Source organism: Sorex fumeus, unplaced genomic scaffold (genome assembly GCF_029834395.1).
Source record: "Sorex fumeus unplaced genomic scaffold, SorFum_2.1 ptg000043l, whole genome shotgun sequence".
In the NCBI taxonomy this organism is placed as follows: Eukaryota; Metazoa; Chordata; class Mammalia; order Eulipotyphla; family Soricidae; genus Sorex; species Sorex fumeus.
In genome coordinates this window covers 26,022,609-26,094,210 of record NW_026606100.1, presented here as the reverse complement: position 1 = coordinate 26,094,210, position 71,602 = coordinate 26,022,609, and the positions used below count along the sequence as shown (strand labels likewise).

The 71,602-nt window shown below is 45.0% G+C and overlaps 2 protein-coding genes and 1 pseudogene across 2 annotated transcripts; 2 read left to right on the top strand and 1 right to left on the bottom strand.

Moving 5' to 3' along the window:
- Positions 1-1,350: 1,350 nt before the first annotated feature.
- On the top strand, positions 1,351-7,429 carry OPALIN (oligodendrocytic myelin paranodal and inner loop protein). Its single transcript, XM_056120768.1, has 5 exons — positions 1,351-1,720; positions 2,761-2,796; positions 4,925-5,059; positions 6,526-6,582; positions 7,227-7,429. The coding sequence occupies exons 1-5, from the start codon at positions 1,667-1,669 to the stop codon at positions 7,398-7,400; spliced, it is 456 nt and encodes a 151-aa protein (XP_055976743.1). The 5' UTR covers positions 1,351-1,666; the 3' UTR covers positions 7,401-7,429.
- Positions 7,430-14,130: 6,701 nt separating this feature from the next.
- Positions 14,131-53,154, bottom strand: DNTT (DNA nucleotidylexotransferase). The gene is made up of 11 exons (XM_056120725.1): positions 52,952-53,154; positions 36,841-37,015; positions 35,450-35,578; positions 33,624-33,794; positions 32,110-32,181; positions 29,569-29,692; positions 23,103-23,235; positions 21,789-21,897; positions 17,091-17,336; positions 15,790-15,873; positions 14,131-14,407 (listed from the first exon to the last, which is right to left on the bottom strand). Exons 1-11 carry the CDS (start codon positions 53,152-53,154, stop codon positions 14,321-14,323), a joined length of 1,533 nt encoding a protein of 510 aa, XP_055976700.1. The 3' UTR covers positions 14,131-14,320.
- Positions 41,115-42,693, top strand: LOC130029704 (U2 small nuclear ribonucleoprotein B''-like; annotated as a pseudogene).
- Positions 53,155-71,602: the final 18,448 nt, after the last annotated feature.

Here is a 71,602-nt window from a genome sequence, read left to right as displayed (position 1 = left end):
GCAGACCCCAGGATAATTTCTTAACATAGTGCTGCTGGCTGTGATTGCATGAGACATTTCCGACTCTTTTCAGTTGGTTTGGTTTGTGCTGAAGTTTCCTGCTAAGTTATATGGTTATTCTGAGAGAATGAAAAGAATCTGCATGATCAGCCCACTCTGTCGAGGTCCACTCACTGTGCCACAGGGCGAGCAATTGAGCATCAGCAGGCAGACCACATGCATCCCCCTGCTCCCTACTCCCTATTGCCGTCTGTCCAGAGACCCCCACCTGCCCCATCCTCCTGGGGGACCTGCCTTCTGAGCCTCCCTGACTCACTCTGCCCCCTGCTTATTCTCCTGTCTCTCTCCTTTCCTGTCCAAACCTCTCAAGAGAATCCCTGTGAAACTTTCCCCTCGTGGTGCTTGAACTCAGCAGGCGGGTGCAGATCCTCCATTTTTGTCTGTTGCTGGCTTGGTCCTTCTTCATCAAGGTAACTTAGCGAAGCCAGAGCCAGTGTGTGTATCAGGGGGAGGGGAGGGGAGGGCTGAGTAGGGAGAGGGAGTCCGTCTGCTGCTAGATGCTTCCTTCGTTGTACCTTCCCCCCAGTGCTATCCCCTCTTCCCTTTGACCTGGGGAGGTTCAGGCTCCCCATGCAGTGCTCTCAGCCTTCAAGTTTGATGCAGCCCATGACTTGGTCCGGTCCCCTGGAGAAGGGGACGGCTCTGGAAGCCTCTCTCAGGAGCAGCTGTCCTAGCCAGCCCCACCAGGGAGGTCCCACAGCATGTGGCCAGGGCAGAGAGAGACTCTCAGAGCATGGACACTCGCACCACACCACCCAGTGCCCGTCCTGGGACTTCCACCAGTTACTCATCTACCAGTGCTCACTCTTCTCTGGGGGGAAGGAGGGCGATTCTAATCTCTCTTCACTGGCAATTGCAAAGAATGAATGAGCTGAAACAGGAAAAGTGCTTGAGCACAGAGCAGGTCATTGGGTGGCATGATTGCCATCAGGGTGGAAAGCTGGAGCTGGAGAGGGAGGGAAGCTGACAGGCTGAGCTGCACAGAGACAGTTCGTGTAGCACCAGAGAGATGGGGAGATGCAGAAGGGTGGGTTTCTGTGCCCGCACCTGGCCCTAGTGCTGGGCCCATAGAAGCTGGATTCCTCTGAGCTCCCTGGTTCCAGTGTGCACACTGTGATGCCTTTGCCACTGCGTGTGTGTGTGTGTGTGTGTGTGTGTGTGTGTGTGTGTGTGTGTGTGTGGCCAAAGCCAGCAGAGTGAATTTCCGGAATCTGTGTTCAAATGTCTCACTGAAGTGACATCCAATTCCTCCGCCATCCTGAGAGGCAACACTCGAGACAGAAGCAGCGTGAAGGTAACGTGGAGACAGGAGGGTGAGGGCCTGGAGGTGAAAGTGTAGCAGGTGTCAGTGGCTGGCTCTGGAAGCTTCTTTTGCTGGGAGGAGTCTGGGAGAGACGCCTCGGCATGGAATTCAGATCCCCAAGGCCAGGTGAGACGCGTGGCTCCTCAGAACCTTGGTCGTGCCCTTTCTCTGAGCTCCGTTTCATTTCTTGTAACCAGACACAGTAATTGCCCAAAGCCTGAGCCCGGGGGACTCCAGAGTGCTCTCTGAGGCTGACAAGAGGAGTGAGTAAATAATTAAATAAGCTTTGCCAAGTGTAAAGGAATGACCAAAGCCTATACTTCCGTTGCACCAGTGATCCTCACCACAAGCCTAGAGGTATGTATCCCCATCCCTGGCTTTAGATGCAAAAATGAGCCCTTCAGCTTGTGGGCGGAGAAAGCACCGTTCATTGTAGCTGCTGACCTGCAAACCCTGGACCCAACCCCATCACCCCCACACCCCCACGCCTATACCCACTCATACAACACACACCCATCTATCACCCACCCACCCACACACAGACACACCTGCACCCTCCACTCACACACCCACACTCACACCCACAATACACCCATACATACCCTCACAGCCCTACCCACTCACGCCCACAGCCCTACACTCACCCCCACACCCCACACCTACACACACACAGACCACACCTCCACATACACAGACACACCCACCCACATATACAACCCCCACATATTCCTCACCCCACCCCACCTGCCACCCTCCCACCCCATCCCCCCACTGAGCATTATTCACACAGGTTAGTTTGTTGCTCCATTGAATTTGCTTCCTGAGGTGGCTGACTGAGGTAAGATTTCACACATGGGGAAATCGGGTGCGGCCCAGGGTGGAGACCTGAGCGGGAAGCTCGGGTTCTCCTGTTCCCTGTGAAGGCCTTTGGGAGCACAGACAATTCATGACTTCTCAGTCATTCCACCCCTAATTGTTTCACCACCCTTAAAAATAAGTGAGGCTTCCTTCAAGAGCCGGTTTCCACCAAGATTTTGTGTTTGTTCAAACAAGGGGACAAGCAGCTCCCGAGTGTGCTGGGAAGCGTGTGGGGCCATGAGGCTGGAGACAGCCCTTGGGAGCTGTCAGATGCGTTGTGGCCAATCCGAGGGTGAACAATGAGGACCCCACCTGCATTCTCTCTCCTTGCATAGCCAAATTTCATTCCAGTTCTTGCCTGAGAAGCAACCGGGTAAGGTTCCATTGGGCAACTGTGGTATTTGTGGTATTTTTTAACCCAAAGTTGAGCAAAGAGGTCAGCTTCAGGCCCTAGAGCTCACCCTTCGACAGTTTGTCTTGTGTGTTGTGCATTCTGGAGATTTGGTTTTCCTCAGTTGTGTCTTCTTTTTCCTCCCCAGACTTCCTCCCCAATTGTGACGGTTGGGAAAGAAGCAGTAAGTATATCCCTTAGAAGATGGAGCTTTGGTTTGGTCATTTATGAAAGGGAGGGGGAGGTCTGTGGAAGGGGAAGGAAGGACATAACACAGCACGAGAACAGCTGACTGACCTCCAGGTCAGGAGGCTGAGAGTTTGATCCCCAGCGGGATCACACGTGGCTGAGTATGACCCAGTAGCTAGACTCTGGAGATTCCTGACTCCAGCACATGGCATCCAAATGTGTGCAAGCCCAGCAACCAATAGTCTGTGACCCTCAGGAACACGACACCCAGCTGTGTGCATCCCTGGTCATTGCAGGTAACAACAAAGAGAATCGAATGGGGAAAAATTCTCTGCTCATCCCATGGACGTGTTCAGAGCATGTGTTTATGATCACAGGAAAACACAGTATTCATGTAAGGGGCTGGATTTCAAAATAGTGGTTACACTTGGGGTGCAGAACTGGGAACCGAGAGGCTCCAGGGTTGGAGCAATAATTGATTATTTCTTCATCTGGGTTCTGGTCACATGAGTGCATCCATAAAGAGAAAAGGCATCGGACTTTATTATTTCTGATTTATCAACTTTTCTGGATGTCCACTATCTAGGAGAGTCAAATATTTATAGGGGTTCCACAAATTATCCTTTATAGTTCCAGATTATTTGCAAATATGCAAACATGTGTGACTATCAGCATAGCTATGTCCACATAGATGAAAGCAAAGTAGAAATTTGAAAATGAACCAACTAATGCTTTTAATGCAAATATGTTTTTAAAATTCACTAGAGGGGCTGGAGAGATAGTACAATGGACAGGGCACCTACTTTGCATGTGGCTAAACCAGGTTCGGTCGCCAGCATCCTATATGGATCCCCAAGCCCTGATAGGAATAATTCCTGAGTACAGAGCCAGAAGTTACCCCTGAACACCACTGGGTTTAGCTCTCATTTATAATGTCATTGGGTATAGGTTTCATACTATTTTTTTTAATATCCCACACATGAGTATAATCATTCTCTCTATATCTCCCTCTCCTTCTGACTCATTTCACTCAGCATGATACTCTCCATGTTCATTCATTTATAAGAAAATTTCATGACTTCATTTTTCCTGTGAAGGAGCATCTGCATAGTGTTCCATTGTGCAGATGAACCATAGTTTCTTTATGTAGTCATTGTTCTCAGGCACTTGCATTGTTTCTAGATTCTGGCATAGTGCTGCAATGAACATAGAAGTGCAGATGGCTCTTCTGCATTGTGCTTTTGAGCCCCTAGCCTGACCCAGATTTAAGTCTCATGAAAATGTCATGCACATTGCAAGAAGCAGTTTTTCACTGAATTTTATTACAATCTCTCTCTCTCTCTTTCTCAAGAATGAAACCCACCCCTCCCTCTCCCCCACTCTTTCTGCCCCCCCCAAGATATAACCAAGGGCCTCACATACTCACACATTCCAGACCTGTGCTCTGCCACTGAATCATATATATATATATATATACACAATTATATATATATCACTGATCACTGTCCTTCCGTTGTTCATCGATTTTCTCGAGCGGGCCCAGTAACGTCTCCATCATGAGACTTTGTTGTTACTGTGTTTGGCATATCGGGTATATCACGGGTAGCTTGCCAGGCTCTGCCGTGCAGGCGAGATACTCTCGGTAACTTGCCGAGCTCTCCGAGAGGGGCAGAGGAATGCGTGCAAGGCAATCGCCCTACCTGCTGTGCTATCGCACAGCAGTAGAGCGTTCGCCTTACAAGTGGCCAACATGGCCGACCTGAGTTCGATTCCTCCGCCCCTCTCGGAGAGCCCAGCAAGCTACCGAGAGTATGCGATATGCCAGACACAGTAACAACAAAGTCTCCAATGGAGACGTTACTGGGCCCGCTCGAGCAAATCGACGATCAACGGGAGGGCCTTTACCTTTAATATATATATAATTATATATATATATATTATATATATTATATATATTACAGAGGGGCCACATCTGGAAGTACTCAGGCGCCCCAGGGGTCACACAGTCCCTAGTGAGGGTATGTGGTACAGTCTCCAACTCAGTGCCTCCAGCCTGCCAGGTTTTACTTTTAATCTGTTGAAACTTCTTCCCTTGTGGAGTCTGACTGAGTTTTTCCATGCAGGACTGCGGGCCGTCTCTTGGAGTAGCAGCAGGCATTCCATCTCTGGTGGCCACGGGACTGATGGTGGCGTTAGTATTTATTGTGATTCAACAAAGAAGAAGAAGAAGAAGCAACAGCAGCAGTGAGACCATTGAGGTGACCAGCAGCTTCCTGGGGTCTGAGTGTTTGGGCAGAAGTAGGTGTTTCATGGGTCAGTTCAACAGTACAGCAGGATAGGGCGTTTGCCTTGCATGTGGCTGACCTGGGTTTGATCCCTGAACCCTCCCCCTCTCCACACACACACCCAATATGGTATCCTGAGCTCCACCTGAGCACAGAGTCAGAAGTAAGCCCTGAATTTAGCCAGTTGTGGCCCAATCTGCCCCACCCCCACCCGCCAATAATCATATTTTAAAAAGATGTTTCAGTAAACCTCCCTGCACTTCTGATTCTCTCTCAGATCCTTGGCCTAAGTTCCCAGCAGAGCTGAATTGTTACACATTGCTCAGGTCACTGGTCTGTGACCCTGGGGCGGTCACTGGGGTGGTAGGAGTGAAGAGGGAAAGGTCACTGGCTGCCATCACGAACACAGTCCAGACAACGGGTGTGTTTGCTAAGGTTGAGAACCATGAGGCCACACACTTCCCAGAATCAGGCAGAGAGCATCCTTGGAAAGGGCAGAAGCAAACGGGGCACAGGGTAGGGTGGTGCCTCTCATACGTGAACTTACCCTGATTGCCCTTTTCCCACACCAGACCCAGGGAACCAAGGGAAATTACTGAGCCAAGGTTCTGTGTGTGTATGTGAGTGTGTATGTGCATGTGTGTGTACATATGGTCGCACATGTGTGTGTGTGTGTGTCCGTGTGCGTGTGCGTGTGTGTACTAAGAGATCTCCTTCCACCCTCTGTTCACAAACAGCCCTGACCATTTGTTCTCTGTGCCCAGGTACCCAGAGCTAGAAAACCAAAACTCTAAGCCAGGCTCTTGTCTCATCATGATTTACATGGTTGTGGACAAGGGTCAACTTTACACTCTCTGTGCCTCAGTTAGTTCAACCCCAAAATAGGAGTCAACCACTGACTGAGGGAGGCCAAGATGAGCCGAGGTTCTGCATGGAAAGTCTCATGGGCAGCTGAAAACTCAACACTTCCAGAAATAATTGTCAGTGGTAGAACTACAGTAAATAGTACTTTCTCAACCTTTAATGCACTTTAAAATCATCTTAGATGCTACAAAAATACCAGCCACCAAAATCCTTGAAATAGAAATCTCAGGATAGAGGACCTGTGGCACTAACCCTTCAGACACACTAAAAGCAAACAAACACAACAGCCTGTCATTCCAAGTCGATAGACACTTGTACTAGACAGATGGTACAATAAATCTAGTTGGCTCCTGGCCCGTCCCACCCATGTGTCCACACAGCCAGCCCTAGGTGATTTAAAGTTTGGGGAGGGGGTTTAGTTTGTGGTTGTTAACATTGCTTTATTTTTTTTAAAGCTCTCTGTTGATTCCAATGTTCCAAGTGTAAGAACCATCACTTTTAACCATGGTCATGGGCAAATGCTATGACCGTCCATGGCAGCCATCTTTGAATTCTTTTCTCTATTTTCTATTTAGGACAGTGAGATGCCATGTGAAATTTCAGAAATTTATGACAGTCCCAAGGTAGCCGAGGTAAGCACTGTAGAATCATAACCACTCTCTAGCTGTCTCAAAGGAACCAAGCAAAGGATTTATTTATTTACTTTTTGTTTGTCTGGCGACCACACCCAATTATGCCTTGGGTCTATCTCCCCACTCAGTTTTGGGGTCACTCTCGGTGGTGCTTGGGGAACCTTGTGCTGGAGGTTGAACCCAGAACTCCCTCATGCAAAGCATACATACTTGCCCTTGGTGCCAACCTTCCAGCCCCCAGACTAAGGATTTCAAGCCTTCTTTGTCCCGAGAACAGTGTGAGCACAGTGGAAGGGGCTGAGTTGAAGCTCAGGCACAGAACAGCATGATGGCGCCTTTCTCGCTGAACTAGAATTCAAGATTGATGTATAACACTGAAGAATAGGGGCCAAGGAGAAAGCTCAGAGGAAGAGCCTAACATATGTCATAGACCAAGCTCTGAACTCCATCCCTGGCACTGTGTGGCCCCCCAGGAGCAGCCAGGAGTAGCTCTGGAACTCCCTGCACCCTTGTTCCTGATTGCAGAACCCTTAGCCAGTTTCTCAGGTTCTGCTTGCTGTTTCCAGTGGACGGATCTATCTGGTTGTCTTGACTCCAACTTGGGACGCAGATGACTTTGCCAAATTCTCTTTTGTTTTCTCAAGAATCCTGCCAGGTCACCCACCCGTGAGAACATGACGGGAGCAGAGGAAGGGCACATCTACGTGAAGACGGTGTCGGCCGGGGAGGAGGCACCGCGTGGTGCTTACCATCCTCCTACGGAACCCCAGAGACGGCGCGGGCTGTGGTGGCTGATGCCCAGACTGAGCCTGGACTGACACAGCACGGCTCAGAGCGCGCCAAGAGCAAGATGAGAGAGAGAGAGAGGAGAGAGAGAGAGAGAGAGAGAGAGAGAGAGAGAGAGAGAGAGAGTTGTGTTTGTGTTTGTGTGTGCGTGTGCAGCGCCATGCAGGGCCAAGCTGCTTGAAAGCAGCCTTGACGCTGGGGTGATTGACCTCTGGAGAACAGACCTGAAAAGACGCTGAGATCTCGTGAGCACCCAGCCAGGAGGCCCAGAAGGAGCCCCACCAGCAACCCGAGCCCGGGCCCAGTGGCAATTTTGCTTTCTTTGTGATATGAGGGTAGTGGGGGGCTTGATTTCTCAGTCTTTTGCCTTCTTGCTTTTTTTTTTTTTAACATCTCTTTACTCACAAAAAGCTCTCAGAACTAGTTGGCCAAGGTCAGTACGATGCAAAGTTTGGCTAAGTATGGACCCTCAGGGGATTGGACCAGGGAAACAGTGTCTTGTTTCTGAGCATCTCAGGGTAGAAAACTTGCGAGCCTCACATTCCTCTCCCCCACCAGCCCCATAGGAGAGTGCCTGGCGGGAATCACTCATAGTTCTTTCGGATCAGCGATGGGAGAGCAATTCAGGCTGGAAGTTGTGTGTGTGTGTGTGTGTGTGTGTGTGTGTGTGTGTGTGTGTGTGTGTGTGTGAGATACAGGGTGGGGGGGATGATAAATACATTTTGTTTCAAGGGATTATTCAGAATAAGGTACCGTCGTGCTCTGTGGAGTGGAGCAGAAGGTCCAAGTCCTTGCATTACTAGGAGAAACACTGGCTGACAGGAAGAGAGACCAATAGTTTTCAGAGTACATGCGCACAGGGCCCCGTGGTCAGGTGCTTGGAAGTGTGCTGAGGGAGGGTCAGGCCAGGCCTTTCCCAAGGTGCTGTGAGGAGGCTCCCAGCACCCCATCCCCACTACAGAGCCCAGGTCTGGGGGCAAGACAGGTCTCCTGGAAGAGCATGGGCAACCAGGGCCTCCGGGGGCCGGGTGGGAGGAGGTCCACCCACTGACTCGAAGTGCCACTAGGATATTGTGTAGAAACATCCCTTTCTCTCATTGGGTCTATGACTACTCAGAAACAACCCCCTCCCTCTTCTCCAGATTGCCAACAACAGGTTCAATTGCCAATATCCACTCACGACCACCTGTCAACATGGGCTTTGCAAAGACACCCACAAACACTTTCCCCAACACTTCCCCCACTGCTGCAATTTAGTTCTGTGTTAAGTCCCCTGGGTGAATCTCATGGACAGTACATTTGTTTTTTTCTTGATATTGTTCCATCTTGCCATTTTAAAGTAGATGTGTCCCCCTGACCAAGGTGCTGGTATTTCTTAGACTTTTGGGGAAGGGCCTTGGACTGGTGAGAAACTTGACTGTGACCTTGACTTTCACCTCAGAATTGGGAGCTCTGGGGCTGACCTCTGGGAGCCTCGATTCTGTACTTGGAGACTGAGACTAGTTCCTGTCCCCCTAAAGCTGGGGGTGTGTTGCCTGTACATACAATTTATACTCCTTACAGAAAGGGGTGACCTACTCTGGAACATTTATTTTAATTACATTTATTTTAATGACCCATCGCTTAGAAAATTTATTTTAAACAGTTTCTACTAAACTAGCAAGGTCCAGTATTACTATCATTTATTATTTTCCAGCTACATAAAATAAGTCAGAACTTATTTTAGAATAAAATGAATAATAAAACGGTCATTCTTACTGGCCTATTGCCGCATCTATGGTTTTTCTTTATGCTTGTTAAGACCACATTGACCCTTGGGTTGAGATAAGGGCTTGGGGGGCACTGTTCCTGATGACGGTACCCTTGACCAGGGCCTGATGATGAAGCTGGTCTGTTCTTCCTGTATTGAGGAAGATGCAGGGACCGGAAGTAAGAAACTCCAGCTGCCTGCCCCAGGGCTGGTGCTAGCTGAGGGATGACCTTGGGCTGGTCGTCCAATTGCTACTGGATCTCATATCTTCATGGATCCTTTGGCATTGGTGCCTCCAAAATCATACCCACCCCCCACTTCAGACATTCTAACTCAGATTTCCCACATATCTGCAAGTAAGCCCTTCTCCTACCACCCCACCTCACCCCGCTTGGCTGCACTGTCTCCACCAGGAAATCTGCTACAGCTTTTGATTTTGCAGGTCAAATTTTTACCCCTCCTGTATTTTGCACTAAACCAATATTTGCTTTTTTTTTTAACATGGATTTTCTTGCAGCATTTACCATTGCAATCCTGTGAAAATCAATGAAAGGAAGAAGCCCCTCATGACCTGCAATAGAAGCATTGTTCCTTCATACAGTCTTTGCATAACTTCCATCCTAGGGAGCCTTAGTAATACACAAATAAGTTTAACAGATTCTTCTTGGGCTCTTCACCCATCTATCAGATCATCTGCCAGGTCTGATGATAACAGCGAGAAAACTCAAGGTCACTGGGTTTCCTGGGAACTGTCTCCACACCCAAATGCAGATGAAGGTCTTTTTCCACTCAAGCAACTGCCATGAGGAAGGCTTGCTCTTAGGGCCTTCCCCTCCAGGTTCAAGGAATCCAAACAGGCACAGGCACACTCTAAGGTTCCCATGAGAGATGAACCCACACTCTCTTGCTTCCTTTTCTGGACTGGAAGAGGAGAGCCAGCATGATCCTACCTGCCACTCAGAACGTCCAAAGAAATGTCAGAGAAATAGTCTGATGTTGACAGAGCATACCTGGAAATGCCACCCGCTTGGAAAACATCCTCTCCTTTGCTCAGTAGTCAGGCTCCCTGAACTCGAGAAAGAGGTGTAAGAAGAGCCACACGGGGCAAGTGAGAACTGGGAAAGCATTTTGAAAGAGGCCAGTATTGAGCTTCCATGTGACCTTGCAATACCACTTCTGGGAATATATTCCGAGGATGCTAAAAAGCACAGTAGAAATGACATCTGTACCTATATGTTCATTGCATCACTGTTCACAATAGCCAAACAACCCAAGTGGAAACAACCCAAGTGCCCTAGAACAGATGACTGATTAAAGAAACTTTGGTACATCTACACAATGGAATACGATGCAGCTGTCAGGAGAGATGAAGTCATGAACTTTGCTTATAAATGGATAGACATGGAGAGTATCATGCTAAGTGAAATGAGTCAGAAAGAGAGGGCCAGACATAGAAGGACTGCACTCATTTGTGGAGTATAAAACAATATAACATGAGGTTGACACCTAAGGACAGTAGATACACGGGATAGATAGATTGCTCCATAGCTGGAAGCCTGCCTCATGAGCAAAGGGGAGAAGGCAGCTGGAATAGAGAAGGGATCAATAAAAAAAAGATGGCTGGAAGAATCGGTCGGGATGGGAGATGTGTGCAGAAAGTAGATAAAGGACCAAACACGATAACCTCTCAGTGTCTGTATTGCAAACCATAATGCCCAAAGGTAGAGAGAGATTATGGGGAATCATATCTGCCATGGAGGCAGAGGGAGGGTGGGAAAGGGGGGTTGTACCGGGGATATTGGTGATGGGGAATGTGCACTGGTGGAGGGATGGGTGTTGGATCATTGTGTGATTGTAACCCAAACATGGAAGCTTGTAACTGTCTCACGGTGATTTAATAAAATTAAGAGAGAAAGAAAAAGAAAGAAAGAAAGAAAGAAAGAAAGAAAGAAAGAAAGAAAGGAAGGAAGGAGGACGGGCCTGTCCCCTGGGCTATGGATAATCCTGAAGGCCCGGCTGTGTGCTTGCCACTGAAACCCAGGCTCTGGCCGCTGGGTGTGGCTGGTGGGGAAAGCCTGGGAGTTGGTGCCTTGCCCCTTCTCTCTAGGAAACCATTCACATGCTCCTTGATCTTTTCCAATCCCATGAGTTCCTTAATCGAGCCCTGTACAGCACTGCCTCAGCCGTACCGCCTGTAGTCGCAGAGGCGGACCAGGATACGAAGACTAGCCCGTTACATTCTGACGGAACGGATGTGGTGGGATGGGGGGATGGAGGGTGGGAGGGATACTGGGATCCGTGGTGGTGGGAAATGGGCACTGGTGGAGGGATGGTATTTGATCATTGTATAATTGAAACCCAAGTACAGAAATTTGTAAGACTAATAAAAATTAAAAAAAAAAAAGGTTAAGTGACTTCACCAAGACCACACAGCTAGTAACTAGGGAACCCAGCCGGTGTGCCTCTCTTCTGGTGGACCAGCACTCTACGCTAACTCTGCCTTCCTCTAGTGATTGCTTTGCCAGGACAGGCCGACTACGCCTCTACGTCATCAGATGGGACTTGCCCGATGGGTCTCTTATGACCACCAGAGGGTGCTCTGCTCCCAGAGCTGCTGGCACCAGCAAAGGCTGATTTTTGATTCATCAGCACTAGATTGGGTAGAATTCCAGCCTAGAGCAAACAGGCACCTTCTTAGCAGAAGGCATTTGTGGGATTCCCTGACAAGTCTTTCCAAAAAAGAAAAACTTCTTTAGCCTCTCTGGATGCGCGATGGGGCGACTTCTGCTTCCCACACCTCCTGGGGATAGTGTGTGTCTAGGCAGTTTTCAGAGGACGCCTACTGAAGTTGCAGAGTGAATGGGGCAGGGGACAGGCACCTGCATGTTCCCCAGAAATCAGCCCCGGGTCCTCTGTGCTCTCCTGATTTTCGCCAGGTCCCTCGACCCACATTCCTGTGCCAAACCTTCCCTTACACCACTGGGAATATTCACCACACCTCCTTATCCTCTTTTTCGTTAAAATATTTGTATCCCCCAAAAGGGGAAGCCTATCTTTTGAATAGGTGATTATCAGAATATTTATAACATATTGAAGATCAATGCTTTCTACATGCTAAGCACCATGCTTGTATACACAGAGGTTTTAGACAGTTCAACTTTTGGGTCCCTGAGTGGGCAAAAATTCTTCATCTACCACTCACTTAGATTTTTTTAAAGAAAAAAATGGAACCAGAGAATTATTTCAAGGGTTTAGCCACCTTTCTTGCATGTTGCTGATCCTAGTTCAATCCTGGCACCACATTTGGCCCCTGCCCTGAGCACTGTCAGGAGTGATCCCTGAGCACCACCGAGTGTGGCTCCAGACAAAAACATTAAAACAGAAACATCTGTTCTAGAAACAGCTTGTATAAACCTTTCACTCTCACTCCTCCCCCCAGCCCCGGTGGCTGTGCTTTTTGCCCTCAGGACTTGCCCCTGCAATGACAGGGCGTAATCTCCTCCCTTCCAGGCTCACACTACGGTCTGCATAGACCTCTGGGTCTTAACTGTAGCACTGTAGCACTGTCGTCCCTTCATAGATTTACTCAAGCGGGCACCAGTAGTGTCTCCATTCGTCCCTGTCACATGCTAGTGTAGCCCAATGGTGTCTGCTTGCCCCAGAAACACAAAGTGAGACTTGGGGCTGGGTCTTAATAGGTATGAAAAAGACTTGAAGAGTGTGTGCTCCTGTCTCTGCTGTGATGAAGAGAAGGGGGATGGAGGCTCCCAGGAGGAGGAGCAGGGACATGGGGAACAGACCCAGCTCAGCACAGCCAGGCCCCCAGCCCCTCTGCAGGTCCCTAGTGGTGCCTCCGAGGTCAGGTCGGAGTTGTCAGCACCAAGCACTGCTGGGCCTCACCCCCGGCACCTACACACAGAAGGGCGTTTCCTCCCCTGGGCCTGGAGGAGGCATCAAGCTTGACACCGGGGAACCTCCACTCTCCACCAGAGAAGAGAAGGAGGCCTCTGGTCCCTTCCTCAGGTGGTCCCCGGAGCAGGTTGCTTCCAGTCTGAGTGCCCCTTGAGGAAGTGAGAGGTGCAAATGTGCCTGCAGTCCCAGGGAACTGCCAGGAACTCTTCAGCCAGGGTTACCTCCCTCACCTCCTGAGAAGGTGAGAGATTCGCTTCCCGAGAGAGGCCTCGAGCTGGGGACAGAGAGTGGCTATATGCCTTCATAGTTGCTCTTGGGGCTGGGCATGGGCTCCAGGGTTAGAGCTGGGAGGTGGGAGACAGGAGTCCTCAGGCTGGACTTGCCCACCGCCACCCTCCAACAGCCCTAAAGGGACCAAAAGCCCTCCCATCTGCTCATTGGCTAAACCAGAGGCTACCAAACTAATTTTCAAAACAATCAAACAAACGAACAAACATCACTCAGCAGCCCCTTGGAAACCTATTTTCTTTATTTCTTTTTTTTTGGGGGGGGGGGTCACACCAGCAGATGCTCAGGGGTTACTCCTGGCTCTGCACTTAGGAATCACTCCTGGTGGTGCTTGGGGGACCATATGGGATGCTGGGAATCGAACCCGGGTTGGCCGCGTGCAAGGCAAACACCCTACCCTCTGTGCTATTGCTCCAGCCCCGGAAACCTATTTTCTTGAAGCAAACAAAGTTCCCCCCAGTTGGATCCCAGGCTTCTACCGCTTCCAACACCCCCAGGGCTATGACCCATTTCCGGAAACACTGGTCAATTAATCAAACCCGCTTCCCCCCATCCAGGTCAATCTTAAACTCCTCAGATTTTTGTACACTTACATACTTCAGCACTATTTTATAATATTTGAGTGAAAAAAAAATGCTCCAACATCTTGTTTCATCCTATTTTTATTATTATATACATTAATTCAGCTACACTGTGGGCAGAGGACTTGGATGAGCTTCCCTGGAAACCAGCCACCAATTATAACACTGTTTCTATGGAAAAAGTGTGCTGAGAATTCTAGGCAGTACTGCATCAAGAGCCTATTAAAGAAAAAAAATTTTACATGTGGTACCTTAACATGTTTCACAATGCTTTTTTTCTAGAAGCATTTTTTAATGCATTTTCATAAAGCTTAAAGACTGTAATATTCCCAAGACATCTTGCACTATCGTAGGAAGCATAATTTATTTTACCCAAAAATGGAGAAAAAGAAACAACAAAAAATGTTAACAGCTTCTTTTTCTAGGCGTTTCTTTCCCATGGATCAATGTAATCCAGTCCCAGATGTGCAAAAATATCTTCTTCACTTTCTGCTTTGAGAAATATCCTCTGAAAGCATAACAAGAAATATGTACATTTAGATATTTTTGTGAAGCATTTCAGAGCCCACCAGAGGGAAATTGTCAGAATCAATTAGTGTCGAAACAGAGCACCCTGCTTCTGATCATAAAACACTATCTTAACTGACTTAGGGAATTTTTAATTATTTCTCAACCCTAAATATGGTACTTGATAAGTTACAGTAAAGTCATGACAGCTTTAGATACTCAGCTAAAGATTTTTGATATTTTTCCTGTCTCGAGTTACTGATCACAACTGTTCATTAGAACAACCTGGGGCAGTATTTATAAAAAATAAGCTCACTGGAATCTGAGCTTATAAAAATCCTAGTTCAGTGAAATTAGAATATCAAGAGTTATCATTACTACTTATAAACTCTGGCTAGGTAGTTCACTGGGTACCCAGAAGTATGTGCTCCTGGTATGGGGAAGGAGGAAAATTACAAGAGAATAGCTGGAATTCTTGCTGTGACTATAAGGAAAGAGGCTCTTTATGGAGACAGCTAAGTGGGAAGTCTGGACTCATGGGAAACTAATCGGAGGGAAACTTGTCTGATCACGTGGATACAGCTTTACCTGAAGTGGCAATCTGTTGACACATATATTAGTTAGATTTCTTTTTTTTTAATGTCCGAGTATTGGATCAGCATCCTGCCACATATCTGGGGCAGTTCTATTTAAGCAAACTCCATTTTGTAGTCAAATTGGTCCTTTCCCCAAACTCGTGGGGGCAGGTCATATTCATAGTTATTTCTTGCCTCCTGCCCCCTCAAGGGTGTGTAGTGTCCTAGGCCCTGTACAAACTGTAGACCTTAGCATTTGTGATTTCAGCCATTGTGTAGTGAACACTTCGCCATTCCTAAAGCCATTTTTGTGTTTAGCTGGGACTTGAGTTTGGATGGTGAGCAGATCAAAGCCAGTGACTATCAACTGATGCGGGAGCCTGGCTGCCAGCAGGTGGCGCTGCAGCTCAGGGCTGCTCTGTGGCACACCTGGCAGGAGATGCTCAGTAGTGACCTCAGTGGTCACTTAATATGTTTCTGCCAACTGCCTTCAAGGATGTTTGTGGTTGTGGCTTTCTTGGTTTTCTTTGCAAACACCAAGAGTCAACCAAACTCAAGGTATGCTCACTGCTGGAACGGTTTGGGGACCCCAACTAGCTCATCATCTTTGACTCCTATCTTTTGGGGGTCCGTTCACAGTCAGGTGGGAACTCTGCTCCCACTGGGATCTTTTCCCCTGCTGTGAGTACCAGGAACAGGTTATTTGGTAAAGGCAGCCAAACCCAGGCACCAAGGTCAGTTGCAGGAAGGTTCTCCCGGGAGCCTTGGGGATGAGGGTGGAGGCTGGCCAGCTCAGAGAGGAAACTACCTTGGTTTTGTCATACAGTGCGTGGTTGTCCAGCATCATCTTCCGCTCGTGGGTGGCGTAGCGCCGGAGGTCTCTCTCAAATTGCTGGACAGGGGATAATTAGAGCAAATTACTCTCTGGTCTACAATGGCTTCAATATTGGATGTTTGGAAACGCCCAGACAGCATCATGAAGTATCTGTCTCTGCTAATCTGCCTCAGCCTTGCGCTTGGGCACTCAGGTCAGGCTCTGGAGGCAGGAACCCGAGTGGTTTTGTGCAGAACTAGCCTCAACCTGCACCTGGAAATAGGAGGTATACAGCCAACGTTTGTTCAATGGATACCCGAGTCACGTGAAGATTGCGTCCAGAATAAAATCTAGTTGAGGGTCAATGTTGGTTAAATAATAGTTTGTTGCTTTAATAGCAGTATTGTCAAAGAGTTCAGGGGAACCAGAGCCCAGCCTGGCATTTGTTCCCATCAGGCTGTGCGTGTCCAAACATGCCAGCTAGCCTCTCTGAATCTTAGTCAAAGAGGATGGAGGAAATGCATGTATAAGGTCCCTGAATGTGCTAACAGCCTCCCAGGAGAATTCATGAAAAGGACATTCTGAGCCCCGCAATAGCATCCTCTAAGATGAGGGATGGTCACTCTGGAGCCTCAGAGAGCAAAATCCGCAGCATAAGAGAGAACAGGGACATTTGGGAAGGGTGGGCGATAAATCACATCTTTGTAGTGCATTTTTTTTCATTTGGTGAGGTGGGTGGGCCACAATGGGCTGGGGGTGGTAGGTCAGATGAGGTGCCGGGGACTGAACCCAGGATAACTGCATGCAACTAAATGCTTTACCCTCTGTGCTCTCTTTCCTGTCTTGAAGCACATTTTCCACTGAGAAACGGATTCCAAAAAGCCTTTGCAGGTGGGACTGGGGAAAAGTGTGTGGGGTAACTGCGCCCCCTAGTGGTAACAAGCCATTTCGCGTTTCTAGGAAGACCTGGAGCAGGAGACTCAACTTTCCAACCCCCAGTTCTGTTCCCCAGGGTGTGTCACAAACAGCATGAGTGACAGGTCGCTTCCCAGCTTCCGTCTGTTCAGAAAGGGACGATGCCAGCCCCCCTCTTCCTTAGGGTCGGGTCAGGGGTGGTGGTGTTGAAATCGTTCTGGCCCAAAGCAAAGGCATCATCTGGCATTGAACTGCGGGTCGAGGATAATGAATGAGTGTTCAGCCTTCCACCCCGCCTGAACCCCAAGACTCATCTTATTCAGAGTGTCAGTCAGCTGCTTGGGAGACACTGGAGGCAGGGGTGGGGAGGGGGAGCTTACCCGGGAGCCAGTCCAGCCCAGCAGGGCGAAGGCGCGGCACTCGTAAGGGCACACGACCAGGTCCACGCGGATGGCCTTCCAGGCCTTCCCCTCCTGCTGGCTGGCCTGCGCGCCGTCCACCCTCGGATGGTGCAATTTTAAAATCAGAAAACATTTTGCGAAATGATCTAAAGCATCCACCTTCCTGCTCGGTGTCTTGAACTTTTCAAACGTCGACTCCACAAAGTCGTAGTATAGAAGCAACCCCTGGAAAGACACAGGTGCTGGGTGAGACCCAGGAGAGGGTCGGCGACCAGCGACCGCCCCGTGGCGTCTCCTAAGGGGCCCTCACGAAGGTTTTGCTGAGTTGGGAAGAACCTGGGAGCGTTTCGTCCTTGTCAGGGGAGGCCTCTGGAGTATTGGGAGAGGAAGCTGGAAAGGATGTGACCTCCCCTTTGGCTGGGGGGGGGGGGGGAATTTAGCAATTAGACACACAGCCAAGGCCACCTCTTGGTAGAGCTACCCAAACTCCTGGGGAGGGGAGGGGAACAGGAGAAAACACCAATTTAGCTCAGCAGCTCCCCTTGAAGAACCGCCCATGCAGGAGGCAGCAGCTGGTCACCCTCTGTGCTTTGCTGCAGCTCAGCCTCCCTCCGGAGGACACTGGGTTCTTTGGGCCCAAGGGCTGAGCCTGGATGCTCAACCCCGCTACTGGCCAGGGCGACTCTATTTCTGGTTTGGTTTTTGTTTTCCAAATTAAAAAAATTATTTATTTATTTGTTTGTTTTAAATTGAATCACAGTGAGACACACAGTTAAAAGGTTGTTCATTATTGGTTCCAGCCAATAATGTTCTAACAATTTTCTTTCAGCATTGTACATTTCCCACCACCTTCCTGGCTCCCCCATGCCCTCCCCCCACCACCTCTATGGGAGTCACCTCTCTCTCTCTCTCTCTCTCTCTCTCTCTCTCTCTCTCTCTCCCCCCCCCCTCTTCTTTTGGGCATTGTAGTTTGCAATACAGATACTGAAAGGTTATCATGAATATTCCTTTTCCTTTACCTACTTTCAACACTCAGTTCTTGTCCACGGTGATCATTTCCAACCATCATTACCTTTATTGTCGTACTGGTCCCTTCTCTATCCTAACTGCCCTTCACACCACCCCACACCCCCAGACACTAGTGTCAAACTTCCAACCGTTGACCATTCCTCCTGGCTTTAGATATTAGTCACATACTTCCCCCGCCCCCCCTTCCCAGAAGCTCTTGACATAAATTCTCTTTCTCCGAGAGATCAGGGCCCTGTGTGGATGGGATTAGTGAGAGATGCCAGTTCCGAGAGGCGCCTGAGCAGAAGGCAGCCCCAACACAGCCAGCCTGCTCCGAAGAGCAAAGATACAGCAGCGACAGGGAGAAATAAGAAATCCACTGCTCAGTGGAGGGAGCGAATAACTTAAAACAATAGGGTATCTTCAGGTCAGATGTCCTCCAGTTTATCAGAAGGACTAGAGAAAGGAAGGTTGAAACAAAGTTTGCCGGGTCCTATCCCCAGAGCAGGGGTGAGAGGTGTAGGAGAATTGGCATTTTAATAAGTTCTGGGTGTGGGAGCCACGTATCTACTTTTGGGGCTCTGTTCAGTTTTCTTCTTCTTAGAAATGTCTTTCTTCTAAAAAAATTATTTTTCCCCTATAACACCCAAATACAAATACATTGTTACAGTTGCACCCAACTGAATGCTTGAAGGGGGGGGTCCTTTTCTCTGGCTCATCTCAGAAGTGGGAGCTTCTTGGTCCTAGGGAGCTCCAGGAGCGCAGAGAATCAGAACAGAATGTCAAAAGGTCAGAGGGAGCCACAGGGAGGAGGTGGCAAATGTTGCCGCAGATGCAGCTGAGAGCCACCTTATTAGGGTGGGAAACCGTCAGGCCTTTGGGTGAACTGACTCTGGGCACCGCAAAGCAGCCTTTGGATCAACGCTTGAATTTGTGCATTTGAAAGCAGGCTTTTGCTTTTAAACGAAAACCAGGCTCACTTTGAGGCCAAATCTGCACCCACATCCCCTCCCCTGAAATCTCCGCTAGACGGGCTTCCTCAGCTCCCTCGAGTTTGCTGACTTGCCTCGCGTGGGGTGACAGTCGATTGCTATTAGACTAATGAGCCCAGAAACCTCTGTTCTGAATTAGACATGGCGATTGGTGGTGTTGGGTTTTTTTGTTTGTTCGTTTGTTTGTTTGGCTTGGGGGTCACACCTGATGGTACTCAGGACTTAGTCCAGGCTCTGCACTGAGGGTATCAATCGCTCCTTGCATGCTCAGGAGACCATACGGAGTGTGGGAGGCCACACCTGGGTCACTGTGCAGGAGGCAGGCACCCCACCACTGTACCGTCAGTGAAAGGCACCACCTGCAGACTCAGAAGGCCGCAGGACAGGGTGTACCCCCCGCCCCAGAACTGCTATATCTCCCAACACACCTCCAATACAGTGCTGTGTCCCATGCAGCCCTAAACCATAACTAACCTCCCATACCTCTCCCACCCCACTGTACCCCCCCCCCCCCCCGCTGTTTCTCCCTGTGACCCCCTACCCTACTGTACCGCTCCCTGCACACACACCCTGCTGTCCCTCCCACCAGCCACTGTCCACCCCCCCACCCCCGCCCTTCCACCCTGCTACACCTCCTCCCTGTCCCCACACCTAACTGTCCTTCCCACCTGCCCCCTACCCTGATGTACCTCCTCCTTGTCCACACACACACACACACACACACACACACACACACACACACCATCCCTCCCGCTGCCCTGACCCTGCTCTGCCTCCTCCCTGCCCCCACCCACCACTGTCCCTCCCTCCCACTGCTTCTGGGCACCTCCCCTTCTGGGCTCAGGGCTCTGGCATTCACAGATCCTTCCCTGTGCCCTTCGGCCCTTTCTTCCCTTCTCTCGAGCCCCTGGAGGGTCTGGTTTTCTCGGCCCACGCCCACAGAGCTCCCGGCCCAGTCGGGGTCATTTCGTTCCTGCAGGAGACTGCGCTCCCCTGGGGCTGGAGGAGCCCGGAGCCCCCGCGCCGCCAACCTGTGGCTGTCCGGGTAAGTGAGAGGGTGAACAGGCTCAGCTCCCGGCTCCTTCCTGGCTTTCTCCTGAGAGCTCTGGGCCAGGGCTCAGCCTGGCTCGGTACTGGACCACCCTGCCCCACCTGCCCCAGGTGTCTGCAGACCTGAGCCCGGCCGCCCCTGCTGGAGTCCAGGGCGGAGGGCTAGGGCGAGGCGGCACGGGCTGGCCTGTGGCCAGGACTGGGTGGGGGAACTGGGGGGCGCGAGCTCCCGGAGGGGAACAGACTTGTTTGGGTCCTGGTTTGTAGCCTTGGGCCTCGGGGATGCGCTGGGACCCTCGGCGGAGAGAGGTGCCTTCCTGCCCTTGCTCTTCCTGGGTTGCAGGCAGATGCACCACCGCTGGCCCAGGGGCCCAGGGGAGGAAGGCAGGGCGCCCGGGCAGCAGTTCAGATGTGGGGGTTTGAGAAGCAGGACCCTGCCACGCCCACCGCCTGCTGGGCCCGTGAGGGGCACCTACCACCCCTGGCTGCCGCTGGTCCTGCTCTCCTGGGCCAGGCCCTGAACCTTTCTTCTTTGGGCTTGGGCCCTGTGAGGGACAGAGGGGGCTTGGGATAACCCTGGGTCTGGTGCCCTAGGGGGGGGTGCCTTCTGCTTTTCCATGCTCCTGGCTCCAGGTTATGTTTTTAGCTCTTGTTTTCACTGTATCTGAGATAATCATTCTGGTCAATGGAGAGGGAATGTGGCTCTTCCCCAGTGAAGACTGGATCCCTCAGAAGGATGGAACAGGAAAACACCAGCATCCCCCACCTCAGGGCCCACTGGTATCTTTGGGAAAAGACATTAAGGTGAGGTCCTATGGAAGCTCTAGGGGTCATGCCTAAGGGGTATCCTTAGCTCCTCTCCTGGGGAAGAGGGTATCCTTCGGTAGGTATAGGCTCCCCAGTGGGAAAGGGCCTGAACCTTGAATTCTGCTGGGCTCAGTTCACCCTCCTTTCTTCAGTGCATCCTTTCTTCCTGTCTTACAAAGCACCGTCATACCTTTTCTGTGTCTTAGCGGAGACTCACCCCACCTCCTACCTGTGTGTGGCCCAGGCCTCCTGGGTCCTCACAGCATGTGTGCTGTGTCTGGGTGCTTGTGTCTCTGCATGTCCAGGGTAGGGATACAATGCCTTTGGCCCATTTTGCAAAAGGGTGAGGTTGTGTTAACAAGGTATAGTCCACACATTGATTTCCAGATGCAAAGAAGGTCTCATCTGCTGTGGGGTATTGTATGGGTGGTTGCAAATAATTTAGAATTAATAAAGATGGGAGTTGGAGAGAGAATACGATGGAAGCAAAGTTGCTTTACTCACTTGTTCCATCCCGGCACCGCACACCACACAGTCCCCCAGGCAGCTCTGGAGGACCCTGTGTAGTCCTGGGATGGCCAAGGGTCTGAGCACTATCCTCGAATCCTAATAGTGGGCCCAGGGCCCCCATGCATGCACCTCTTGAAAACTGCCCCAACCGAACAAAAACAAAAACAAAACAAAACAACAACAAAAACCTGAAGGTAGACAAATGAGTCAATTCATGGTCTATATCTTTGCAAGGAAAATAGTGAATACAGTTCCAACCTGGTAATCGGAGGCTTGAATATCTAATCATCTCCTCTTATCTTTCTCTTACCTTCCTTTCCAACACATTGATCACTTGAGGTAAGAGTTGGTTCTCCTCTTGTTCTGTTGTTCCTGGACTGGTAATTAGAAAGTCTACATCATGTCCAGTCTGTTTGCCCCTGATTATATAAAAAATAGTAGGAAGTGGAATAAATTAGATTTTTAGCTCTCAAGTCTTAAAATCCACCTTTTTTTCCTTATGTTCTTTGTTTACATTTATAGCTCATGAGTTTTTTTTTTTTTAAGAAAACTGTCCTTGGTTATCAGCTCTTGATCCTTGAAAAATAAATCTACAACACAGATAAACTATGGGTAAAAACTAACAGAGGGGATTGTTTCTTCTACACAATCACAAATGCACACACAGAGACAAGAATGACAAGAAAATCAAGGATTGTATTCACACAACTCAATTGGAATTATGCTCAGAATAAGGTTTTAATTAGATTTGATCTTCTCCCTTTTCCTTGCTCCCTCTCAACTGGCTTGCCAGAATTGGTGATAGCTATCAGCTCTGAGGGCAAGAGGGAGAGCTGTAAGAGGGTGCCAGTGGGTAGGGGCTGGGTAGGAGAACTGGCTTCCTGGAATGTAGGCCTCAACTGCACACATCTCCAAGAAAGGATCATTCACTCATTCATTTATTCTTTGTCTCAACCAATATTTCTTTTTTTTTCTTTTTGATTTTTGGGTCACACCCAGAGATGCACAGGGGTTACTTCTGGCTCTGCACTCAGGAATTATGCCTGGCGGTGCTCAGGGGACCATATGGGATGCTGGGAATCGAACCCGGGTCGGCCGCGTGCAAGGAAAACGCCCTACCCACTGTGGTATCATTCCAGCCCACCAACCAATATTTCTTGAGTGCTTACTGTATGCCAGGCACTAGGCGCTTATTATCTTGGAGCACTGAGCTTTAAAGCCCTTGTAGGCAAAGCACCCAAGCAGATAAATTCACTGGCAGCTGTTTAGGGACCACCAAGGAAGGGTATCTTGCCCAGCCTGGAGGAGGAGTCAAGGAAGGCTTTCTGGAGAAGGTGGCATGTGAATTGAGTCTTAGCATGAGTGGTAGTCAGCCAAGTGACAATGTGAGGACAGCCGGTCTGAGCAGAAGGTTCTCTCTGAGCAAAGTCACAGAGGCAAGAGCCAGTTCTGTAGGTGCCAAAAAATGACAAAAGACATTTGGGGTTGCTGGAGTGAACCATGAGGAGAAGAAAGTAGGAGAGTCCCAGGTTACTCCGGGCTTCATGGGTCATGTTCCAAAGCCCATGGGGGCCAGGAAGCCAGTGTTGATGAGGAGGGGGCAGACACAGCCCCCGTGATTTACCTGCGGAACCCTCCTGTTATGGTGATGAAGGCATCAGGCAGAAATATCCTGACGGTCTCTTTAACCAGCTCGCTGATGGCTTCTGCTTCTGCCCTGGTCACACAGCTGACAAGGTCTTCATAGTAGAGGAATCCTGAGAGGGCAGTGGACAGGTCAGCGGAGGCCATGACAACTCTCCACGGGAGGGATCCTCCTCTCACAGTTCCAGTGTGGTCCCCCACAACCATATTTTCTCATGCCCTCTTGGCTGTGACGTCCCCATGGAAAGAGCCATGGTACCCGTGGCTCTTTGGTGTCTAGAGACTTACAACCTCGAGACTAGGAAAGAGATGGTGTTTTTATCTCTCTAGAGCCAAGATGTTCAAACTTAAGGAACCAGTCCTTGGTCAAAAAGCCTCTCCCTCTTCTTTTAAAAAGATAACGTATAAAGACTTGCTATGGGAAGACTCAACGTTGGAAGGTGAAGGATCGAAGAGAAAAAAATTAAAGTCGAGAATAGGCAGAAGGTAGGTGTACATCTGAGATGAGGTAGGGAACAGCCTTGGGGGTTGGCTTGTTGCAACTTTGGTCATGAAGAAATGAATTCTCAGAGCTGCCGTGATGAAAGACAGGTTGCTTTGTTTTCCCACAGATCCATGAGGAGTGGGAAGAAGATATATGAAGCCCAAGGATCACCTAATTATCTCAGTACAGGATTATTCTTTTTCTTTCTTTTTAAAAATCACACTCTCTTTTTTGTTTTGGGAGTTTTGTTTGTTTGTTTGGATATTGAGGCTCATCAGGTAGTGCTCAGGGTTTACTCCGGGCTCTGTGTCCAGGGAGCTCTCCTGGTATAGCTCTGGGAACCATCAATGGTGACAGAGATTGAACCTGGGCCTGCAACATGCAAAGCATGTGTGCTTTTTCTCCCCAGTACAAAGTTATCCTCATTTAGGCTCACAAAAAATGATTTGTTCAAATTCTGTTGGGGTCCCTTTTAAGAATGGGCAGTTCTGATACCATCAGAGCAATATAATCTATTTGGGCAGTGCTTTTATCTTCACCCTCCATTGTACTGAGATATAAATGATGACACTTTGATATATGCATACATTATAAAATGAATACCACAACCAAATAAACTGATGTGAATGGAATATTATTTAGCCCTTAAAAAGAAAATTTTCGTTCTTTGAATCAGCAGGGATAAACGAGAGCATTTTATGATCGTCAAGAAAATCAGGAACGAAAAGACAAATATTGCATAATTTCATCTATATGAAATCTGAAATATTGAGTAATTTCATCTGTATGAGGCCTGGGAAGTTAAGTGTAGAGTACTGTAGGCTAAAGGGGTGCAGGGGGAGAAGGAATAAAGAGGAGATGTTGGTGAAATGGTATAGTTTTAGCTATACATGAGAAAAAAAGTTCTAGTGAGTTCTTACAGCTTGGTTACTGCAGTTACCTATACTGAGTGGTAGGGATGAACTTTGCAAAGAGAACATATATTAGTTGCTATCAACAAAACAGTGATAGGAAGAACAAGATCTTTTGAGGAGCTTGTCTTCTTTCTTAATGTTTTACCCTCTCTGGCCTTCTGGAATGACGCACAGCAAATCTTTTATCGTTGTTTCTCACCTCCATGGCTGTGGGAGGCAGGAGGCTGGGAGGCCACTTGGCTTGAGCATCTGGGACACAAAGTTCTTAGATTGCATTATCTTTGAATGGGGACAGTTGCAGAATGTGGTGGGGGGGCACGAGGGTGAAGCAAAGATGAACTTCACAGGCACACATTTCCACCGTGCCCAACACCAAACCACACTGCTTATAGAACACTATTGTTTTGCTCTGTTCAGCCCTATAACTTTCTCCCTCTCTCTGCAAATGTCACATTTTCTTCATTGCAACATGGTATTTCTGTGTGCAGAGAGTTGGATCTAGAAAGTAATATTTCTGTTCTGTAGTTTCAAAGTTGTGTTATCTGAGATAAATGTATTCCAGTGCAGAGTTTCTCAGCCTTTCCCAACTGTGGCCCACTCTGACTTGTTTCCTTCCCATGGCCCCTCAGCACTACCAGTTGGCTCCCTAGTTTGGTGTTGTAGCCCCCATTTACTTGGAATATTCTGGGGGCCATAACACCTCTTTGAGAAACTGTCCTAGAGATCCACAGCATTGTGCCTGTGGTTAACAAAATTCTGTAATGCTCCTGTTAATGAATTTAGTCCTGTCCTGTCCTATCCTCCCATTGTTCATAGATTTGCTTGAGCGGGCACCAGTAATGTCTCACAACAAATTGTGAGACTTGTTGTTACTGTTTTTTTGATTATCGAATACATCACGGGTAGCTTGCCAGGCTTTGCTGTGCGGGAGAAGTATTTTTGGTAGCTTGCCGGGCTCTCCGAGAGGGGCAGAAGAATCGAACCCAGGTCACCCGGGTCGACCGCATGCAAGGCAAAATATCTCTTAAGTAAGCAAGTATCAGGCAGAAGAGATAGTACAGCATATAAGGCATTTGCCGTGCATACAGATGACCCGGTTTTAATCCTGGGAATCCCATATTGTCCCATCAGCACCACCAGGAGTAATTCCCGAGTTTGGAGCCAGGGGTAACCCTTGAGCACCACGAGGTGTGGCCCCAAAACAAAACAAGTAAATATTTGCATCCTCTGAACTCGAATATTATGCTTATAATGAAAATACTGATAATTTGGACTTCATTAAGCATAAGAACTTATGCCAGATAAAGGGCATTATTTGGAGAATGAAGAAACAATCTACAGAATGGAAGAAGACATTAGTATTTTATATATTTGACAGAGGACTTATGTCCAAAACGTAAATGGAATCCTATAAATTAAAAACAAAACAACCTACTTTGAAATGAGAGGAGGTATTTTGAACAGGCAACTATTACCACAATAAAAAATTAATTTAATTTATGAAGGCCGGAGGAATAGCATAGAAGTTGAGATGCTTGCCTCACATATGACCAGCCTGGGTTCCAAGCACCACAGGAATGATCCCTGTGCACAGAGCCAGGAATAAGCCCTGAGCAGTGAGGTCCCAAAACATAAAAATAAACAAAATCAGTTTATAAAATTAAATAAGTGACATCAATATAGAATGAGAAGCAATGTTCTCTGAAGCTCTTTTTTATTTACAAAAATTGTGAGTCATGATTGATTCTTAATTTACAGCTTCCTTGGTAACAATCAAATCCTCTGTTATTCAAGATAAACTAACACCAAAAGCCATGACCAACTACTATTTTTTTTCTTTCTCCCCCCCCCCCCCCCCCCGGTTTTTGGGTCACACCCGGCAATGCACAGGGGTTATTCCTGGCTCTGCACTTAGGAATTACTCATGGTGATACTCAGAGGACCCTATGGAATGCTGGGAATCAAAGCTGGGTCAGCTGCATGCAAGGCAAATGCCCTACCCGCTGTGCTATTGCTCCAGCTCCCAATACTATTTCTTGAACATGTTACAGGTAGTGAGAATGAAGGTGGAAAGAGAATTTGCTGACCCCTTTGGAAGCAACTTCCTTGCTTTCTGTTCTGGTGAGGAGGTTCATTTAACACAGGGAGCATACTATTGCATTCAGGCATTGACTTCGAGGCCAATGAAACATGAGACTACTCAGGCCTCAGGGACCACAAACCTAGTGCTATTTTAAGTAAAATTGATTTAGGCTTTTCTGTGGCCCATTGATCATCTTTTCAACATGTTAAATTAGCTTATGCTTTTCAGTATTCTTTGTGGTGCCAGGGATCAGACCCAGATTTTCACAAGGCAAGTGCTCTCTATCTCTGAGCTATAGCCCCAGCCTCTCTCTTTGCAGTATTCTAAACTCATTGACAACTTGGTTCTTGAGCACTGCTGCAATCAATGTATGTAGCCAGAGCTCTAGGTGTTGGAACATTATATGACTGAAACCCAATCATGAATCAGCCTTGCAACTGTGAAAAAAAAATTAATTGAAAATGAAAAACTAACTAAATAAAGCTCTTCATATGAGAGAAAGGCATACATAAAATAAGAACATGAAGCAACCTGAAGGCAATTGCTGAGTTACTCGGTGAGTATAGCTACTTTATTCTCTGGTTTGAGAGTCTAATTGGATGACAAAAAGTCCAGTGTACAAAGCCTTATCAAAGCCTCTTCATTCCTGAGAACATTGATTGATATCATGGGCAAAGGTTTTGACCTGAGTCATTGCATTGCCTTTCATTTCAAGTGTCAAAGTCCTTATCATTTTTCTAAGACATTTGCTTACTGTTTTTGTTCATGCTAATTTCTTTTTTAATTTATTTTTTTATTAGTGAGTCACCGTGGAGTACAGACATATGAATTTTCTTGTTTGCATTACAGTCATACAATGATTGTTTACCCATCCCTCCACCAGTGCCCATTCTCCCCGACTAATGTTCCCAGCATCCCTCCCACCACCCCCACCCCATCCCCCACTACCCCACCACACCTCAGCGGTAGAGCATTTCCTTTTATTCTCTCTCCTTTTGGGTGTTGTGGTTTGCAATAGAAGTATTGAGTGGCCATCGTGTTCGGTCTATAGTCTACTTTCTGCACACATCTGCTAATTTTTTTCTCAATGGCATCTCTAGAGCTCATTAAATAAACCCCTCAGGAGCCCAAAATATAAATCCAAAAGACTGGGTATTTCTATTTCTATGTGACATCTTATAGAGTATTGCACTTTTTCAAGTTAGCAGCTTTAGGAGCTGAGTAGGGGTCTTCTGCAGTTGCACTGATATGACCCACCAAGATTTTATTTGCCTCATCTCTCTACTCTTATTTTCGTCACTTTATCAGAAAAAAAATTTTTTTAATCCTCCCTCCATCTCTCCCCACCTCACTTGTTCATCCTTCTCATAGAAGATTCTTTGGCTTTCATATCATTAAAGATGCTGATCACTTTTTCATCCTTTGCAACTAAGAAACCATTATGCTCAAGACAAGTAACTCTGACTCCCTTTCTAACCCCACTTACATTTATGCTGCGTGTTAAAACAAAATGTTAAAATGCATACTTTTTTTGGTTTTGAAGCCACATCTGAGGTTTTCAGGGCTTACTTCTGGTTTGGGGAACCACATGGGGTGCCAGGTATTGAACCTGGGTTGAACACATGCAAAGCAAGTGCCCTACCCACTGTACTATCTCTCCAGCTCTATGAGAATTTGTTTAACCCTGTTTTGGCATTTCTTAATTAAAAAAAAAAAGTTAGTGGAACTCTCCATAAATGGAATTAACCGAGTCATCCTCAACTTCAGGGAAAGCCAGCCAGGCCTTCAGACTTGTGTCTAGGTCTTCTTAGATCAGTGAGTCTGGGTTTGAGGAACCCTGTCCACATGTTCATCATTTTCCTTCTGTGTCCTGATGCTGTTGAAGCAGAACCACATCATACCAGGCAACAAGTTTCGTTTGCTCAATTATTCTTTACTCCCTAGCCCTCCAGCTCTTCCTCCAGGTCTACCTCCAGCTCTTGAATCTTTTCTAAGGCCTCTGTCCCAGTAGGGACCCCATTTCTAAAGGACCATCTTCTTCTGGAATCAGATCAAACGCTCAGGGTGGTTTGACATCTGGATAAAGGAATTCCATCAGCACAGAGTGCCTTTGCTTTCTACCTGCATGATGCTATGGGCTTTACCCGCATGGTCTGATTTGGTAACAATCTTCTAGTACTACCAATCTTTTATAGACGAGGTCACTAAGACTCAAAGATTAACTCCCTTGAGTTCACACAGCTGGAAAGTTCTTGAGCCAGATTTTGGACCCAAAATCTTTTTTGTTTTTAACCACGGCATAAAAAGAGATGGATATTGTAATTGACAAGAAATATGCATTTCATTCAGAGTACCAAACTATATTTCATTTACATAGTTGGTCTTCGCTGTATTCCCAAAAGGGGGGACTTTGGGGGCTTCCATGTTGGTGATACACAGAGATCTGGGGAGAATGGCACTTCTGGAGAAAGTGTGGAGTTTCTGAGCTTTTCCCCCCCACCTAGCTTCAGCACCTCTTCAACTGAGTGAGCTTAGTGACTTTGCAATGAATCCATCATATGGTGAGTGAGACCGTCTCCTTAGTTCTGCAAGCTGCCCTAGCAAGTTAATCACATATGAGGAAAGGGTCGTGGGAATCTCTGGTTTAATTGATCAGATGCACAGATACCCGGGCATACAACTGGTATCTACAGTGAAAGGTGATCTTGGGAGACTGAACTCTCAGTTGGTGGTACACGATGGAGTAGATTGTGTTGAAAATGAACTGAACTGAGTTAACCTGTAGGATAACCAGTTGGGTCTGAAATATTGTGTGCCTGGGAATTTTCCACTTTGGACATTGTTGTTCTTAGAATTCAGAGATCAAATGCAGTTTTCCAAGATTTGAATAAAAAAGTAGAATTAGAGCTATACCACCACAGCCTGATCAGCCCACGACCAAAGAGTGGTATAGGAGACGGTTTACCTGCTTTCTGCATGCTTGTGAATTTCAGGGTTTTGTCTGCCCTTATGTTGCTCAGCGTTCTGAAACCCATCCTGAACCACTTCTCAGATGTCTTCAGTCCCACTCCAAATACAGAAGTGAAGAGCTAAAATGGAGACAAAGGCATGCTTCTGGTTTCTAGAATATTTATTATGACAATAAAGTGATGCTTTCCAAGGTTAGACAGTTAAGAAAAAGTAGAAGTGCTACAGATACAGAATTGGGCATAACAGACTTTTCCTGCATGCAGTAGACCCTGATTTGATTCCCAGTATTAAATATGGTTCCCCAAGCATCATCAGGAGTGACTCTAGAGCACAGAGTCAGGAGTAAGCCTGAGAACTGCCAGGTGTGACACAAAAACAAAAAAGATAAAAGGAAGGGAAAAAGGAAGAAAAAGTTGAAGCAAATTTTTGACGCAGTTTCTCCTAGATTTAACACAAGAGAGGCAAACATACAAAGCACTTTTGAAAGGAGATTTTCTAACTTGTGGGCTTCCCTGTAAGTCTGATTGGGGGCCGGTATTGGGGGAGGGTATTGCCTGTGTTGACAAAGCAGAACCATAGTTATCTCTTGCTGTCAGTCCTTTGGCTAAGGGCCTCTCACCCACATTCATGCTCTGCACATTTACCATCACAATCTAAAGTGGGGGTGCATGTGTAGGTTGTATAAATTCTCCAACCATGTCACCATACTGTATCAGAACCCAGACTCAAACACAATCTTACAACACTTGAAACCTGGATTCTTGCCCATGATCATCTTATAGTCTTGAGCATCACTTATGAACTGAGGAAGGAGTTGGCGGAAGTCCCTGCTGCCTACAATTTCAAGGTAGGAAAATTGGGTGGTAACAAACACTGCTTCAGAGTAGACAGAAACATAGTGAGGAGACTTCCAGCACTGCAGGAAAGTGCCTGTAAGAATGTGTATGGTTTGTTCCATGATCCTAATATTCCCCTGGTCTTTGTATGTATCTTGAAATAATGTAGCAGTCACCTTGGACACCCATATCTATTTGATCACTTGCTTCCTCAACTGCTAGCTATGTAATGAGCTGAGTCTCTCCTAAGTTCATTTATTAAACTCCCAAAGCGAGGGTGTTCAGAGATAGGACATTTGGGACGTAATTAGGTTCGGATGTGGTCACAAGAGTGAGCCTCTAGTACTATGTAGCTGTTAGAAAAGATGAAGTCATGAAATTTACATACAAGTGGTACTACATGGAAAGTATCATGCTAAGCAAAATGAGTCAGAAAGAGAGGGACAGACATAGAAAGACTGCATTCATCTGGGGAATATAAAGCAACAAAATAGGAGACTAACAACAAGAATAGCCAAGATAAGTACAAGGAGGTTTACTCCATGGCTTGGAGGCCAGCCGCACATGCTAGAGGGAAAAGGCAGCTCAGATAGAGAAGGGAACACCAAATAAAGGGTGCTGGGAGGATCCTCCCAGGATGGGAGATGCATGCTGAAAGTAGACTATAGACCTAACATGATTGCCATTCAATGCCTCTTTTGCAAACCACAGCACCCAAAAGGAGAGAGAGAACAAAAGGGAATGCCCTGCCACAGAGGCAGGGCGGGATGGGGGCGGAGGGGGGGGATGCGGGATGGGAGGGATACGGGGATCAGTGGTGGTGGAGAATGGGCACTGGTGGAGGGTTGGGTACTCGATCATTATATAACTGAAACCCAAGCACAGAAATTTGTAAGCCTACAACTGTACCCCATGGTGTTTCAATAATAAAAATTTAAAAAATAATAATAAAAAATGTAGCACAGTGGTAGGGCGTTCGCCTTACAAGCGGCCAACATGGCTGACCTGAGTTCGATTCCTCCGCCCCTCTCGGAGAGCCCGGCAAGCTACCGAGAGTATTCGATATGCCAAACACAGTAACAACAAAGTCTCCAATGGAGACGTTACTGGGCCCGCTCGAGCAAATCGACGATCAACGGGAGGGCCTTTACCTTACCTTTACCTTAATAAAAAATGTAAATAAATAAATATCCTAGAGGGAAAATTACTGGCTTGAAAAAAAAGAGTGAGCCTCTTCTGAGGACTTAATGTACTTAGTCAAAGAGGCAACAAAAATCTCACTCAGCAATCTATGCCATGGGAGTATACTTTGAGAAGGGGGCTGTCTGCAAGCCAGGAGGGCCCTAACCCAAAGTCAGCTGGGTCATCCAGTCTCCAGAATGCTGAGCAACAAGTACTTGTTACTTAAGCCATCTAGTCAATGTTACTAGTTATAGCAGCCTAACCTGTCTAATATAACCACTAGAATGACAGGATTAATTGAAAAACACTTTAAAATACATGCATATAAAAATCTCTTACTTTTGGGGGGCGGGGGGGGTGGGAGGGATACTGGGATTAGTGGTGGTCGGAGAATGGGCGCTGGTGGAGGGATGGGTACTCAATCATTATATAACTGAAACCCAAGCACAAAAATTTGTAAGTCTACAACTGTACCTCATGGTGTTTCACTAATAAAAATTTTTTAAAAAATCTCTTACTTTGAAAGACTGATATCGTTCATCATTTAACACAGCTTTAACTTCAGAACTTTCTCCATCTTCAATAATTTCCTGCATGACAATTGAGAAATATTTTAAATTTGTGACATTGGACAATCACAATCTAGCACTTGAATTCATAAATTAATAGATTATTTTTTTCTCATCTAATGAACACTTGTCTGTGGGTGTTTTCTTAGCTGATCTGAAGAAAATTCACTTTCCTATAATTGAAAACTCAGGCCATAAGACATAAGTACCACATTGACTTGAATTCATAAATTAATAGATTATTTTTTCTCATCTAATGAACACTTGTCTGTGTGTGTTTTCTTAGCTTATCTGAAGAAAATTCACTTTCCTATAATTGAAAACCCAGGCCATTATAGACATAAGTACCACATTGAAATCCTAAAGAACAAAGGCACTTAATAATTAAGGTCCAAATCTATATATTACCAAAGTGGAATACTCATTAACAAAGGTATGTATAAATATTTGTCATAATCTTCTTTTCAGTGGGTATAAACTTCCAGATGGAAAGAGGAATTTTGATTGAAACAGGTTGATTTTGGATCTATTGAAGAGCAAATCTAAATTCAAGCCTTTCCTACAATAGCTTACAACTACCCTTCTCTAAGTGAAGTTGGGATTATTTTTCTTGAACAGCCTGCCTTGCACTTAACTATACTGAAACTCACCATATTGATGTATACTGGAAGATGCCTTCTGTGGAGTTCTGAAATATCATTATAGAAATATTCCACCACTTTCTTCCTGGAATCACAGGTAGCTATATAGAACCACCATCTATGACATCTCCTCTGCTACTGAGAATGGAGTCCCCTAGTGGAAAGGGGTCCATTCAACACCTGTGTTTGAAGCTGGACAGTCCCTGCTGTTGAGTTTTTAGAGCACCTGAGACTTTCACTGGGATTATCAGTTCTCTGGAATAGTCTCTTTATTTCCTTTTTTTGCTAGCCAACCCCATGTATTTCCAGCAGTGACAATATAGGGGTATGGATTATACATATATATATATATATATGCATCTCCATAACTATAACCATCACATAGGTATATATACTATAAAAAATATATAGGTAAAGGTAAAGGCCCTCCTGTTGTTCATCGATTTGCTCGAGCGGGCCCAGTAATGTCTCCATTGGAGACTTTGTTGTTACTGTGTTTGGCATATTGAATACGTCACGGGGAGATTGCCAGGCTCTGCCGTGCAGGCGAGATACTCTTGGTAGCTTGCCGGGCTCTCCGAGAGGGGCGGAGGAATCGAACTCGGGTCGGCCATGTTGGCTGCATGCAAGGCAAACACCCTACCGCTGTGCTATCACTCCAGCAATATAGATATATAATACACTACAACATATATCATATTCACATGTAAAGGGAAATAAATGATGAATATCATATGTATAATTGACTAGAAAATTCATTTACCATCTCCCTCTCCCTGCCTAATGTCTCCAATAAGAAGGTGAGACAAATTACCACCTTACCTCGATGATGCTCTTTACTTTGTCTCCCAGGCAAGGAATTCCTTCTAAGTCCTTAATACAGAGGATTGGGAATGGCAGAGATTTAAGTACAGATGATGCTCTCATAAAGGCCAGACAGGTGATTTCATTTTCTCTAAACTCAAAATTTTCAGCCATTATATCAAAGGCATCCTGAAGAAGAAAACCAGACAAGTACAACACAGCCTGTTTCCCAGACCTGAGCCAGTAGTCACACACAGCCACCTCTCACTCTTCCGTTTTGAGGGCTATCTGACTGTATCGGCAAAGGTGTGAGGTGGATCTCCTGTACCTCTTCACCCATGTCTGGTCAGATTAGGGGAAGTGAATTGAAAGGCCAGGCCCCAGAGTACTATAAATGAACACTTGTAGTCACCACCATTAGATATCTAGGAATGCTTCAGCCTAAAATGGCCTCATGGCCACTGCATCCCACTGGTCATTATTAAGCACACTTCCCCACCAGCCTATAACCAGGCTGTGGCCATCTCTTAGATTGTATGCAAAACGCCATTAGTTCTGAATGTGGCTTGTTGGATGAACGGGTATAATCACAGGTGGCCAGCCCTGAGGTGGGGTTATTTGAGGTTGCCACAGTTGTGTTTCCCGTAGAGGAGGAAGTAGGTGCAGCTGTGTGGCATCAGACTCATCACTCTGGGGGCTTCCGTTTTCTCATCTTCCTCACACATGTGGGGCTGGTAGTCTAGATATGACAAGTTTTGCATTTCACATGCTAGTTCATCTACCTGACCCCCAAATCTAGGCTAGAACGGACTAGTATTTGTAAGGCTTATGGGCTCATTTGAAACATAAGTACTGAAATTCAGGCCTGCCAGGGTTTTCAGAGATTATATAACTAATTTCTTGTGGAACAGATGAGGAAATAGGTTCAGAGAAAGGAGCTGATGTAGCTAGGCTAGTTAATATCAGAGATCCTAGCATGGGACTGTTGATGCTCAGTCTTTGGTCTCTTTTCTGTAAAGGCACTTTATGTTTCAGTACAATTTCTATATAATTTGGACTACTTATAGCAAGTGGTTTTCAAGAATATTTGCCTTTGTTAACTGTTATGCCCATTAATGACAACTTAAAAAAATAGTCATCTATCTTCTCTATAGAATATAATCCAGTAGGTCAAATGACGGATGAGTTTATAAAGAAACTGCAATCTATAGATAAATGGAATACTATACAACTGTAAGAAAATGACAAACCCTTTATCTTGGGAGTACAAACCCATCACTAAGCAGAGCATGGAGAGGTGGGTGGAATGAAAGAATAAATGTTGGACTTGAGAAGACGTGAGGCAGTGGTGAATTGGACGTGGTGGACATGGTGAAGTGGGTATCAATGCCATATAATTTAACACCATTGCAACCATCTTACCTAAACTATATAAAATTATATACTAAAAAATAATATAGGATGAGAGAGCTAGTACAGGACTTAAGGCAATTGCTTTGCATTCAGCCTACTTTGGTTTGAATACCTGGCACCACATATATTTACAGTAGCTCCACCAAGGGCCACTCCTAAACACAAAGCTGGGAATAGTCCCTGAGCACTTCTGGACATTGCCCCGCCCCCACCCCCTCCCACTATCACCAAAAAGAGTATGCTCCAAATATATCTATATTTCCGTGAACAGAAAAAGACCTATTCTTGGCCAAAAGAATCAGGGGTCAGACTGGAGATGGAGTCGGGGAGGGGGGAGGGTAATCCAGATTTTTAGAAAAACTGATCATTCAACTTTAAACTCTATGGAAAGAAGCCGCAAGCTCTGCTTTCCTCTGGTGTGAGGCTGTTACCGTGAAAATGCGGTTGTGGTTGTTTAAAGTGGTCCTTCTCTGACAAGCGTACTGGGAGATGTTTTTTACGGCAGGTGCTGGTGTCTTCTGGAGTTCTGCATTTGGGTCATCTGAGTTGTTTCTTCTCACCTACACAAGTGCAGACATATCTAACTTTAATAGCAATTTAATAGTCAATGTATAGATTTGCATGAAAACAGGTAGAGGCAGTTAGTTGCCTTTGGGAAAAAGAGCAAAAAGAAAGGAAACTCGAAGTTTCTGTTATATGCATCAATAATACTGAATTTGTTATAATCAATAAATTTTGGTTTTCAAATGATTAAAAAATGAAAAAGAATCAATTAAATACGATTCTTCTTTTCCATAAACTTAGGGAGTTATGACCCAAATTCTTTCAGACGTTTCTTACACCATTGGTAAATGATTTGAAATAAAAATCTCAATGTTCTTTTGGAAGCTCATGGATGCCAAAAAGAGAAGCCCTCCCATTTTTGCTGGAGCATCACAGGTCAGTGTTTGTGAAATATGTGTAGATAAACTTGTTCTTAAAATTACTTCTTGAGGCTGGAGAGATAATAGAGCAGGTAGAGTGCTTGCCTTGCATGCAGCTGACCCAGTTTGATACCCGGCATCCCATATGGTTCCCCTGAATCCACCAAGAGGGATCCCTAAGCACAAAGCCAGGAGTAAGTCCTGAGTACAGCCAGGTATGGTTCCAAAATAGCCAAAACAAAACTAGCTGCTATTTATTCGGTGCCTCCTGTAGAGATCAGGCCCTGTGTAAAGCATTTTTATGCATATGTTATTCAAATCCTCATAACTATCTTATGAGGTAGGTACTAATGTTATCTGACATGATAAAAGAGGAAACTAAAACTCACAGAAGTCGATTTGTCAGTGTCACACAAAGAATCAGTAGAGATCTTGGGATTTATATTATCTATTTCTTTAATTATTTTTTTGAGGGTAAGGCGTTTGCCTTACCCGGGTTCAATTCCTCTGCCCCTCTCAGAGAGCCCAGCAAGCTACTGAGAGTATTCCACCTGCACGGCAAGGCCTGGCAAGCTACCCGTGATGTATTCATATGCCAAAAAACAGTAACAAGTCGCACAATGGAGATGTTACTGGTGCCCGCTTGAGCAAATCGATGACCAACAGGAGGACAGTGCTACAGTGCTACTTTTTTGAGGGTGTGGGTCACATCTGGTGGTACTCAGGAGACAATATAGAGGATGTAGGGATCAAACCCAGGCCTCCTGCATGCAAAGCATGTGCATGGCCTCTTGTACTCCAACTCCAAGGTACTTGGGGTTTATATCGCAGGTCTGTCTATAGCCCATATTCTTGGTCCCCAAGCAATGAGCAATGAGAATTCCAGTTGTTATACTCACAGTAAGCTGGTATTTTCCGGTCATCTCCACCGGCTTTCCTGCCCTCATGCACTCTATCAGCCAGGAGACATCAAGGATCTGTAGCTGTGAGCTGACTTTCATGTTCTGGTACTGGAGCCATTGCCAAATATCAGAGCCAGAGTTGTTTTCTGCCACCAGGTGGGTAACAGATTCACTGCAAAATGAAAGACAAAGTTACTAGCTGAAGGGACTTACAAAATCAGGAGCTCACCTCTTTCCTCGCGTTTGGAGCATGTCCTATGAAGGAGAAAACTGGCCTAGACCTGACTGTTGCATAGAGAATAATTTAGGCCTCTTACCAGATAATTCTCTGTTTCAATTGCTGTAGCAACCATCAGATGCAGGCAAAATTAAGGAAATGGTATTATCCTAGTGTTTATGGAAGAGTATGCCCAGAGAAGATGAAATTGTTCTTCAAGTCATACCTGCACTCTGCATGTGGCTTTAGCGTGTTTCTTCTTGTGGGGAGGAGCTTCCAGAAGCACTCAGGTGCTCTGGGGCCATCCTGGCAGCTCAGCCAACCAGGCCAGGCAGCTTAATGCTTTGATCCAAGGCTGAGACCACCAGGGTCTACCTAGAAGTGGTGTAGGGCCTCCAGACCCCAGCTGGCTATACTCAGGAAGCCATGTAGGTCTGGGCTGTGAACTTGGATCAGAACTTGTTAAGCCTGAATCTCTCCCCAGCCCACACTTTATTTTTAATTTGGGGGGTATTAATCAGTACTTTTCAAACTTCTTTGACTGTGCTTGACCCACAGTTGAAAAAAAAAGTTTTTAATGTTATGCCCCCAAATAGAAATAGACACAGATGTAGATTTGCTATGAACAGGCCATTAACTGATCTTAGAGCCCATTAGTGGTGGGTGGTGGATGAGATGCCTTTGGGAAAGATTGTTAATACTCTGCAGTGTAAGATGGGTAGAAAGCTTTTTCCTGGTAACTACTGAGCTGTAATCGTGTTTTCACGCAAAATGCTTCACATGCATCATTTCAGATAAAACCCATATAACTTCTCAGTAATTTTATAATAGTTACACTTAAATAATGAAGCCATAAAAACAGAGAGGTTAGGTGACTGTCTAAAGGTCATACAGCCACTAAGTGATATTTATCCCTTTGACTGCTTTCCTGGGTCAAATATATTATTTATAGCTTTTAACAAGTCTTCATAGTCAGAATTGTAGCACTAGAACAAATTATTTTGTTGTTGTTTTGGTGTCATGTCCAGCAATACTCAGGGGTTACTCCTGGCTCTGCATTTAGGAATTGTTCCTGGTGGGCTCAGGGGACCATATGAGATACCAGGGATAGCCAGCTCAGCTATGTGCAAGGCAAGTGCCTTATCCACTGCACAATCACTCTGTCTCATAGAACCAGTAATTTTTAAGAATTAGCTCAAATAGTCTATAAATCTGGGAAATTATAAGAAGACATCAGGTGAAAGCATGTAAGAGAAAAAAATAAAATTATTTCCTTTGTTCTTTCTTCACTTCCTCTTTTTAACCTCTCCAGTTTTGATTGACTTTTGGGTTCAGTGGGTGTTTCTGGGTTTCCTAATATATTCACAGACCTTAATTTCTTGTGGTAGTTGTGGTTCTGTTCCTGGGATAGTGGTCCTGGTGGGAAGTGGGGCTTTGAATACCAAAGAAGAAATGGGAAGTTTAGTACCTTAAGTAAAGCAGGTGGTTAATGATTCTTTTGACAATGATGCCTGAAGCAGGGAGAAATCTGTAGTTGGTGTTTGGAGAAGGATAGAGCTTGGTATAAGCTGGAAAAGTCAGGAAGATTCTTTGGCAGAGCTCGTATTTATCTCCAGTCTTTGAGGAATTGGAAAGGAATAAGGGTCTTGGAAGGCAGGGTGCCCTTAGAAGAAAAAATTTAATTTGGGTACTCCTAGGAGAAAAGATTAAGAAAAAGTTTGGGTGGCCCTTAGAAGAAAAGATGAAGAGCCAGAAGGAGGGCAGAGAATGGCTGGATTGGAATACAGAGTTGATGGTGGGAAGGAGTTAAAGATATGGTGGGGTTGGAAGGGAAACCATGTGAAAAAACATGGTAGAAGGGGGTGGGATTTCTTCAGAATTGTGGGAACCAGTGAAGGCCTTTGTAATAGGACATTGATGATGTGACTAAATTATTTTAAAAGACTAATGTGGTACACACAATGATTTGGAGGGGAGAGTGATATGCTGAAGAATGACTTCATGAAGCAATAAAACAAAAATGGGATGTGATAACCCATATAGTTGGTCCCTATAATATTATAAAGGAAGCCAGAGAAGACAAGCACACAGCAGATATGGCATTCGTTCACCTATGAAAGGTGACGTGGGGAGCTCCCTCTCTATCACAGAATAGTAATAGCACTTTGAGTAGAATTCCAGATTTAGGAAGTTATGCCTCTTTAATGGAGTTGTGCCTCTTTTTAAGGGTGAGGGGCCAGAATTAAAGTTTGCTCCAGGCATTTGAAGAATGGCAGGAGATCCCATAAAGTAATCTGGTTGAAAGCTGGGATCAGAGCCCAGTGCTGGGAGTGAGGTGGATACTGGAGATTAGAGCTGATGCTTCTAGATGACACAGTATATGGAAATAAGCCCCAGTCAACCCACATTTTACAAGGACTGCAGGATAAGAGAGAACTTTCCTCTCACAAGAATCCAAAACTCACTTATAGCAGAATTCTTGAAAATTTGTTTAAGTGGCAACTTTAAGGTGGCAACAACAGAATTCCTAGGATTACCTCAGACACATTTGTCCATATATATTTTTTCCTTCAGAAAAAAACTTGATAATTACACAACATTTATTACTGACGTTATACCAAACATAATAACAAGTCTTACAATGGAGACGTTACTGGGCCCCCTCAAGCAAATCAATGAACAATGGGAGGACAGTGCTACAGTGCTACAGTAATAAACAGGGTTTCATTCACATCTCAGAGGGAGAAGGGCATGTTGAGGAGAAAGGCTCAGCATCCAGATTTAGGCCCCTCCACTCTCATTTCTGCTCACACACCCCTGTCTTTAGCTATGATTCCCCCCGGACAGTTTGGGGTGGTCTGAAATCCCAACTGTTTTAAGAAGCACACACATGTCATGTAGAGTTAATGTGAGAATGAATATGAATGAAAGGCTACATATCTTGTCAAGGAAAATTTGGATTTAAACTTGTAAACTCATCCAGAGCCAGGGACATCCTTGATAACAAGTTCCCTTGGTAATTCTGACATAATCTGTTTTACTTTTCTTTGTGTGCAGAACAATTATTACAAGATACAATGGCTTTACAACGTTAACAGCTTTACTATATCTAAGACACTGGGAACCAGAGATCTAGGCAACTTGACTGGGTGAACCTCTGTTCCCCACAGTGCTCCATGATGGAGGTGCTGACCTCTTGGGGACTCCAATCCAGCATCTTGGTGAGGATGATGGGAGGTTGGACTCAGCTGCAGCTGCCTGCCCATAAGAATTCTCCCAGAGGGGACTCTGGCACCCAGAGAGCCCCTGAACCCAAGACCTTTCATCACTCAGTTACAAAATTCACTTCTCTTATTCCCTCTTGGCTGAAGCAAGCATGAGCCCCACACCCCAATGTAAGGGAAGAAAAACAGACCCCCCCCCCCCCCACGCCGCTCTTAAAGTCCAGCGACTTTAAGTCCAGTCCAACTCAGGAACTTCACTTAGAGAAACTCTGATACAGGGAAGGGTCCTCTTGAACTGCCCCATACCGGACTTTGGTCTCAGCAGATGTCCCCCCCAGTCACATTTATTTGCACTTTCATGTGCACAGAGTAGAATATGTACTTCTTTATAATTTTTAATGAAACATTTTGACATAGCTTTATGGATAGAATTTCTTAGACAAGGCTAAATGGCTTTTTAATAATTTAGTTCAGGGATAATTAAAAGAAAAACATTGACAATAATAACATATGATAGAAGATAGTCTAAGAGCCATGCATATGGCGTGCAGGAAGCCCATAGTTATGGAATTCACTCTCAAATCTCACTATTGATCTTCTTCCTCTCTGATACCAGTATCCTGCCCTTCCTGGCTTTCTTTGTCTGCTTGATCCTGTTTCTTAGTCTAGTGATAAAAAAAACTTCCCAGGAGGAAAGAGGAAGTAGTCCTTCTCTATTTAAGACAACCTGGCCCGCTTCTGACTTCTGGGGCCTTCATAAGCTGCACCCACCTTTAAAGGGCCTTTCTGGGGGGCTATCTCCCAGGTGTTTGAAAAGTTTGACTCAAAATATGGATATCAGGCCAAATCATACTAGAGCAATAGCACAGCGGTAGGGCATTTGCCTTGCATATGACCGGCCCGGCCAACCCGGGTTCGATTCCTCTGCCCCTCTCGGAGAGCCCGGCAAGCTACCGAGAGTTTCTTGCCCACACAGCAAAGACTGGCAAGCTAACTATGAGGTATTCGATATGCCAAACACAGTAACAACAAGTCTCATGATGGAGACGTTACTGGGCTGGCTCGAGCAAATCGATGAACAATGGGAGGGCAGTGCTACAGTGCTACAATATGAATGACAAAATTAAAAAAGAAGAACCAAAGACATCCCTATATGCCCTGTTTTCTCAGTTTGGCCATGTGGTAGATATTGTAGCTATAAAGACCATGAAGATAAGGGGTCAAGATTTGTTATATTTAAAGTAACAAAGTATGAGATTAATACCCAAGAATAGCTGAGATCAGCACCAGGAGGATTACTCCATAACTTAGAGGCCAGCCGGGTATCCTAGAGGAAAGGGCAGTTCAGATAGAGAAGGGAGCACCAAATAAAGGATGTTTGGAGGATCCTCCCAGGAGGGGAGATGCATGTCGAAAGTAGACTATGGACTGAACATGTTTGCCACTCAATGCCTCTTTTGCAGACCACAACACCCAAAAGGAGAGAGAGAACACAGGGGATTGCCCTGCCACAGAGACAGGGGGGATGGGGGGGATGGGGGTGGGAGGGATATTATCCATGGTGGTGGAAAATGGGCACTGGTGGAGGGATGGGTATCTGATCATTGTATAATTGAAACCAAAGCACAAAAAATTGTAAATCTACAACTTTAAAAAAAATAAAATAAAATAAAGGGAAAAAAAAAAGATTTGTTATATTTAAGGAACTTGGTTCATCCACTAATGCCTTAAGGCAGTTACAAGGATTTCCATTTTATATTTCCATTTCAATGCAAATCTAGTATGGAAAATTAGATTCTGATATAATATCTAAGATGCATGGCACTTTTGCTGACAAAGAAAAGAAGAAAGAGAAGAAAAAAGCCAAAACTGTGGATCAGGGGCTGGAGTGATAGCACAGCGGGTAGGGCGTTTGCCTTGCACGCAGCCAACATGGCCAACCAGGTTTGATTCCCAGCATCCCATATGGTCCCCTGAGCACCGCCTGGAGTAATTTCTGAGTGCATGAGCCAGGAGTAACCCCTGAGCATCGCTGGGTGACCCAAAAAGGGAAAAAAAAAAAACCTGTGGAGCAGACTACAGCAATTGGAAACAAGAGGCCTGGTCTGGGAACACCAAATTCAGCTAATACCAAGGAAATTCAGCATAAAATCCTCAGGTTCCTGATTACCCTCCAAACTATATTTTATTCCTTAATAATTTACCAGAAGAGACTAATGAGATGATGTTATCCATACTGTTTAATCAATTCCCTGGTTTTAAAGAAGTACGTTGGTACCTGGAAGACATGACATTGCTTTTGTTGAATTTGAAAATGATAATGGTCAGACTGGAGCTGCCAGGGATGTCTTACAGAGATTTAAGATCATACCATCCCATGCCATGAAGATTACCTATGCCAGTAAATAACATTTGAGGTCATTGTCTTTAAAGGACTTGGTAGTATTTATAGTGCTTTGTTGCTGTTGTTTTAACATTTGTTCTGGGAATTGTGATTAATTGGAGATGGAAGAGGAAGGAAAAGTGAAATTTTTGTGGAGTTAAAATTAACTAGTCACAGTAGACACAAGGACCAGGAATATTGCCCCATAGTCTGTCTCATGAGCTGGGAGAGAAGGCAGCTGGAATAGAGAAGGGATCACTAAGTCAGTGATGGTTGGAGGAATCTTTCGGGATGGGAGATGTGTGCTGATAGCAGATAAAGGACCAAATGTGATAGTCTCTCCGTGGGATTGCAAACCATGATGCCCCAAAGTAGAGAGAGAGTATGGGGAAAACTGTCTCTCAGAGAGGCAGAGGGAGGGTTGGAAAAGGGGGCTGTACTGGAGACACTGGTGCTGGAGAATGTGCACCAGTGAAGGGATGGGTGTGGTCATTGTATGATCGAAACTCAAGCATGAAAGCTTTGTAACTCTATCTCATGGCGATTCAATAAACAAATAAATGAATAAATAAAACTACCAAGTCTTCTTGAGTTTGAAAATGTGAAGGTCTTTGTTTTGTACAATAAACCTTTATTGGTATTCTAAAAAAAAAACAGGTCTTTCTGGGTCAGAAAGATAGGCATGGGAGGTAAAGTGCTTGCCTAACATGCAGCTGACCCAGGTTCAAATCCTCAGCACCACATATGGTCTCCCAAGCATTGCCAGGCGTCAATTCTGAGCAGAAAGCCAGAAACAGTCCCTGAGCACTGTTGGATGTGACTCCAAAGCCCCAAATTTTAAAATACATATATTTTTTGAAAGAATTTTCTTTGTAAGTTTTAAACATTTTCAAAAGAATTTTCTATCCCCTGGGGGCTGGAGCAATAGCACAGCAGGTAGGGCATTTGCCTTGCATGTGGCCGGCCCGGGTTTGATTCCCAGCATCCCATATGGTCCCCCGAGCACTGCCAGGAGTGATTCCTGAGCACAAAGCCAGGAGTAACCCCTGAGCATTGCCAGGTGTGACCCAAAAAGAAAAAAAATATTTTCTATCCCTGAGGAAGTCATTCTTGATTCTTTCCATCGGATAAAGGACTTATTTTGTAAATAATGGCCTTAAATAATTATTTACAGTAAACAGAGCTGTTTACTATTTTAAAATAAAAACCCTCCTACCAATTTCCCTTTACTACCTGAAACTAAAAAATTCAAGAAGTGTAACTCATTTTTATCTCACTCATATTAAAACCAGTAGGACAAGTTTCTATTTCCAGCCCTAATACATTTTTTTTAATTTTTATTAGTGAAACACCATGAGGTACAGTTGTAGATTTACAAATTTTTGTGCTTGGGTTTTAATTATACCAATGATCAAACACCCACCTCTCCACCAGTGCCCATTTTCCACCACCACTAATCCCAATATCCCTCCCACCCCCCATCCCCCCACCCCACCCTGCCTCTGTGTCAGGGCATTCCCTTTTGTTCTCTCTCTCCTTTTGGGTGTTGTGATTTGCAAAAGAGGCATTGAGTGGCAATCATGTTTGGTCTATAGTCTACTTTCAGCATGCTACTCCCATCCTGAGAGGATCCTCCCAACACCCTTTATTTGGTGCTCCCTTCTCTATCTGAGCTGCCTTTTACCCTAGCATGTGTGGCTGGCCTCCAAGCCATGGAGCAAACCTCCTGGTACTAATCTCAGTCACTCTTGGGTGTTAGTCTCCTGTTTTGTTACTTTATGTTCCCCAGATGAATACAATCTTTCTATGTCTATCCCTCTCTTTCTGACTCATTTTGCTTAACATGACACTTTCCATGTAGTACCACTTGCATGTAAGTTCCATGACTTCATCTTTTTCTAACAGCTGCATAGTACTCCATTGTGTAGATGTACCAAAGTTTCTTTAACCAGTCATCTGTTCTTGGGCACTCAAGTTTTTTCCAGATTCTGGCTATTGTAAAGAGTGCTGCAATGAACAAACAAGTGCAGATGTCACTTCGACTACACTTTTTGCCTCTCTGGGATATATTCCTAGGAGTGGTATTGCTGGGTCAATTTGCTTCTCTGGGATATATTCCTAGGAGGGGTATTGCTGGGTCAATTTGCTTCTCTGGGATATATTCCTAGGAGGGGTATTGCTGGGAGCTCAATTTCTAATTTTTTGAGAATTGTTCATACTGTTTTCCAGAAGGGCTGAACCAGTCGGCATTCCCACCAGCAGTGAAGGAGGGTCCCTTTCTCACCACATCCATGCCAACACTGGTTGCTTTTGTTCTTTTGGATGTGGGCCAGTCTCTGTGGTGTGAAATGATATCTCATTGTTGTTTTGATCTGCATCTCCCTGATGATTAATGATTTAGAGCATTTTCTCATGTGCCTTTTAGCCATTCGGATTTCTTCTTTGAGAAAGTTTCTGTTCATTTCGTCGCCCCATTTTTTGATGGGGTTGGATGTTTTCTTCTTGTGGAGTTCAACCAGTACTTTGTATATCCTTGATATCAACCCCTTGTCGAATGTGTATTCGGCGAATATCCTTTCCCATTCTGTAGATTGTCTTTGTATTTTGGTCACTGTTTCTTTGGAGGTGCAGAGCTTCTTAGTTTAAGATAGTCCCATTTGTCTATCTCTGTTTTCACTTGCTTGGCCAGTGGCATGACAGATGATGGAAATTTCTTACATCTTACATCCATGTTGGAATTTTATTCAGTTGGATTGAATTCTAAAAAGTTTTGGACTTTTTTTTTTGTTGTTATTCTGGGGCCACATATGGTGGCGTCAGGCCAGCCTTAATACATTTAAGACTGACAGGATCTTGCCTTAACTTATGGCCTTAGATGGAATTATGAACATTTTCAATAAATCTCACAGACTTTGACATAGCTTTTAAGTAATTTGGGTCAGAGCAAGACCATAATTTATGTTGCCTGCTCTTAAATTTATAAAAAGGTCTTAGTTATTTTGTTGATTACAAAAATGAGATTGGTAGTTGAAAAAATATTTAATTACCAACAATACTCTTATTAATCTCCACATTTATTTGGCGAGTTTCATATTCATGAGATAAATTATTCTTTGGGAAATTCCCAAAATGTACTATGTTTTAAGAGAATTATCAAAGTATCAGGGCTGGGGTATGGGTGTATCCCATGATCCTGCCCATGTGGAGTCAGGGAAATGGATAACTGGAGAAGAGGAGAGTCAGGTGGGAGACCTGTGGGGTATCAGCACCTGGGCAGGAATAATACCCACAGGATGGGAAGACCAACTCTGGGGCGTCTTCTGTCTTAGAAGCACTGAGGTGTAGGGAGAAGTCATCCAAGGTTGAGAGAAAAAGACCTAAGGAGAAAATAGTGACAATGGCCTGGAAGGGGCCTGAAAATGAGCCAATTCAACATTATGTTCTAGAGTAAGAATTTTTCTTCACCTAATGTTTTATTTTTTTAACACTAACCTTTAATGGTCTCATTCCCCTGACCCTGAAAGAACTTCCAATCATTGGGGAAGATGAGTAAGGAGAGGCTGCTACAAATCTAAAAATCTCAGGGCTGGGAGGAATAGAGACTTACTGGTGCCCGCTTGAGTAAATCAATGAACAACGGGATGACCGTGATACAGTGATACAGTGACTTTTAATATTTTAAGATGCCACAAATTTGAAAGGATGGAACATTGTCGAAGGCAAAATGGTCTGGTGTTCAAAGAGAAATGAGACTTTTCAATTCTAAATATCATAGGCCTGTAATACCTATATATTTAAATCAAATTCCATAACCATGTCATATTGTGAAATGTGCATAACCTAACTCTCTTATCTCATCAAGCTGACACAATACAGAATCAATGTAATATCCCACTGGTTTCATTAGGAAATGGAGTCATCATTTCTCTTGAAGAAGTACTGAGAAAAAACCAGAGGCTGCATTGTATCACTTAATCACTTAACTTCCCGTTAGTCGTCGATTTGCTCGAGCGGGCGCCAGTAACGTCTCCATTTGTCCCTGTCGCGTGCTAGTGTAGCCCAATGGCATCTGTTCACTCCGGGAACATGAAGGGCCTCAAACCGATCGTTCAGGATCTTGACGAAGAAGTCTGACCATCTGGTAGGTGGGCGGCCACGCGGTCTCTTGACATCCCGTGGAATCCAATCAGTAACAGCTCTAGTCCAACGGTCGTCTTTAAATCTCATTACGTGACCAGCCCATCTGATTTTCAACACCTTGGCAAATGAGACAGCATCCCTGATCCTTGATCGTCGACGGATGTCAGAACTCCGGATTCTTTCTCTCATTTGAGTGAAACGTGATATTCCTTATCAAAAAAAGGAAGTTGGTATAAACAATCATCTAGCACACTTTTTTAAATGAATTATGATAGCCTAAAACTTAATATTTTTATAAGTATTATTGGCGACGGCTGGGTAGTGGAAGTAGTGTGCCGCTTTCTGGACCCGCGCGGCAGCTCCGGCCGAGACCCACGCACGACTGAAGACCCACAGAACAAGATAAGCGGAACTCTCTGAGACCTTGGACTCCAGGCTCGGCGGACCCAGGGACAGAGCTTCTCGGCTTGCTCCCACCACCACAGGTGACAAAGGGATTCTAATCAGGAACCCCATCCTACCCTGCCCTGTCTGCTTCCATCAGCCACCCAGGGATGGAATTGCGCACAGGAGACCCACCCTACCCAGATAAATACCCCACTGGCAGACTTCCACTCTCGACACTACTTCCACTACCCAGCCGTCGCCACACTCCAGGACGCTTTCCGGACCCGCGCGGCCGCAAGCAGCCGCGCGACACATCATAAGACACTAAATACCCATCTTCTGGAATTGTCGTACCATATTTGATAGGGTTCAAATATGGTAACACCTACAAGGGTGACTAGAGGTCACCCCAAAAGCCTCTATCCCTCTCGGAAAGACTGGCAAGCTACCGAGAGTATTCCACCCGCACGGAAGAGCCTGGCAAGCTATCCGCTGTGTATTCGATATGCCAAAACCAGTAACTACAACTGGTCTCATTCACCTGACCCTGAAGGCTGCATTGTATATTCTCCAAAAATTATATGTTTTCCTAACCTGGTGACACAGGGGTCAGATTATTGTTAGATACCGGATCCATCTGGTTCATCTTAACAAGGCACCCTCCATTCAAAATATGGTGGTGGGAAGGTGCAATGGTGGTGAGATTGGTGTTTGAATATTAAATGTAATGAATTATTCTGAACAACTTTATATGTTTATTTTGTTTATGAAATATTTTATTCATAAATGTTTATTTATGGAACAAATAAACCCATGAAGGGTAGGTTCCCTTTAAAACTGCAAAAATAAATAAATAAATAAATAAATAAATAAATAAATAAATATCATAGGCACTGTGATTTACAGAATTATTCATAACCGAATTTCAGAAAATCGATGTTCCAGCATCAATCTTACAACTGGTGTCAACTTCCCTCTTCCACTGTCCCCAGGCCCTCTCCCACCCCACAGTCGACCTCCTTGATAGACACAGTTTTGTTTGGTTGTTGTAGTTGGTTCTCCTACTTTCATTGTTCTTGGCTCTGTAGTTTAGATATACATACACTACACTTCTACATCACTGATGACCCGCCCCCATTTCTTCCTCTCTGCCTTTTCTTACTTTCCCCTAGATCTCCTTCCCTTTCTTTATCTATAATCTATAATCGAGGATCAAGGGCAATCTAGGCATCCCTCCTTTGATATCTTACATTCCCTTGTCCTGTTATTCTATTTGCATATAGAATAACAGGACAAGTTAAATCATCTGGTATTTTTAACAGATGATTTAACTTGTCAGGATAAGTTAAATCATCTGGTATTTGTCCTACTTTTGACTCACTTCCCTTAACATGATCTCCAGTTACATCCATGTTGCAGCAAATTACATGATTTTATTGAGGAACCTTCTTCAGTGGACAGTGGACAGGATGGACTGTGCTAGGGGAATTCTAGGGATGTGTTCTTAAGATGCTAAACATTATGTGAGCATCAGATCAAAGAGTCATTATCAATATTCTGGTGACTACCACAGATTTCTTTGTTGAGGCTTTGGAACTAATCATTTTCGGATTAGGAGAGAGGTAGAACATATGTTTCAAATGTCACATAGTGAATGGATGGAAAGTAGAGGTAGGAGAGTTAGATAAAATTAAGTCAAATCAGTCCCAAAAAGCTGAAAGAAAATGATCAGGTAAGAAAATGTTAATTGAAAAAAAAAGAACCAGCACATACTTGGAAAATATTTTATGGCATTTAAAAATTCTAGCTGAGAGCAAGGGTACAATTCCTGCCATCTCAATCATTTGTAAAGTCCATGCCTGCAGAACTCAGTCTTCTATTTTATATGTATAGAACCTAACAAATATTATGCATAATGGTACAAACAAAACTCTTTATTTGCGATGCCATAATTTTACTTTCATTAAAGACAGTGTTTTCTAATGGTACCAGAGGAACAGTGCCTCCAATGGTATTTTTGTAAACAAATGATACAGGTTCTAGACAGACAATACTATCAACTGGCATATTTCTACTACTGGAGCAAATGAACTGAATGTGCACATTTTAAACTGCTGTGTGGTGAAATCTTGGAAAGTCACCCTTCCTACCCACATGCCTTTCCTCTTTAACACCAGTGATTCAGGTCAAGATACAGAGCCTGTTTTTGTGCAGCACATACACGTGGCTGTGCTCAGGTATGTGCTCTGCACTCAGGGACCACTCCTGGAGGGACTTGGTGGGGACCATCTGTGGTGCCAGGATTGGCCACATGCAAAGCAAGCAAGCTACCTGATGTCCTATGTCTCTGGCCCCCCAAACACAGTCATGACTTACATCTTACCTTAGCTTATGCTCATAGAAGAGAGAGGAGCTGGTGATAGGTAAAGTTGTAAAGCAGCTCAAATCCTGCAACCCAGGATGAAATAAGAAGATGACACGCGCTACATTATTATCCTCTCTAGCTCGTCTTAGGTGACTTAAAGATTATTAAGTTGTTGGGCCAGAGCGATCGTACAGCGGGTAGGGTGTTTGCCTTGCTAACCTGGGTTCAATCCTTGGTATCCCTCAAGCCCCTCCAGGAGTAATTCCTGAGTACAGAGCCAGGAGTAACCCCTGAGCATCACTAGGTGTGACCCAAAAAGAAAAAAAAATTATAAAGTTGCTTTAAAATTTAGGATGCTGATTGTGGGGCAAAATTCAGTGTCCTTTTCACAAATATACTAAGGATTTGAGAAGTCTGGTTTATATTTTAAGAACCAGCCTCATATGGCACATTAAATTATATGTTATACATAAATATTAATGAAGAAGTATTTAAATATATATCTAAAGACCTTGTGTGCATCTGCTAGGGAAGGAGATAGTTCTCCAGAAAGTTCCCACAGATACTCCTCTTCACAGCTGTGTATATGAGCCAGCACAGCAGGACTTGGATTTTCGCTCACATTTTAATCCTCCTGGGCCAAAGAATAAGTTAGAAACAATGGAGACTATTGCTTGGTCTCAGAGCAATTTTTCCTCTTAACTCTTCTTCCGTTGAATCTATATCTTAGAAGGTATAAACTTTGGTATCAAAAAGCATCCTCTCTCTTAAAAACTGGTTCTCTTTATTTTGATTTTGAAATATTCCTGCTAATTGGGGAAACACAGAAATCAAAAGTAACTATAACCCTTCTGTACCACGTCCCCACGCCCACTTAGAATGTTGGATAAGTTTCCTTTCAGTCTTTTCCTCTTTGTTTATATCCCTGGGGTTAGTTAACATTGTGAGGAAGAAGCCTCTCCTTGGAGCTTGCTTGTAAGGTCAGTGGATAAAAAATAAATAGCAAGAACAGCATTACACTGTACATATGTTTACCTGTTTGAATTTCTCAATGCACATTGCCAATCCAGCATCTCACTGGGCTCTTGCCCCAGATAGACAAGACCACTAATCAGAAAACCAAGGTCAGAGGGGACAAAGGAGAGTCTTTCCCTGGACCACCTGGCTTGGAAGACTCAGAGTCAGAAACTGAGGCCCCTAGATTTCTATCTGGGGGTTTCCTCCACTCTCATCTGCCATCCTTTCCAATTAAAGTCTATCCGTCGATGTACAGAAATTCTGTTTGACAGCTAGGACTTCTACTTCCTGTGGTTTATTTTTGTGCCATAGACCCCTTTTGTATTTAATATGCCTTCTGAGCTGCCAGCCTGGGAACTTGGCCACTATCAATGAACACAGCAGTTGGCTCACCAGGCACCAGTTTCCTCTGCTGCCTGAGCAGCTGGCCTTGGTTCCTGGCAGCGGGCATCTGGGGCACAGAGCTGCCTCTTTGGTGCTGTAGCCCAAATAAAGAAACATCTTCAGTTATCTCCCTGTCTCAGCCACCATGTACCCATTCAGAGCTGTGCCTACAACTCAGCAATCAGCCCTTGCGGGAAGTGTGGACTTTTCAGCAAAGAGCTCCTACGTAAGTGGCATCTTAATCATCTGACTCTCACCTTTCTACCTGGCCCCTGCCAAATTTTTCTACCAGAGAAGGCAGTTTCATACTTGCTAAAGCTTTTGCCATCTTTGCCCCCTTCCAACTCCCATATTATTTTATATAATTCTGTAAGATTAAGCAGACAAAATTTTAGTTTACAAAAATGGATGTGAAGCCCCCAATATCATTAGCATCCCAAATGAGATAGAAGGGTTTTTTTTTAAATGATGGAGTGTGGGAGGAAGAGGATGTAGAGAATGTGTAAAGAGAAATCATATGGGAGAGAGACCGTGGGAAATCTGATCATTTCCAAGTGGAAGTATCTTAGCAAAAAGGAAACCTGTTTCTGAGGCAGTGCCTTTTCATGTGAGTAGTGTGGCTGTTGTGAAAATGACTGTACTGATTTGCCATATGTCTTTAGCAATTCAAAATGCTTTTATTTTCAATAGGAGATACTTCTCAGTTTTATTTTTAAATAGCAAAGACTTGCAAGGGGTTGGGGTTGGAGCCATACCTAGCAGTGTTTGGCCGCCACCCCTGGTGTGATGCTGGAGTCAGTCTCAGAGATGCTGAGGAACCATGAAAGCCAGTTCTCCCATGTGCCAAGAGCTCACCAGCCAGCTGAGCTCTCTTTCTGACTCCCCAGTAAAGACGTTCTAAATTAAAAATTTACTTTCACATAGAATCCTTATTGTTTTTCTTTTAAAAAATATAGCGTTCAGTTTCCTCCTGGAATAATCAATCTCATAAATCATCATTATTCATGGCAAACCCCCTACACACACATATACCCAGAACTTCTCTTTATGTCAAGGTCCAAAACCATTTATTTCTGAATTTTGTTTAGTTGTTTCTTCCATACACTGAATGTGAATGAGTATGTGTAGAAGAGCTTAAGTAACAGAAGATCCACTTCCCGGTGTGTGACTTAACAGGCAGAGGGGTTCATGTGGTTGCTTCAACTATGGTTGATCAGGACTGAGATCTCCTCCCTGTTAGCTGTGTTTCTGTCACCCCCAGACAGAGCTATCCCTGCTTCTTTACCCAGTTTCTCTCTCCCAACAAGCCATACCTGGGATGATCTTCAGAAAAGAGTTGAGGTGCCCATGTCGAGTCAGCTGGAGGCAGCCTCAGACACATTGATCACCTCAGTTTTAGCTTCAGAGCCAGGCAAGCAAGCTACACACTCTACAGTGTCTTGCTTAAACTCAGTAGCATTCAAATTAGTCACAGACAAAATTAGGTGGTTTCAGCATTCAATTTTCCAATCAGGTTTGACTATCCTCCCTAGATACTTCATAACCATAGTAGTGAAAGGCAAAAAAAAAAAAAAAAAACTAAACTAAAAACCCTTTGTATCTTTTTATTCCAATGAGTTTCAATATAATGACATCTAGTCTCTACTTATCAAATTTGTGTTTTGAGTGGCTGGAGAAATAGTACAGTGGGTTGGGTGCTTGCATTATGAGCAGCCAACCTGGGTTTGTTCCTTGTACCCCATTTGGTCCTCTGAGCATGGCCAGGAGTTATGCTTCCTGAATGCAGAGCCAGGAGTAACCCCTGAGGAATTGCCAGGTGTGACCCAAAAATCAAAAAAAATTTTTTTTTATTATTTGATTTCAAACTCATTCTCCTCCCACGAGAACATCATCTCTTCTATATGTGGAAGGAAACACAATTCCTTCATTTCCAAACAAGTTGTTGGCAAGTGCCCCTGTTTGCTTGCACTGTGGCATGAGTGAAGTCCTACCTGAGCTCATCTTCCACCCGGAATCCTTTCCTCCGTGCCAGTTCCATGAGGAAGGCTCTGCGGGTGGCTCCCATTTTCTTCTCCAAAATGAAGAGGACCAAATCTTGAAACTTGATGTCATAAGGTAGGGAGGCCATTGAGGGCCTCATCTTTCCGGGCCGCTTCTTCCGAGGGCCTGGGTGGGCCATGCACAGCGGGTCCATGGGAAGAGGCTGCTGCTGGTTCTGGCTGTGGCCTCTGGGAGTCAAAGGGACCTGCCCCTCCTTTATATAGAGCTCTGATGTCAGGGCCAGACTTCCTGCTGAAGAGCAAATGGGGAATTTTTTTTTTTTAATCTCTGCTCCATTCTTTGCTCCAATATAGCATCAGGTAGTTAACTCTTGCTCTCCTGTGCATAATCTATCAGAGAAAGCATTATTGATTTGTAAGTTTGAGTCCCCTTTTGTCTTTAGTTTTGACAACTTTTTAACCTCCCAACTCCCCCTGCCTTCTCCTCCTCTCTTATAATACGTTACATTTCTGTAGTATGCCGGGATGTTATAAGTTGTGTGGTTGCTTTGATCTTACCTAAATGTCATTGCTATGTTTCTCATTATCTCATCACCCTTATGCTCTTCTCACTCAGAACTATTTTTCAGATGTATCTATGCAACTTTGTGTTCTAATCTGTTGCCTATATTGCTCCATAATACTTCCTAGTGAACCTTCTAGCTATGTTGGGGCATTTTATACCCAAGAAAAGTAAGACTCAGACCATTGACTCAGAATCACAGAATCAGGGGCAGAGCCAAATCTTGAACTCAGGTCTTTGGGTTCCACAGGCTTTACAGCTTAGTTTCTTCAATGGGCTAGGACTGCCTGGAGAATAATAGTCTGCCACGTAACCTCAAAATCCATCTTTGGGGTGGGGGGATGAGATCATTTTTAGATGAGAATTACTCCCTTTAAAAAGACATATTTGTGACTCAATGTGCAAAATAACATTAGTGTCTCTCATCAATATATTGCATAGTCATCATGTCCTGAGCATTTACCGTGTGACAAATCTCCATAGCCTAACTGAATCCTTACAGCACTGCAGCCTGGTGGGTGCTAGCAGCCCATTCTGCAAAAAAAAGAAACTTGCTCAGGTCACAAGGATAAGATAACACATGGGAGTGGAAGTAGGAAGTGATTAATCCAGTGTCAAATCTGAGTTCTGCTCATCTCCTCTACCATATCACTAAAGACTTGTTATTTCTAAAAGCACATGTACTTCTCATGACCACCCCAATAATGTTTGCTGTTACAACTGCCTCTGACTGTGACTGAAGAAAGATATAAAATATTTTCAGATGGAACTTGAAGGGTAATTGATTTTAGGTCTCCACAAGTAATGTCTTTTTATTAATTAGAATCCTTAAAAAAGCACAGTGAGGCGGGTCTGGAAGTACCGTGGGCAGGGTACTTACCTTGCATACAGTCGATCCAGGTTTGATCCCGGGCACCATAGGAGTGTGGAGCCAGGAGTAAGCCCTGAGCACCGCGAGGTGTGACTCCAAAATAACAACTGAAAAGATGCAAGTATTCAAGCAGAGTCTGACCAACTTTATTGAAAGGTTGCAGCTGGTATTCAGGCATTTGGGAAGGACCCTTAACACAGCTCTGCTGTTGTTCTGTGCTCAAGATCAAAACCCCAGCCGTGAAGGATGAGGTGGCCCACACAGTTAGGCTTGCAGTTACTTCAAGTATGACTGCAGTCCTGACTACCTGGTGGTCCTGCTATATGACATAGGCAAAAGATTCTGGAAAATGTCTAGGGTTGTTGAGTTCAATCCCAGGGTGATGCAGGCATGGCAAGTGGAGAAGCCAGCGTGGCATCTAAATAGTAAAGTTATGAGAAGTAGCCTAGAGGCAAGGATGAAGACCTGCATTGAGGGGGCCAGAGAAATAGCTCAACAAGGAAGCGAGAGTTTTGTACAAGAGTAGGACCTGAGCACCGCCAGGTATGACCCTCATTCCCCCTCCTCCCCATAAAAAGACAGAGAAAGAGAGAGAGCTGACCCTTTGACATCAGATAAAATCTCATCTCCATTTACTTCTCCAAGCCTGAGATGCCCCACTTGAAAAATGAGAACTGCTGAAAGTAAGTCTTGGAAGATGCCAATCATAGTGCATGGTGGGGAGGAAGCACTTTAGAGAAGTATCAATAGGTAGAAATTTAAATGTTTTGTTTTTAACAAAAGCCCAGTTCAATCAGAACCATAGCAATGTTTCATAAGTCTATGAAGTCATCTCAATATTGTATTAACCAAAGTCTCCACTAATTTGTTTTGAATTGCCTGTGTTGAGGTTACCAACAGAAATGTGGAACGTGAGGATACCAGATGTCTACTAGGGTATTTTCTGTCAGTGCCTTTCTAGGATATGATCCATGTGGTTGGGGCTGGGCTGTGCTAAGTGCTCTCTCCAAGATGGATGACTTCCAGGAGGGGACGCTAGAGAGGCTTCCCTCTGCTTGTTGCTACTTTCAGGGTCTTAGTGAGTTTTGCTTTTGCACAATGAGATGAAGCTTCATCATATCCTTTCGAGGTTCCAACATGTACCAGGAGCATGTCCTTCTCAGAGCTCTGAACCTGCTCTGCTGGGATTTTCCTGAGTGGGGAAAAACAAGAATCTCCCCAGGATCAGGCTAAGTGCTGGCTGGTGACTGTGGAAACTTCCTGGACAAGGAGTTTCTGGACACAGCTCACACTGGACAGCGGCCAGGTCATCTTGGGGCCTTCTCAGAATTCCAGAATGTCGGGACTACCCTGGGGTCAAATGGGAGCTGTGCCCTCTGAAAAATCCCTAAGTCAGCTGTCCCTCTTTTTCAGCAGCAGATGGAGGGGGATGGTCTTTATAAAGTGCTCAAAGGCTGTTCCAAATTGGGGTGAGATTTCTTTCCAGCTCTGCCGTCATGCCTTCTCGTCCATTAGTGGACAGCATTCTGAGTTAAGAGACTGAAGTCCTCTGGGTTTACTGCTGTTAGATTATAGTCCTGCTGGGCCATGGGCCATAGTCACACCTATGCGCCATAGTCACACCTAACAGGACCACAGGCTATGCTCACACATCACAGAAGTACAGAGGCACCAGCAAGTGCTGTAGAATAAACTGGAAGTCAAATGCAAGTTGATATTACTGGTTTTCATTGTTTTATTGTGAAGCCAAATGTTGTGGTCCTCGGGGCTTACTCCCGGTTCTGTGCACAGGGTTTGTGCCTGGTGGTGCTAAGAGAACCATATATAATGCCAGAATTAAATTGAGACCAGCCATGTGCAAGGCAACTGCCTTACCCACTCTACTAGCTCCCTGGCCCTTTATTATTATTATTAAGGGTTTTTTTTTTCAGTTTGGCTCATTATAATATGAACCTTCTGCCCTGATTCCCCTTTTGACCTTACAAGTTCATAACTAAAATCCCTCAATCTGAGTCACTATAATTCCATTGTGAGGGAGCCAGGGACTTAAGTTCAGTCCCCAGGTATCTATGAGCTATATGACCTTGGGCAAGTTTCAGTATCTCTCCTGCTTTCATTCCCTTATCTGTACCATAAGGGTAAAAGGGGTTTTTATTCTTTAGGTATTGATGAGGACTAAATAAGTATTCAGAATGCTGGCAAGGAACCTGTGCTCAGAAAAATTCATTGTTATTATAACAGATCTCATTCCTTCCCAGAGACCCACACACTTGACAAATGTCTCCCAGAACACTTCCATTAACATTTTGGCTTTCCCTGGACACTTCCAAAAAGTGTGTCAGGGCCACTCAAGAGCATTCTTGAGATCTCCATGTGCCTGGAAAGGTCCCTGCAATGATTCCCGGCACAACTTCTGATGTGTGCCAGGCAAAACACAGAGTTCTATCGTGAATTAAGTAGCAGGAAGCTGGACTTTATAGCATGTGTGTGTGAATATTAAAGTCTGCAAAAGTTTAACCCCGTGTGTTCATTCCCAATTTGTCTGTATTTGTTTGCTTTGTGGGCCACTCAGAGTACCTTGCTGAACACAACTGTGAGTGTTGTCAGCTACAAATGCACAATGCCTGCTAACCACTTGCTAGCCTCCCATCACACACTCACAGGTGCAGGATCTGGGTCATGTTCCTTAACCTGGGGACCTGGGGACTCTCCCTTTTGTTAAGCAAAGCAGCAAACACGATGATGACTTCTTGCCCTGTAAGCGACAACTGACAACCACTACCGAAAGTACATAAACAAACCTGCTGGACCCACCAAGAGTGTGAGACCACCTCTCCCTCTCGTCCCCCCACCCCCCGTGCCTATAGACACAGAATGCTCCTGGCAGGGGTGAGGCCAGCTATGAGAGAGCCAGAAGCAACTGCTGTCAAGCCCTGCACCATTGCTGCTCTTCTTCATCTAACTTTGGTCTGTTTCCATTTTGAGTTAAACTTGGCATCGGCCCGATTGTTATCTGAGTTCTAGTGTATAGGCAGGAGTGAAGAGATGGGGTGTAAGGTTCCTCTGGCTGGGGAGAGGCAGGAAAGAGGGGACTCTTCCTACCCCCCAGCACTATTTTTTACCCCTGGCATCCTCCTGTTCTGTTTATGAACATTAGGAGAAGTCAGTTTGAGAAAGAAAACTTCTGCTTCCGGCAGTTTTCTTTTTCTTTTCTTTTTTTTTTTTATATCAAATATCTGGTCTCATCTCCTCCGTTCAAGCTGCGGATCTGGGAACCGTGCCACCCTCCGGGTGCGGGCGGAGTTCTGTTTTGGTTTGGTTTTTGCCCAGCACCAGTTTCCTCTGCTGCCTGCACAGCTGTGTTTGTTTCTTGGCAGCCGCTGTGTTCTGGGGCTGAGAAACGCCTCCCAAGAGAACCTGTAGATTCTCTCGCATGACAGAAATCTCAGAGAATGTGCTTCTTGCCATTAGGAGCAATCTGTAGCTGCATTTTCTTGACACTAAGAAGTATACAACAGCTCCTCTTGGAGTTATCACTTTGGATCACAGGGTGAGAAACGATGGCAAGAAGAAGGATGTTGATGGAAACAGAAGCCTATTCATGACTTCCAGTCTTTCCAAGAAAGTTCATTTGATTTACAGTGATGTACCTGAAACTCACATACTAGTAGAATGCAACGTTACTCCAAAAAAGTTAAGGGGAAAAGAACCTGACACATACAAAAATACTACTGTCCTCCCGTTGTTCATCGATTTGCTCGAGCGGTCCCAGTAACGTCTCCATCATTAGACTTGTTGTTACTGTGTTTCGTATATCGAATACATCATGGGTAGCTTGCCAGGCTCTGCCGTGCGGGCGAGATACTCTCGGTAGCTTGCCAGGCTCTCCAAGAGGGGCGGAGGAATCGAACTTGGGTCGGCCATGTTGGCTGCGTGCAAGGCAAACATGCCCTACCCACTGTGCTATCGCTCCAGCCCAGAACAATAGTAATAATAACAGTAATCACGGTCACAGATCACGGTCCTCCCGTTGTTCATCGATTTGCTTGAGCGGGCCCAGTAACGTCTCCATTGGAGACCTTATTGTTACTGTGTTTGGCATCTCGAATACGTCACGGGGAGCTTGCCAGGCTCTGCCGTGCGGCGAGACACTCTCGGTAGCTTGCCGGGCTCTCCGAGAGGGGCGGAGGAATCGAACTTGGGTCGGCTATGTTGGCCGCTTGCAAGGCAAACGCCTTACCTGCTGTGCTATTGCTCCAGCCCATACAAAAATATAATTCTTTTAAATTATTAATTGTGTTTTATTATTTTATTTAGGTGTTTTTGTTGTTGATTTTAGGGTGTTGTTGTTGTTGTTGTTGTTGTTGTTTGGTGCACAACCCTGACTAGGTTCAGGGCATATTTTTGGCTCTTGCTCAGGGTTACTCCTGGTGGTATTCTGAGGACTGTACATGGTGCCAGGATGAACAGCTGAGTTAGCCATGTACAAAGCAAAACACCTACTTCTCTATACTACTTCTCCATCCCCAAAGACATTTTTTTATTAAATTATCATGAGGTACAATTACAAAGTTTTCACGTTTGAGTTTTAATCATACAATGATTGAACACCCATCCCTCAATCAGTGCACATTCTCCACCACCAATGCCCCCAGTATACTCCCCCTTTCCAACCCTATGGCAGACAATTTCCCCCATACTCTCTCTCTGCTTTCTGAGCATTATAGTTTGCAATAAAGATACTGAGAGGCTATCATGTTTGATCCTTTATCTACTTTCAGCACATATCTTCCATCCTGAACAATTCCTCCAACCATCATTGACTTAGTGATCCCTTCTCTATTCCAGCTGCCTTCTCCCCCAGCTCATGAGACAGGCTTTCAAGTATGGAGAAATATTCCTGCCATAAAGACAATTTTTTAAATAAACAACCTTACCTGTGTTTTGAAAAGATGATCGTTAGGCTACAGCTGTGCAGAAGATGGTGGATAAGTGGAAACGTGTACTGGGCATGAAGATAAAAGAGTCCAGGACAGTGGGATGCTGCGTTCAAAGGATTAGGGGCATGTTGAAAGTGTGAAAGTAAAGGCAAAATGCTTTAAAAATAGTGTAACCAGGTAGTAAAGAATGAGGTGAATCTTGGAGAGATAAAGGAAGCAATAAAAGACCTATTATCTAGACATGTGGTTATCAAAGATGAGCTGGGAGAGCTGACGAGAATGTGAGCAGAGTCAGGGACAGGCCTCGATGAAGGTGCTGCCACCGTTGGTTGGAGTCACTCAAGGTCAGCCATGGTTCCGGAGCTCTCAGGGACAGATCTTCTAGCACGATCCTTTTAGACAATTTCCGAATCTTTATCTCCATCTCAGTTCTCTCCATTCAATTTACACTTAGTCTTACAGAACATTCTCCAAGCTGCTCTGTCACCTCTATTCCTAGATGCTTTTAATACTTCCTTTCCTGTTTCTAAGGAAACCAGAAACATCTCCTTTCCCTCTGGATTACAAACCAGAAATAAGCACAGGCCTCAGATAAGCACAGGCAGCCTGAGTATAATTAATGATGGACTTAAAGGTTCCAGATCATTCCATCTTCAGTTCTTGTGAGCAGGAACCAGCTGGCTCTAATACACCACTGTGATCTGGGTCACTGGAACTTCACTATTGGTAACATGAGGGATTTGCCTTGATTCTTTAGCTCCTACCTTCAGGAGATGTAGAATACATGTCATGAGAAACTGAGGATAAATGTGCAGTGTTTTAATGCCTCGGTCATCTGTCAAGATGCTGGGATTTAGAGAGTGCTTTAACAACTGTCTGGAGACTCATTTTTCATAGCACATGGAAGGACATTTACCTGCCCATCTTAATCCACCGGAGAAATCCAGAGCAGAGGAGAGGGCTAGGGGAGATGGGTAGAATTTGGGCAGATAAAGGATGGCTCCAGGGAAGCAGGGAATTTGGGTTTGCACCAGACCTCTGAGAGCACTGAAAGCCAAAGTTGTGCTGGGATGCCATGAAGAACCTCCAAGCAGGACACAGAAGGAGCAAGTCTGTCTAGCAGTGACACATACAATAGTCTAGAAGAGGGACACCTCGGTGGTGCAGAAATCCAAAGACTTGACTTGGGAGAGAGTAGCATCCCACTAAGGAGAGAGAGAAGGGACACCTATACTGGAATTCTCCATTCATTCATTGACAAATAGTTACTGTTGCCTGTGTTCTAGGCACTGTTTGATGCACCATGAGCACAATAGAGGGCTTCCAGCCTCATGGGATTTGCACTCTATTTGAGGGAGACAGAAAATAAAAGTAATAATAAATTAGAGCTGGCAGGAGGGTGGTACGTTGTCTGGACAGAGAGAAAAGGGATAGGCTAGAGAATGGGCCAGCAGCTTTAGCTAAGATAATCAGAGGACCTCGCTGAGTTCAGACTTGAAGGAAGCTTCTGCAGCAGGAATGGAGGCTGGGGGCAATAGTGACAGGTCAAGGTGGCAAAGCACAAACACATCAGAGCGACATCCACCATCTTTAGGCAATGACTTGGATGACAAAAGGCTCAAAACCAGAGTTTAAAGTATATCGGATATATTTATAGTATTTATATTGATATATAAGGTATGCTTATAGCACTACACCAAGCCTATGAGGTGTTTGATGTCTATGGTCCAGAGAATGTTTTTGTTGCTCCTCAGGACACAGTGAGGGCTCAGGGTGTGGTATGATGTTGTTAGTATACTGTTAACTCTAGGGGTCTGAGACGGTCTTGGATCCAAATGGAAAGGAACAGCAAGCAGAGGTAGCTGCTGACAATATACTTCAAATTTCCTCATTCCTGAGAGTGGGGCCTTTTATTCCTTCTCGTTCTAAACCTCCATCATCGAGGTCCCCCACGATCCCACTGCTGAGCACTGTTTACAGTAGCCAGAATCTGAAAAAAACCTGAACGCCCAAGAACAGATGACTGATTAAAGAAACGTTGGTACATCTACCCAATGGAGTACTATGTAGCTGTTAGAAAAGATGAAATCATGAAATTTACATACAAGTGGTACTACATGGAAAGTATCTTGCTAAGCAAAATAAGTCAGAAAGAGAGGGACAGACATAGAAAGATTGCATTCATCTGGGGAACATAAAGTAACAAAATAGGAGACTAACACCCAACAATAGCTGAGATAAGTACCAGGAGGTTCACTCCATGGCTTGGAGGCTAGCCACACACACGCTAGGGTAAAAGGCAGCTCAGATAGAGAAGGGAGCACCAAATAAAGTGTGTTGGGAGGATCCTCCCAGGATGGGAGTTGCATGCTGAAAGTAGACTATAGACCGAACATGATTGCCACTCAATGCCTCTTTTGCAAACCACAGCACCCAAAAGGACAGAGATAACAAAAGGGAATGACCTGCCACAGAGGCAGGGTGGGATTGGGAGGATGGGGGGTGGGAGGGATACTGGGATCAGGGGTTGTGGAAAATGGGCACTGGTGGAGGGATGGGTACTCGATCATTGTATAACTGAAACCCAAGCACAAAAATTTGTAAGTCTACAATTGTACCTCATGGTGCTTCACTAATAAATTTTTTAATAATAATAAAAAAATTTTTAAAAAAAGATCCAGCTGCTGAGCTGCTAAAGCTGAGCTGTGCAGGCTCCATTCCCCCCTCCACCACCACCACAGGCTTTCATTTCCGCCCACTGTGGGGAGTGAGTGAGAAGGGCTGGCTCACAGCCAAAAGGAACCACCTGGGCTAAGGTTGCATGGATCGTTGAGGGGGTGTGGGGACAGGCCAACTTGTTTCATGGAGTAAAACTCTTAAGCACCCCGTGGGTGTTGGTGCAGCAGGTGTTATGAGTGCAGTATGGATCATTTGTTCTCCCCACCCAGATCCCCCTCCATCGCTGCCCCAGGGATGCTGATCTCAAGGGCATTCCTAGTGTTCACCATACTGAGGTCCGTTCCAGAGCTAGTTTCCGGAAACTGGTCTTAAGAACACACCTTTGGTCCTGACCTTGCTTAACAGCATCTGCCCTGTTATTTCTTGAATGTGACTGGCATGACTGGTCCTTGCACTAGGGCTTAAGCTTCTGAAGGGCAGGGAGATCATCCCTGACCACTTTGTATCTATGAGGGCCAAGGACAGGTCCTTGTATTAAATGGAAGTCCCTAATCATTAAAACATTAATTTAGCACATTAGAACATTAGCTTTAGAATATTAATTCTGCCTCCATTGAGACACCTTTTTTGCTTCTACCTATGGACAACACATTCTCAGGTCACAGAACAGGATTCTCGGGACCACAAGTGTTCTTGCTAGATTGTTTCTCTAGAGTTGGCTTTCCTGCAGATACAATCAGAACCCTTTCTTATTTTCTTCCAGAAAATCATATATTTTTATCTCCACCTGGGAGGGAAAAGGGGTTCAACTGCTTAGAACTGAGGTATGCAATCACAGATTGGTAACACCCAGCTCTTGATGCAGCAACTCTGAGAAATATATGGTTAATGTGTGTTTCTCAAAGAATAATTTGGAGGGAAGAGAGTAGTCACTCACTTTCAACAGACAAATTTTAAAAAATAATTGTTGTGATAAAAAAAACAGAAATTTTTATATTCAGTGATTTTGAATTATGAAAACAGTAACTTATCTTATGCTATGTATTGAATAGTTTGATGATAGTTTATTAGGGCTCTGCTACTTGGATAAATAAGATGCTATGGAGGGTCAAAAAGTCCTGGCTCCTTTTGCAAGTTTTCTGAGATAGCAGGTAACCTAGTCCTAAGAAAGTCAACCTCAAAGATAATTGGAAATGATCACTGCATGAGGAAAATAGGTAAAGGAACAAGCAAGATAACCTCTCGTATCTGCATTGCAGATCATAATGCCCAAAATATGAAAGAGAGAAGAGAGAGAGAGAGAGAGAGAGAGAGTCAAAACGACAGGCAGAGGGGAGAGGACATCGGTGGTGGGAAATGTACACTGGTGGATGGGTGCTGAACACTGTATGACTGAAATCAACCATAACAGTTTTGTAACTGTGTACCTCATGTGATTCAATTCGGGAGGGAGGCGGGAGGAAGTCAACCTCTGTGCTACTGGTAAGCCTGAGCTTTCTAGAAAAGGCTGCAGAGAAACCAGAAAATTTTGGGCTTTTTGTTTGTTTTGGGGTCACACACAGTGATGCCCAGGGGTTACGTCTGGCTCAGCTCTCAGGAATCACTCCTGATAATGTGCAGAGGACTGTATAGCATGCCAGGGATTGAACCTGAGTTGGCTGTATACAAGGCAAATGTCCTTCTGGTGCTACTATCTCTCCAGCCTCAAGCTCAGAAATTATTTTGAAGGAAGAAGTTTGTAGCTTAGAAGGAAAAGGGGAGGTAAGACGGAGAATAATCCAAATTTCTGAGAAGAAAGATCACTTAGTTCTCTACGTTCAAGTCTCCTGGGGCTTATTGTGTGTCCTGGTCAGTTTGACTTGTTCTAACAAAAATACCATAGGATCATACATTCATCTTTCATTGTTCCATAGAGAGAAGCCTAAGATTAAGGTGCCAGTTCATTTGGTTGCTGGAGTTAGTTCTCTTATTGGTTTATAGATAGTCATCTTCTTTTCATTTCTGAAAGAGAATAATCACTGTATCACTGTCACTGACTTCCCATTGTTTGTTGATTTACTCAAGCGGGCACCAGTAACATCTCTATTCGTCCCACCGCTGAGATTTTAGTAGCCTCTCCTTACTCATCTTTCCCAATGATTGGAGGCTTTTTCAGGGTCAGGGGAATGAGACCTGTTATAGTTACTGGTCTTGGCATATCGAATACGCCAATACGGGGAGCTTGCCAGGCTCTGCCCGTGTGGGCAGGATACTCTCAGTAGTTTGTCGGGCTCTCTGAGAGGCATGTATATGTATATGTATATGTATATGTATATGTATATGTATATGTACATGTATATATTTCTCTCTATGATTTGTTGCCTACTATCTGAACTCCACCAAACATGCTGTGGTAATTATGGAAAATGGGTAGGAAGTGTCTTACGATGTCCGGAAAGCGGCCTGGAGTGTGGCAGCAGTTGGGTATTGGAGGTCGGCTCCCGGGGCTGGGTTCCTTTTGGTGGGGAAACTCTCGCCCGCCCCCTTCTGGGGGGCCCTAGTGAAAACAGACTGGCGAGGAGTCCAGTGGCATGGTTATGGGGGTCTCATTTTATACTCCCGTCTGGGAGGAGCAGCCGTGAGTTCTGGAGGGTGATCGATGAGGAGATTATCTGGTGCCAGTTTATGGGTGTGACACCTGGGTCACCGGAGACTGGGAGAAGCAGGCAGAAGATCTCTGCTCCCGGGTCCCATTGAGTCAGAGTCCAAGGTCACAAAGTTCCGTAAGGGACCCAGCCCCAGCAGCCGACCTCCACTACCCAATCGCCGCCACACTCCAGGCCACTTTCCAGACACTCAGGCCAAGGCTCACGCAGGAGTGAAGTCCCATGGAACCCAGGTAAAGAGAATAATACTCATTGAATAATACTCTTCTACAGTCTGTTATTATAAAGACACTAATGCTACTCTTGAAAACTCTTGAGCTTATTCGCCAGTGTGGTTTGGCGCGTGCCTCAGGCAACCGCAAGCTAACATCCGAGCTCGCAAAGCAGTGCAGAGATGCGATCAAGGAAGACCTCAAAGAGAGAAGAGCTGAAGTACTGGTAGATGCGGCAGAAGCTGGGAAAAGTATTCGTAATGCCCGCCTGTCCTTTGCCAACTACAAGACCAAGATGACTGTCCTCCGACGTCCTGATGGATCCATCACATCCTCCAGAACGGCAATGGAGAAGATTATCCATGACTTCTACTCAAATCTCTTTGATAGCCATGTCCACCTGCCAACATACCAAATTCCACAGGATGGATATGTCGTTCCCAACGTTCTCCCTTCCAAAATCCGACACGCCATTTCGTTGGTAAAGAAACGAACAGCACCCAGCCCAGACAAGGACAGACCTGAACACCTGAAGAACCTAACGTCAGTACTCATCAATACACTGGCTCGGCTCTTCACACACTACCTGTCTGAATGCAAGTTTCCGTCCCAATGGAAAACCAGCAGGACCGTACTACTGTTCAAGAAGGGAGACATCCATGACATTGGCAACTATCGCCCGATCTGCCTATTGTCTGTCATCTACAAGTTGTTCACTCGAGTCATCCTAAATAGGATTGGCAGAACACTAGATGAAGGACAACCATGCGAGCAAGCCGGGTTCCGCAAAGGATTCAGCACCATCGACCATATCCACATGATAACCAAGCTCATTGAGGTTTCTTGGGAGTTCAAGATGCCGCTCTGTTTAACGTTCATTGATTTAAAGAAGGCCTTTGATTCTGTTGAGACGGAAGCTGTCATTGAAGCCCTAGCCAATCAGGGAATTCAAGCCCAATACATCAAGATCCTCCATGAGCTGTATTGCAGATTCACTACCAGGATCTCACCATTCTACAAAGAAGTAATCATTGATGTCAAGAGAGGGGTTCGGCAGGGTGATACCATTTCACCGAAACTCTTCAGTGCCACCCTCGAGAACATCATGCGATGACTGGAATGGGAAGGAATGGGAGTGAAGATAGATGGTCGGCAACTACACCACCTCCGCTTTGCTGATGACATTGTTTTAATAACACCAAACATCAGCCAAGCGGCACAAATGCTGGCCGGCTTTGACCGTGAGTGTGGAAAGGTCGGACTACAGCTGAATCTTACGAAGACAATGTTTATGAGAAACAGCCTCGTTCCTGACGCCCCATTCGCTCTCAATGGAACGACCATCTCCAAATGCAACAGTTATGTGTACCTAGGTCAAAAAGTCAACATGACAAATGACCTGGCACCCGAACTGTGCAGGAGGAAGAGAGCGGCTCGGAACGCCTTCAAGAACGTCGAAGAAATAGCTAAGAGGACGAAGAACCTCCGGCTCCGGGCACATCTCTTTGATTCCCAGAGCGAACAGATGCCATTGGGCTACACTAGCACATGACAGGGACAAATGGAGACGTTACTGGCACCCTCTCGAGCAAATCGACGACTAACGGGAAGTTAAGTGATTAAGTGATTAAGTGAATACTACTCTTAGGTCTCCATCCTCATTACCTAAAATACCTTTCAAAGCCCTCTAAACACTGGGAAACAGGGTGTCGACACTTTCTTTTTCTTTTTGGGCCACACCCAGCGTTGCACAGAAGTTTCTCCTGGCTCTGCACTCAGGAACCACTCCTGGCGATGCTCAGGGGACCATATGGGATGCTGGGAATCGAACCCGGGTTGGCCGCATGTGAGGCAAACGCCCTGTCCCCTGTGCTATCACTCCAACCCGGGTGTCGACACTTGACTTTCTAGGAGACACATTCAGTTCGTAGCTCTGGGTCAAAAAACAAAAGCAAGAGCAGAAAATAGTTTTCTTGTTGCATCATATAGTATTGTATAAACATATTTTCTCTATTGTTTTTTCACAGTTTTGGTTACATTATTAGAGCTACCTGAATGTTTAAATGCCAGGGACCAAGTTCCATCAAGACAAATAGAATATAAATTTCAAAGAGATGCTGGGATTGAGCCTCTGATTTGTGTGTGTGTGTGTGTGTGTGTGTGTGTGTGTGTGTGTGTGTGTCTTGAATTGCTCCCTGTGCTGCTAAGGTTGAGAAACTGATGATTTAAAGCTTCTCTGCAGTCGCATGTTAACTGCAGTTGTCCTTTCTCTAGAAGGATGTAAAGGCAGAGATGGCTTCCCTAATCCTTTTGGATATTTGAATTTGTTAAATGAAATAACTATGGTTTCACTCAATATTCTGGACAACTCACACTTGTAAACCCTCTACCCCTCCACCCCCCAATGCCATCCAGCTTGTGGCGTGAAGCGGGGCACTGATCAAAAGCTTTCTCCCACAAATCCCACAACCCCCCACTGCCAGTTACAGCTCTGCTACTCGGGTCACTTTGGGCACAATACTCCTTAATACTGTAGTTTTCAGCTCTTTCACACACCAATCACCATCTGCAGTGTTGCAGCTCAAGAAATTATTCCAGCAGAAAGTGTATTACCTAATGGGACAGTTCACATGATTGGCTGAAATGACCAGCTGAGACTCAGTGAGTTCTTTTCCCACATTCTAGCTAAAAGCAAAAACAGTTCATCTACAAACAAAATAACCAAGTTTGTGGTTTCTTTTTTAATTATGGCCGTATAGTTGAAAACCTGTCTCATGAGCTGGGGGAGATGGCAGCTGGGATAGAGAAGGGATCACTAAGTCAACGATGGTTGGAGGAATCATTCAGGATGGGAGATGTGTGCTGAAAGTAGATAAATGATCAAATGTGATAGCCTCTCAGTATCTGTATTGCAAACCATAATGCCCAAAAGCAGACAGAGAGAATGGGGGAAACTGTCTGCCATAGAGACAGGAGGAGGGTTGGAAAGGAGGGAAGTATACTGAGGACATTGGTGGTGGAGAATGTGCATGGGTGGAGGGATGAGTGTTCGATCATTGTATGACTGAAACTCAAGCATGAAAGCTTTGTAACTGTAGCTCACAGTGATTCAATTAAAAAAAATTATGGTTGTCAACAAAGTTGCTCATAAAAGAGTTGTTTCAGGCATAGAATGTTTTACCGCCTATCCTATCATCAGTATCCCCTTCCCTCCACCAATATCTCCAGGTTCCCTCTCACCCCTGCAGCCTGCCCCCTTGACAGGCGTTCAACAAATTTCTTTCATATTGCTTCTTCCCGTCCAAGCTCATGTTTCCTCAGTACATGTCAGGTGAGTGCCTTCGTGCCCGGACACAGGAGCTTGTAAATCCATTTGCATGTGCCCGTGTAGACATACACACCTGCACTCTATAGTGCAGGTAAGAACTAAGATATACAGGCCAGCAGTGGGCAGCACTGGGCATGGCCCAGGATGCTGGTAGAAGAGGGATTCACCAGCTAGAGGGAAAATCCTGACTCACCCTGTGAGAAATGCTGCCAAATGAACACCCCTCAGTAGAACCCTGGGCCAGTCAATTCGCCTGGGAACTCCTGCACTTGTTAGGTGAATTCGCCCCATGGCAGTGTCACTTCCAGCGGTTTTGCGTCCCCTTGCATAGGAAGTTCCCATTGTCACCAGGTGATGTCAGTATTTTCCATCTTAAATGGTCTGTGATTCATAGGGTCCTGTTGGAGATGTGGAGCAATCATTTGTGTGAATAAACGGCATTGTGTCAGAAGATTTTAATACTCTTCTGCTTAACCCTGACACACTTTTTCTGCTTTGCTATTTTGTTCTCTTTGTGAGAGCAGCCTTCTCCTATCTGCAAAGACCAGCACAGAGCAACATGATTCATCCATCACATTTTTTTATTTTATTTTTTTTCTTTATTTTTTTATTAGTGAAAAACCATGAGGTACAGTTATAGGCTTACAAATTTTGTGCTTGGGTTTCAGTTATACATTGATCAAGTGCCCATCCCTCCACCAGTGCCCGTCATCCATCCCCACGGGTCCCAGCATCCCCCCCCACACACCCCTCATCCCCCCCTCCCATCCTGCCTCTGTGGCATTTTGAGAATCATCAGCTTTGTTGAACACTGTGTTCCGTCCTCCCACAGATATTTTGACGTTGTGGCTGTCAGCATTAACAGGACAGAGGCAGTCTCTGGAGGCATCAGTTCTGCTGGAAAAGAAACTGGTTCTGTCATTTTGGAGCTGTGTGGCCTTTGGGCAGAAACTTAACTTCTTTGAGCCAATCATTTTCCACATTTAGCTGGAATAATAAGCGTTCTCCTTCCAGTTTATTATGGAAGTTGAAGTGTTGCTTGCACAAATGGGACTTTGTTATATGTTTAGCGTGTCAGTAGAGGCCAGTTGGCAGGGTGGTCCTCCAGCTCTGTTACCTTACAAGAGTGGGGGGCTTGGAGCCAAATCTAAATTGTATGATTGCTGCTGATGAGAGGTCAGAGTCACGGTCCTCCCATTGTTCATCGATTTGCTCGAGCGGGCCCAGTAACGTCTCCATCGTGAGACTTGTTGTTACTGTGTTTGGCATATCGAATACGTCACGGGGAGCTTGCCAGGCTCTGCCGTGCGGGCGAGATACTCTCGGTAGCTTGCTGGGCTCTCCGAGAGGGGCGGAGGAATCGAACTCGGGTCGGCCATGTTGGCTGCATGCAAGGCAAATTGGCTTAATTCTTCTGTGTGTGTATTTTGCACTTTTATACATATTACCCACCTTCAAATTGTTCTCCACTAAGGATGTAGTGATTCATACCCGAATCAGTCACCGGGGAGAGAAAATGGACCCATTTCCTCCAACCCTTGATTCCCAATGCATAATAGATATTGGAGTCTTGCCAGTTTGATGGGGCAAAGGGTGTCTCAGTGGGCATTTTTATTCTATTTGCTTTTCTGTGAGTGATTTATGCGTCTTCTCATCCATTTAGGTCTGTATTTATTTCTGTAAATCCTCGTGTAGCTCTTTTGTCTATTTTTCTCTAGAATATGTGGCAGGTTTATTTTCAATCTGTTTAATAGATTCCAGAACTGCCCTTTTCCTACATAGATATTATTACAAATACTTTCCCCAAATTTCTGTTGTCCAGGCAATATTTTATATGTTATTCATTATTTTGTTGTTACTGTGTCTGGCTATTTTTCTGTTGATGTAGCATTGCATAATAAATAGCTAAGATGGAGATGTGCATCATGATAAATGAGCCTCAGACTAGAGTACATTATGCTTATCACTGAAAGTCTAATTTAATCCCTCACCATGTAATTGGCCCCTTTTGCCTGCCTCACCCAATCCTTCAATTCAGTAAGTGTTTTTTTTGTGTGTGTGCTCTTACCTCATCCCAGGCACATTTACAGGAAGTGGGATTAAGCACTCATGTACACACTTAGTTTCCTGGGAGTGCCTACTTGTCCCAATTTGTTCTTATTTAACTTACTGAGTGGAAGTGCTTTTTAAATATACAGATTGTTAATATAAAGTAACAATTTATATTAATTGCTAATTAATTCACCTCACAGGCTGGGGGAAAAGGCAGCTCAGATAGAGAAGGGAACACCAAGTAAAGGATGTTTGGAGGACTCGCTCAGGATGCGAGATGCATGCTGAAAGTAGACTATAGACCAAACACGATGGCCACTCAAAACCTCTATTGCAAACTACAATACCCTAAAGGAAAGAGTGAGCAAAAGGGAATGCCCTGCCACAGAGGCGGGGTGGGGTGGGGGGGGGCATGGGGTGTGGGGATGGGAGGGATACTGGGATCCGTGGTGGTGGAGAATGGGCACTGGTGGAGGGATGGGTACTCGATCATTGTATAACTGAAACTCAAGCACAAGAATTTGTAAGTCTACAACTGTACCTCATGGTGTTTCACTAATAAAAAATTAAAATAAATAAATGTACAGATTGTTGTATGCAGTCAAATATACCCATCTAATCGTTTATGGCTTCTATGTTTGGGTCATACTTAAAGAAAAATCTCATCTTTTATTTAAAAAAATTTCCCCCCTTAGATATTATTTCCATGTTTACATCTTTAAGCCACTTAGAATCTATGATTTTTTGTGTGTACACAATGAGGTGTTGGATCCAAGTGTGTATTTCCCCATGTAGCTTCCTAGTTGCCCTAGATTCTGGTATTAAATAATCCATATTTCTCTCCTGACTTGAAACCTACTTAGAATTTTGAAAGAAGGTCAGTGACTTCTAAATTTGGCAGGAGGAGGATATTCAAGCTCAGAACTTTAGGCTCTTGACTCTCTCTCTCTCTCTCTCTCTCTCTCTCTCTCTTTCTCTCTTTCTCTCTCTCTCTCTCTCTCTCTCTCTCTCTGTTGTCTCTGGTCATTTGGAAAAAGAAGAAATACATGTGCATTGATCTGAAAACATAGTTCCACCAGCAGTTGTGGGGGCGAATGGAGAGAACAAGGCTCCCAGGTCAGAAAGTCCAACTTCACTTCTCCTTATTGACTCATTGTGGACCAGTCACTGAACTGTTCAGTGACTTGATTCTCTCTTCTGTAAAATGGGCCTAATAATAGCACCTTGTCAGAGTCTACTGTGAGGCTCAAGTATATGAATCCATATCTAAAAAAATAGTAAAGTATAAAGGAAATTAAGTATGTCAGTTATTATTTGAATTTTTACAAGTTGTTATACAGCATTGATGCCAGT

Excerpts from the sequence above, each read along its gene's own strand:
- OPALIN (XM_056120768.1), top strand. The coding sequence starts at position 1,667 with ATGACCAAAGCCTATACTTCCGTTGCACCAGTGATCCTCACCACAAGC. Across the intron at positions 1,721-2,760 it reads TCCTCACCACAAGCCTAGAG|ACTTCCTCCCCAATTGTGAC; the intron begins GTATGTATCCCC and ends TTTCCTCCCCAG. Across the intron at positions 2,797-4,924 it reads TGACGGTTGGGAAAGAAGCA|GACTGCGGGCCGTCTCTTGG; the intron begins GTAAGTATATCC and ends TTTTCCATGCAG.
- DNTT (XM_056120725.1), bottom strand. The coding sequence starts at position 53,154 with ATGGACCCGCTGTGCATGGCCCACCCAGGCCCTCGGAAGAAGCGGCCC. Across the intron at positions 37,016-52,951 it reads CGGGTGGAAGATGAGCTCAG|TGAATCTGTTACCCACCTGG; the intron begins GTAGGACTTCAC and ends TTCATTTTGCAG. Across the intron at positions 17,337-21,788 it reads TCAATGTGTTGGAAAGGAAG|GGGTTGCTTCTATACTACGA; the intron begins GTAAGAGAAAGA and ends GTGTCTTTCCAG.